The sequence below is a fragment of the Diadema antillarum genome, unplaced genomic scaffold (genome assembly GCF_040938485.1).
Source record: "Diadema antillarum isolate AM-2024a unplaced genomic scaffold, OU_Dant_1.0 seq00000214_RagTag, whole genome shotgun sequence".
Lineage (NCBI taxonomy): Eukaryota > Metazoa > Echinodermata > Echinoidea > Diadematoida > Diadematidae > Diadema > Diadema antillarum.
This window is the reverse complement of record NW_027271269.1, coordinates 1-72,089: the sequence shown is the minus strand read 5'-3', so window position 1 is coordinate 72,089 and position 72,089 is coordinate 1. Positions and strand designations below refer to the sequence as shown.

Here is a 72,089-nt window from a genome sequence, read left to right as displayed (position 1 = left end):
ATGAGTAATATAGCTGTGAATGTTGCAGGTAATGTCAAACTCATACAATATTCAAAACCCCCCTCACAATTCACTTGCATAAAGAAGCATATGTGTTAGCAATGGCTCACATACAGTGGCAAAGGGAAGCAAAAAAAAAAAAATGAACATGAAAAATGAAATGCACATCAAACTTGTCACAGTCTGTAATTCAAAAATAGCAAATAGAACTCCTGATATTCCAATTAAGTACAAGATTTTTGAGTACAGCAAATTACAACAACAATTTTTGTTAATCTCATGTTAAAAAAAAATACTCAATATTGAAAATCTTCACATACAATATTAATGTACTTGTCTTTAGTACTTCATCTCTGGAGCTTGTAAAAGTCATAAACATTTGACCTTAGTTATTTTGAAAATGATGTCCATGTGCACATACAATAATTCAGAGAGATTGCTAAAATTTTTGAAACATCTCTACGATAAATACAAGATACACTGTACAATAACTGTCACAAACAAGCATCATGATTATGAAATTTCATCAGCTCCCCCAAGACCAGCTTCTGGAAATGGCATCAACATTCAGGCAAGCTATCTTTGGTAATGATAGGGTCAAAGACCAAATATATACATTGTATATCTATATTCAGATATTGCTACAAGTACTCAAAGTCTCACATCCAGGCCCATCCCTAAGAAATTCATGATTCATGGAGCTAAACATATAGTAGCTCTTATAGAACGGGTTGAGAACATTTTGCGATCACATCGGGTGAGAGCTGTGTGTTGATTTTTACTGGTCGCATGATGCCTTACTAATCGATAGTCACTGTAAACATGTCATCACGCACTTGTAGGAAGAGTTCTCTCACTATTACAAAGCAAGCATTTGTGCTTTTAGTAAGAGATGCCCATTGGCTAGCTGAGCACGCATCATTTTGTCTTCATTCTATAAAACAGATGATGCACATGTCTTTCATGCATCAGTAGGACAAGTGTGAATGCGGATAAGTACATGGTATGGAATTTAATCTAATCGCACTTGGCTTCACCTTGTGGGTTAAACATTCCGTAATTACCTAATGCACATAATTCCCACTGACACATTCGGATCTATGCATCATTTGTATATTGCCACTAAACTTGGGTGTGGCAGTGGCATAGTCAAACACATGATAATTTCTGAGCATTGCTGCGTGCCATATACAGAATTCATTAAAAAATGTGATCAAACTGGCCAGCCATGGAAGTATTATATTGCACATGATGATATGATCAAAAGCTGTAACATAAATCCAATTCTATGCAGTGCAGTGAAAGGACACTTTGGCAAAAAGCTCAACACATGACATTGACAGTAACCACTCCCATGCAAATTTTTCACAAGATCAGTCGAGCAGAGTTCATCTTGGTGAGTGTCAAAACGCAGCATTGCGTTGATGTGTCACTCAAATACAACCGCAAATAATGGTAAGTACCACAATTTCTTCAGATGGGATTGTACAATCACCAGTCATCACCTGGAAAAAAAAAAAGATGCAGAAAGGGTTGTAGTGAAGCTTTCAAGCCATAAAATGCATCTTCTTCCAATGGTTGAAACAGGAATGAAATTTCAGTTGGACTGTTGTCCGTTTCTCTGTGGTATTAGCAGAAAAATACAGAGTCTTGCCGTGAGCCATGCCATGGAGTGGTGATAGTGTGCCATTGGTGTATCAAAAGGCCCATAGAGACATTTCTGCACCTCAGCTACAGCTGTAGCTTTACTCTCGCTTTTAAAAAGTAGAACACAAAGTGATAACACTAGGTAATCATTTATTATACCTGGTTCTTGAGGCAGATTTAAATAAGTGAACAAGTGTCTTGATATAAATGCAAGATTGTCCAATATAAAAAAAACCCAAATCAAAACTATTCATTCTGCACCAAGACACACAACCATGAGATGTTGTACAATGATATTCTAATTCACCTTCATATTCGTTAATAATGGTGCTTCATATGACTTAATCTGTTTTCATATATCCCATTATATTCATTTATTTTTCTGTTCCATTAACTTATGAGCTGGACATTTGACTTTGTTTCTACTTATCATTATACTTTCCTTTCTTTTCTTTTTTTTTGGTCATCTAATCTGTTACTGGTAAATTTATATTTCAAATTAATTACCCATAATCTTCTCTTACTGCGAGTAATAATTATATAATGATATAAACATTTCATAACATAAATATATACATATATGACTCTCATTTCCTATTGATATAATTATTCATTTCATGTTACAAGAATGCTAACATATAATGTTTCTGAAAAAATATAGATAAGAGATGAATTTTCTGCAGCTGGCTGAATATCTCACTTCAAAAATGGAAGAATATTCACACTTTGAGAAAATAGTTTGTATATTGCAAGCACAAATGTTAATACTGCAAATGAGAATGATGACTACCTCCTTCTACATGCAATTCAATTCAAACATATAAATTTTCTTCTGAACTCTACCTGCCTACATCAAACCTAAATATGGTATTTAAAGTTCATGATCATCAGTGCATTACATACAATGTATCCTAAAAATGCCATAAACACATCAAACATTGCAATTAATGCATGCACCACATATTTGCATACATGTGTAAAATTTAGTGATTTGCAGGTTTAAAGACAATTTTGTGAATGGCTGAATTTGCGATCGAAGAACCACACTAACGGAATGGAAAAAAAAACAAGAGACCTGGGGGTCTTGCGCTAACCTGAGTATCACAAATTCACCTTTCATGCAGTCACTAATCTAAATTATACACAGCTCTACCAAACTTTGACCAGGCATTCTCCAGTAGAAGATGGAAATTAACAAATAAGGCCCAAATTTGGACCCCCACCAACCCCCCCCCCCCCAACCCCCCACTTATAGTATCAATTTTAGCCCTATCACTTCTGATTCTAGAGAAGAATATATTTTTTTAAAATCAAGATTCATTAATTTGGGGGGATTGGGGCTCCCCTGAGGCCCCCCTGGGTGGAGCACATGGTGCCCATTTTAACAGATGGAGATCCTAACCCCCTAGGGATGCTACCTGCCAAGTTTGGTGAAAATTGGTCCTGGGGTTTTCAAGAAGAAGACAAATATGTAGAAAGTTTACACACGACAGACGACACACGACACACGACAGAGGGCAGACGAAGAATGATCGCAATAGCTCGGGTGAGCAAAAAACTTTTCCTATGCAAGAGAAGAGGTTAGCGAATTTCCACCTTCATGATGATAGGCACATATTGTACATTTTAGGTGATATTAAGGTAATATTTTTGTGAGTTGTTAATTTGGCAATTATCTGTTGACTTGCAAGTTTGAGATAATAACGAACAGCACAAAATATACCCTGCATACAGCAGTATGCACCAAGAGCAGCGTAAAACTAAACACTGATTTTTGTGTATTTGTCAACCAAAGTAAAGAGGTACTGTGTGAAATTGGCTCAAATATCAACACATTACTTTCATTCAATTTGATTATACAGATGTACCAAAAAACAATTACAATCAGATTTTTGCATTGATAACACCCAATGTGATTTAACTGTCTAAATGCTACTTCAGGGTCTTAAAAGATAACATCTTAGCTCTATTTTGCAGAGAACCCCATTCAATTTGGTTAAGCGGTCACAGAGAAATGTGGGTTGTTGTAAAGCATGTCATGAGTCTGATTCTTCCAAGTTCAGCACTTGGATGCTCTTGTGTGTGAACACAATAGACAGAACTTGGAGGGTAGAGATTCCTGACATGCTTTATAAAATTCCTCATTTCTCTTTGACCACTGAAGCAAATCGAATGCGGTTTTCTGTAAGATGTGGGCAATGAGTTCTTGTTTCAAACCCTGAAATTGTATTTGGATTGATTAACTATTTTCAAAGTTATAATTGCGGAGGTTCCTGTTGTAATTTTTTTTTTGACATACGGTATAGGCTAATTTGGCTGCGACACACTAGTACAAATGTTTACCCGTTCTGCGTTAGTACAAATAGCTAAAGCTGACTCATTCTTCAGCAGCCCATAAAATGTTTTGGATTGAATGTGAGTTTGAGCTGGGATTCATTCCAGGTGACGAAAGAAGAAGAGGCAATTGTATACCTTGCAACAAGCGCAGCTTGCCTAATGACTGAGAGCTTATAAGTCCCCTTCACAGTATTACGTACAGAGTGAGAGCACCACAGGGGCACAAGTGTTTTGCCAACGAAAAACAAGGGACCTCAAGAATGAGACTGGTGACTGATATTAAAGACATATCTCCCCAACACTTGCATTGTTCCCCACACCTCATTATCAACACCTCATTTACCTCTGCGCTGAATCAAACAATGCTTAATCACTGGAATGTAATTCACATAATTTCAAGGAAAAACGTGATTGATTTCTACATCTGTTATAACAGAGACATATAAATACATGCAAACACACACATTTCTTGCACACAGCAAGTTTTGGCATTATTCAATAAAGGCTATTAGGCTGTGAGAGGCAGTTCAAATCATGTTTTCGCCTATTCCACAATCACACAGTCTGGCAGGTAAATTCTGGTTTTTATATATGTCTCTGCATCTAGTGCACATTAATCATCATAAAAATGCAAGCTAAAATTATCACTTCAAACAGTAAAATTCTCTTTCTAAAAAAAAATTAGAAAAATGTGACACAGCATACTACAGTCACAAGTACTTTTAAAAGGTCTATTGATTAGTCGATAGATTAGTCGATGATATAGGAATATTCATTATTTCTTCAGAAGTAGTCAATAAAACTCCAACATCATTCGTAACTCATTTTAAAAAAAATGATACTTAATTGAAAGAGCGCAGCCCTTCCCTCTTATATTTAAATTGCACGATGGTAGAGCAAACCTTCACCTACAGTGTACATGTATATCTAATTCATATTCTGCATATTTTCAAGCATACAAATCTCAAGTGACAATTACAAGATAATCCACCTATCTAATCTTGCAAACATTAGCTCAGACTGTCACACTCATCACATCACCATTCTCTCTCTCGCTCTCTCTCTCTGGATGATTCTGGCCTTTATAGTTTGGCCTTTCGAGCCCTCCTCCTGCTCCCCTGCTGATGAGGACCCCTGCTGGCGTACTGGTAGTCCCACCTGCCCCCGCGGGCCAGCCAGACCAGCGGGGCGGGCCACTCGTACTCGTTGGGCACGATGCCATGGACGTTCTCCTCGAAGAAGGAGAACATGGGAAACCACACCCGTACCCGCCGGTCCTCCTGCTGCAAGGCGCGGTTGTTGGCCAGGGAGTGGTAGTAGAGGAAGAGACGCGAGGTGATGTAGAAGGCCACAAACACGTCGATGGAGTAGTGCTCGTGGGCGGCCAGGATGAAGAAGATGCCAAAGAGGTTGAGGACCCAGGAAGCCGTGTGCAAGATGTAGTATCGCCTGGGAGAGTCTGGAGACGGGGAGGGATGGGGTAGTTGCAGATGGTTAAATGAGACAAACTTTGTCTAATTCATATCTCACCGATTTCCTATATTCTTAATTGATTTCTTTACTACTTAATTACATTACTTGAATCCACACTGTGCTCTCCCCCTTCAAGCATGTCATTTATTGTATACGCCAAATATTTCACATTTTTTATCTTCTTCAATCTCGCTAGCCAGATGCTATCCGCGAAATTAAAGACACATGAAAATAACAACTCGATCCCAAAATGAATGTGACACACATGTATGCATTTCTCTGTTCAGTACAGTACTCCACAATCACAAATTTAACCACTCACAAAATTGTCGGGAAGTCCCAATTTGCAAAACATAGACTCGCTAAATATATGGCGTATATATAAGAGTCAGTCATTTGGGGGGGGGGGGGGTCGTCCAAATAATGTCTGATCATTAGATTATTCTCGAAATGTTTTGCTGTTAATCATTTCACTTTTTTGGGGGGTGGGGGGGGGGGGGGTAGGGAGGTAACTAGGAAGCCTTCTCTTCAATAAGTTAATCTACAAACTGGGATTGAAGGATGATGGATTAGTGATTCCAGCTTCCAAAGTCCTAAGGAAATGAGCACAAGAAAATTTAGAATAATACCAGATATTCATTATTTTACAGACATGCTTCCATCAAATGCATCTTTGGTCTGTCTTTCTTCTCCTATACTCTTCTAACTTACAACAAAAAGTCTCCATCACCTCTGATTCCATCACTCTTTTAGCACATTATCTCTCATTGAGACCTCTCGACTTCATAGATCTTTAACAGGCTAGTGCTAGAAACAACTCAGCATTCAATATGCACACTGCACATATTATACCTCTGCTATACTGAGCACACGGAGATATACATGTACAATTGTACTGGCAGGCCACTGGTGGCTAACTCTTGAGGAAAACCCTGTTATAAAGACCTCACTTACAACGCAGCACCGTTTCTAACAAGGCGGATTCAGCAGTCCCGATTTTCCAGTACTGTATTTTGCTGGTCTCCTTTTTAGTATTTTTTTTAAAAAGGTACCAATCATAATGAGATGAAATCCCATTAACCTCATTTGAATGGGCTTTCTCTGTATCTGGCTCCAAAAGCTATGGCCATGTGTACTAGGTTATATCATTGCTATGAATGTATGATATTGCTTTTTGTTAAGAGGTTAAGAATTTCAGATTTCTTAGAAATAAAAACACAGAAAAAAATAATAATCTAACTTTATGTTCAAACTTATCCAAGCAAACATCACAATCAAACTTACAGAATATAATTAAATGCAACTGAACTTTGGGACTTTGTCAAACATTCCTTACATTCCGTAATGAAAAAGTTGGCCAGCGTGATGCAACTGGTGTGACCGCTGAACATGTAATCGCCACACGTGTGTACCCCAGTTAGACTCATCCCCAGACCAGACCAGATTTCTATTGCTCTCAACAGCTTGTCCCATGTACTGCCATACACCTTAGAGACAGAACAGGTAAAAGAAAGGTATAATATTAAATGGCAACTTGGTAGAAAACAGACGATAATACAAAATACAAATTAAATATGTGTCATTTTACGGGCGAAAGATTTGATGAGAGTAGTCTCCTGGAATCAAATGCTGTTTATAAAGTGCTCATGCATTTGTAACTTTATTTGACTTCTACGTCGATTTAGTTGTATTAAACACCTAAATCAAGTGAACCTACAGAATTTCACATTTTGGTATAAGAGAAACGGAACAGTGCACTCAAACGTAGAAATGAGATGCTTGGTGGTAGAAACACTTAAGAGCATAAACCTAAAAGATTTTTATTTTAAATAATGTTTCATTGATGAACATTACTTCTAAAAACTACAGTAAAACGAGGAATGTTCGCGTGCATTTTAATTTCGTGAATTTCGTGAGCGCCAAGATTCGCGAAATTAAAATGCTTGCGAAAGTTCTTATCTACACTATGTGCATTGAATGCCAGTGGCAGTTCGCAAAAATTTCATGCCGCAAAAAAAGGCCGTCGGCTCCAATTCGCGAAAAATTCATGCCGCGAATATATCATGTTTTACAGTATATAAAAGGTTAACTTTAATTAGTATGCAACACATTGAGTCCTTATTGTGATTATAATTCAACAGAGAAGAAACCTTGTATCAAAGGGCATACTTCGATGTAACAAAATGTTGTCATTACAGTTGCAATTGAACAGCTGCAAAAGAGTAAAATCCATGACTTGTGAACAGGAGTGAAAAAAAAAAGAATAACAATCAACACAAATAATTGGTAGAAAAACTGCATCACAGCAGTCTGTCCAACAGGTGTACATGATTTAATGAGGACCACCATAGAGCGTGTTTATACAGAGAAGCAAAATATGCGCTCATGCCAGCTCATGCGAGAGGAACTCCCGAATTTTGCTCTGTATAAACACGGCGTATGCCAGCATACGCCGCCAAATGCAGGCTCATGCGAGAGGTTCCGTCCGCCACCTTTTGAGGTGGCCGATGCGAGAGGAGCCTCGCGTATTTTGCTGTGTGTTTATACAGACGACCAAAATTCGAGAGGTAACCGGAAAGCGCGTATTTTAATATCTGTCATGATCGAACCACGTCTTCTCCTTCTTACTGAAAAACTGGATTTCAATTGATCATTTGGCCGGGTGGTTGTCAAGAGGAACGTTACAAGAATGACCTTCAAGCTTGGTGGTCCTGATGACTTTGCCGGTGCCATCTTGATTTTTTTCATTTTTTCCCAACATGCAATAAACTGCACTGCGAACGTGACCTATGCTTGACCCCAAAATTCGAGAGGTCCGGTTCAGCTGAGGTCCGCTCGCATCGGCTCGCATCGGCTCGCATGAGCCGGTATTTTGACTTCTGTATAAACACGAGAAATAAGCGCTCATGGGGGAGGTAAAATACCGGCTCATGCGCGCCGATGCGAGAGGCTCCTGTATAAACACGCACAATGAGAAACTGGACCAAAGAAAGGAAGTCTTCTCACCTTTCCAGCACACTGCAGGTGAGTTCCAGGCACTGAGAGAGATGTAACAAACATTGTCACACAGCGTAGGAGAAAGACTGTCCCAGTTATGGCAAAGATACGCCTGGATATAATGCTCCTATCAAAGAGACCAAACATACGTACAAATTTGTGAAAATATAGCATTATATCAGTGTCTTGGTGTCATCAGACCTTGACAAAATGTACCCTCATTTCATATTAGAGGAAGTATACATATCTGCTCTAGTGCATCCATATATATGTTTTCCTCTTTTCCCTTTCTTTTCCTTTGTGTGTGTAGGGGAGGGGGGAGCAGTCACAACCCAAGGTTGCTTTCAAGTTTGCAAACAGCTTAAACTTTTGTTTATGTCACCATCAAAGTGTTTAAGACATGCTTTCATATGTATAAGGTCATTAGAAGATGACAGTTCATTTACACTTTGATGTTTGTACTTGAAATTCCTACTTCACCTTCAATAAAGCAACCATCAAAGCTGTCATAATAATCATTATAACTCAATAATATGATAACATCACATGACATACATAACAATCAAATAAAAAGAAAAATGATGGATGGACAGATCTGAAGGGCTTTGAGAAGGAGAGAGTAGGTAGAGGATTAAAAAAGACTGAAAATGTTTAATTAGACTCACCTATGTTTATGAAGAATGAGAATCAGAGATAGAAAAATTCCAAGAATGACACCACATAGCTCACATGCTTTAAATGCCCACGGTATGTACGGTATGCTGTCCAAGACAATGTCGGGGAGCGGAGGATAGCGCTCCATGTCAGGCACCCGATCGTGGACTATCGTCATCACGAACGCTGTGAACAGGAAGACGGCAAACACGTAGACGAAGCTGAGGAATGTCTTCACATACTCCGGTTCCAGCTTTGGGGCTAGATGATTTCTTGGGGAATCCATCCAGTCTTCTAGTGCATAGTCCGACTGTTTGCGGCCGTCTCCCGCAGTGGTGGATGTCACGTGCACATAGCCATTGGACACGGCGTGATCGTGACCATGGCTGTCAGAACCGCTCTGCTCTCTCAGCTTGTTGATGAGCGCTGCGAGCCGCTTCAGGTCACCCAGGACTGCCATGGAAAGGGGAGGGTTGCGTAGGTCTGCCTCAGTGAGCGACAGTAGAACCTGGCCGTCGATCTTGTGCCTGCTGCAAAGCTCCTTGCTGTAGTGACCCATGCCATTTTTGGCCAGCCACTTGGCAACGTCCTGACACGACCAGGTTTCCACGTCCATGTTGGCAAACCCTCGGTCTTTACCTGACACCTCTGCCATGTCACACAGCAATGAAAAACAATGAAAAAAACACAAAATGGGAAATTAAGAGTTTCCAACAGCCATGAAGATCAGTTTGCAGTGGACACAAATGTGTAACACTTTTCTTATTGCAGTACAACTTAATATCTAGATATTTATAGCTTGTCTTCCAACACTCAGTAAATTGCAATTATGATGCCTCTCAACATTGTCAAAACACATTGAAGTGAATATCCGTTTCTTGCCACAAGCCCAAGGTTTAGATACTGAAATAATTGCCGTTGTCCTTCTGCAGATGCCCAAAATCAATATGCTGATTATGACAGATTGCATGAAGCTGTTTAAAAATACAACCCTGTTGGGATGCCAGATCTACATTGCCTTATTCCATACTACAATATATAAATATGATATCAACACAGAGGTCACAATGAGAATTTGTTTATACCCAAGGACTATTTTGTCATCTGCATCAATACTGACGTCAACTTTCAGTTTCATGTCATTCCTCAAAACAACTCACTCTTCTCCGTCTATCTGTCTGTCTCTGTCTCTCTGTCTGTCTGTCTGTCTGTCTGTCTGTCTGTCTATCAGTCTGTAGGAGTGTAGTCTTGTTAGATCCAGGAACTACATTTGTCATCTGACTTCATTCAACTTGCCACAGCCCAGACCTATGTAAATCATATCGTGCATTGATGTTTGCTCCTGGCTACCTGAAAGAGTTGTCGCATAATTTTAGACAGCTATTAACTTAAGTTTCAGATTGAGCCGGTCAGCATTGGCCATCACTTGCGAAGAGCAAGTTGTTCTGAGTGATGACATGAAAGTCGACGGCGATATTGATGCTTCCCAGTGACTGATTTGATTCAAATCTAAGTGAGTGATTGGAAATAAGCTATTAAGTTAGTAGTAGCACATTCTGTGATTTTGGTGCGATTATTAGTTCAGTTGAATCTGAGATATCCACATCGGCATGGCTAGCTCCGTTTTCTGGTCAGCTTGGCTTGGTAAACAGAGTACACAGGATTCTATCTTATACCCCGTGTTCACATTGTTCCCCGCGACGCGGGGAAAGTCCCATGCCACGGGACTTTCTCCTCCAAAACCATAATGTGAACGCTCACTGGGACTTGTCCCCTCGTGCCCGCGAAGCAAGTCGGGTACGGGGACAAGATTTGGAGGGAGAGTGACCTTGGGGCGCAATTGATAGCATCCAGCTGTGGTCATCAAATGTGCGCAAGCGCAATGCCTGGATTCAAGTGGCAGAGCTCACTCCAAGCCCCAAAATGCCCCCACAGCTCGGGGACAGATGAGATACCAATGTGAACGGTCAGTCGTAAAAAAGATAAGATACCGTGTGGCTGTCCCCACATCGCGGGTACCAATGTGAACGCAGGGATAGATACTTATTAGCAGACACTCTGTCTCTGCCCTGGCTACACCCCAAAACCTTCTACGTTTCGACATACACACCAAACGTACAGCCGTGTAGTACCATTATTGTTATCCTGTTGTTATCCTGTGACCTTGTGACTATTCATTCATGACCTCACATTTTAGAGAACTCAGCAACTTTAGCAGTTCTCCTGACTGGAGGAATTCAAGCAAAGTAGAAGAAGTCAATGCCGTTCCAACATTAAACAACCCATCGGGATGTACCAATCCAAGACCTGCCTAACATGCCTAAGATCTGCACGAATACTGTACGTCTGTAGACTAGCCAATTTATGATTATAATGGAACATGTGCATAGATCCTCTAGTATAATTTTACTATTAATTTACACGAAATTATACGTTAGCTTCTAAAAATAGCCCTACCAGTGCAGTGTCGGACGTCAAGCACAGCACACGCGCGCCTAGACAGAAAGATCCGTCTGTCCAGGAGGACTCATTTATATTTTGCCATTAACGCTGTCCACCGTAGAGGGGAACCGGAGGGGAACCGTGAAGCCAGACGCAGTCTCCGCGGAACATTCCCCGACGGACAGATACAGACCGATCTTTCGGTCAAGCGCGCGCCCGGCCAGGTTTGGTACGTAGGGGCAAGCATGGTGTCACAGGACACCATGGTATTACCGGACACGCACATTTTTGCATACTTGGTACTAATGACATTCTGTACGCGCGAGACTTCGTAGATTAACCTCACAGAACTTTGTGTGGACCGATATCGCAAAAAAACGCCACATGAAAATGTAAAAACACGAAAAAAATTCACATTTTACCTCAAATTTATAGTTGAATGACCCGCACCTCGTCATAGTTAATATTTATGCATGTTTGAACCACATTTCACAATTCTATGAAATCCCACTCACATACAGGAAAAATGCTGAAGATTCCAATAGAACCAAAAGTTCACTGATCAATACCGGAAATTTGTAGCTATCGTCCTCAAACGCGAACGATGCGGAATAGTTGTGCGCTAAGGGGCCCGCAACTCATCACCCGCGCGTGCAGCTCCCATAGACAAAGCACGTAAACTAGAAGTAGAGTCTAACCAGTTGTCGATTTTCTCACAAGGTTTTATTGCGTGAACTGTTCGAAATGTTCAAGACAGACATTTTACCGTAAAATACGAAATTTGAGCCTCATTTGCCGATGTTTTCTTTGTCATCCGCTCGGTGAGAATGTGTACGGTGATTTGTGGGATAAATTGTGATTCTGGTTCAAGGATTAGGTGCGAAAGATGTCGATTATTTCATTGCGAAAATCGTGTCCGGTAATACAATGCGATTTTGCACCGCGCAAAAAGACAACTTTTTGAGAGGGTTATGTTTGAAGCATATTTTCTAAAAACTGGAGTGAACAATTGACATTAGTTGGCTGAATTCGTAATTTCCAGGAGTCTGTGAATAAGTGATGTTATTTTTAGCCGAAATTTCATCCTCTGAGTACGGAATTCAAAGCCACGAAAAAAAGCGTCCGGTAATTGGATGTACCACCCTACGCCCGTACGACAGCCGGGTCTGTGTATACACTTGCACATTTTTGTATGAGTGGGGCTATCTAGGCAACAAAAACAAAATTAACACTACCATCATCACTCGAGTAGCGAGCGACGCGGTATCACCAGAACGCCACATCAAACCATTTATCTCTCTACACATATGATCAATAACAAAAATAAAGTCATCAACAAACGATTGTTACGTGACATAATTCTTTAAAATGTAAATTTAATGACAAAGTGCTTCCCTACCTACACAGCGTATGTGTCGGGCGACACCAATCAGCTGACTTATGTAGCCTTTAAGCAAGGCGCTCAGTCTCATCGCCTCTATATACTGAAAACGAAGATCCTACACTCTATGATATTGTGCCTCTCGGGTATGAATAGAGATCATCAGTGGGCACTCCACAACAGTAATAACAATAGAAACAACAAATTCTAAATGGGAGAAAGAAATAGAGAGAGAGAGAGAAAAGAAGAACAGTCATAAACCAGGGGTGGTATTCTGTAAGCGCGATCCTTATTTCGATCCTAGGAGCGCGCGTAGGACAGAAAATAGGATACCCTTAGGACAGGCAAAATCGGTATTCTGTAAGCCTGTCCTAAGCCTATCCTAGGACAGTCATTTATGAATAATGAATATTAATGAGGAAAGACAGGACACGCCCGACGCAGTATCTATAAGCCAATCGTCTGGCTAATTTTACGCAATGCGCGCCCAAGATCTACATTGCTCAAGAGTGCGCTTCACGCAGCTCTCCTGTGCGAGGAGTTAAAAATGTATTGTCAGTCTAATGTTACAGTTAAGAATACAATTTCGATTATCAAAGCTTTAGCACGCACTTAGCCCACCATAATAAATGTAGACCTTACGAGTTCCATTAATTTGCATTTAAAGTTTTTGCAGAAATTAGCTCAAATTTTGAACTTTTGGAGGAAGTTGGGGTAAACTGGGATATCATCACTGCATGCCAAACTCCGCCCTTAATTCAAAGTTATTATAAAATATATAAGATTTTCTTAAATATAAAAATAATAATAATAGATGCACACATACACACACATACACACACACATGCGCTCACATTATTTTATGATCGATATGCTTGTAATAATAATGTCTTGCTTATAGTTACTGTTTGTCCCACTTAAACCAAACCAATGTTCCATTTCTCCCAGGGAAAAAAAAAAAACAAACCAAAGACAACACAAATACGACACTTACAGGAATATAGCGTAGCAACCCGTTATGTGGCTAGCATCAAAAGTCTTTGGGTCCGATTTCACATGTGTGCCCCATTCTAAATATCAGAAAGTTATTCGAGAAAATTCATCAAATCACAGTTTTTTGTCCCAATTAATTCACCCCGCTAGCTCTCCCCTATCTTTTACATGGTGGGCAATGATAACAGAATAAATAAAGGAGATTACTGATAGATTAAACAAAGATATAAACACGGAGCTACTATACTGTAGCTCCATGATATCCTTGTATAAACACGTAAGTTCACTACATTTTGAAAAAAAAAAAAGTTAACCCATGCACGAGTATAGACTGTTAAGTCACCGGGTTGCGTCACACACTATACGTACGTCTTAACAATAATGTGTGCGTATGGATCGTTGCGTTACTAGTACTTTTTCATATTCTACACGCGACCTAGAAGCGCACTGCGTACGTTTCTTTTTCTTTGGTTACTAGATCTTCATAGCAACGACTTCGAGGGTCACGTATAAATGAGGGCGGCGAAGGTAGGCTACTTGCACTGCGTCCGCATGACGTTCGGGCCGACGCTGAGCATAATGATAATGATAACAACAATAATGACAATAATGATAATGATAATAATAATAATAATAATAATAATAATAATAATAATAATAATAATAATAATAATAATAATAATAATGGAAATGATAATAATAATGATATCAATAATGATTATCATTGTTACCATATTGATAATTATAATAATAGCTTTTGTTGTTATTGTGTACATAATATACTTTTGATTTATTTTGTGCCGAATTAATGAAGTGTGAATTGAATTGAAAATGGCGAACAACAAACAAATAAACACATACCAGCTAGATAAAGAATACAATTGTTTCGAACATTGTAGACTGCAGTTTTAGAATCCTCATTATGAGAGGAACAGATAACTCTGTTATACGATTCATGTATTTATTTTCTTGTTCATGAACATACAAAATAAGAGACAGTAGGTCGTCAGTATGGCCTATATACGCAATAGCCCGGCATAAAGCGCCAGAGAAAGATTGCCTAGAGGCTATCCTTATTTTTGCTCCTAAACTTGATCCTACTTGTGCTTACAGAATACCACTTATCTTACGATCTCATTAACATCTAATTATATCTAATTAACATATCAAGTTACGCCCCTATCCTAAGCTGGGAGAGAAATAAGGATCCCTGACGTCACTATCCTATTTCTCCTCCTACGCGCGGTGTTACAGAATACCAATCGCGTATTTAGGAGCGAGAGCTGTCCTAGGATCCTTACAGAATACCACCCCAGTCTCTTTCTCCTCGTTGTTGAGCGTTGCGAAGCCGAAGATCTTAGCATAATATAGTGCCGCCTTGATCAAAGGACAGATTTCAAGACGTGGCGTAAATTCCCCCCCCCCCCCCTCACTGGGATATTTATTATTCTCTTTCATCTATACACATATTACAACATATTTCAAATAACATCATACTTTTTTTCGAATTCAATACAATATACATCAAGAAAAAAGGTGTCTAAAAAGACACCATTTTTTCTGAAACACTTGCAACTTATGATTATTTCTTGCGATAAATTTCTCTTTATCATAATATAATAATAATAATAATAATAATAATAATAATAATGATAATAATTGATATGATTTATATAGCGCCAAAACCACTCTGCAGAGTGCTCTAGGCGCGGAAGGAAGAGAAAGTGAAGGAGATAAAGGACATACAAATATCAAGTACATAATATTCCCTTATATACTATATTTACATAAATCAAAACGAGGTATTATGTTTCTTATTTTACAAACATAAATTTCATATCTCACAAGCATGGTAATACAATTCAATGCCGAATTGTTAATACCCCCAAAACCAAATAATTTATTTTCCGTCGTAAATGTTATTTCTAACCCCGTGTTAATATTAATCCATTCTCTTACTTCAACCCACAATCTATCAACATATTGACACTCACTAAAAAATGTATTAAAGTCTCAACATACACATTACAGAATGAACATTCACTTCTTTCAACCAATCCAATTCTATTCAACATCTTATTTGTATATAAAATTCTATTAACTATTTTAAACTGAAACCATCGTAAATTAACATCTTCCGTGCTCTTAAACGGGGCCAACGAAAAAGATTGCCATTTCTTTTCTTCAAGTTGTATCAGTTGTCGCCATTTTAAAAATCCTTTACATTGATATATATTATTTCTATTCTTTAACAAAACAGCATAAATATGTGAACATCCTTTAGAATGTTTTATAACCAATTGTAAAATATCAGGTATGATTGGTTGACAAAACTTTTCCATATTATTCATATTTCTATCACAACCTGCTTTTTTAACCACATGACATATTCCAAAATAATCTAAAAAATTAACGTCAACATCATATTTCCTCTTAAAGGCAGTAAATGATAATACATTTCCTTCTTCATCTAACAAATCATTAACAAAACGAATTCCTTTTTGATACCACTTTCGTTTAAAAACCGACGCATTTCCTATAGTAATCTTATTATTTTTCCACAAAGGTTGACACTGAAAATTATTACAATAAACCGAAAGTAATTCGCCGTAAGCTGTGAATACTTCTTTCCAAAAGGGATTACACGTATGTGAGGCTTGTTCAAAGAAAAAAATCATTTCCGAGACTCATATCTGATTGATGGGTCCGGGGTAAAAATATACTCAATAATTTTTCTGACCATTTATCCGTTGTAAATAACAATCGCCTAATCCATGATATTTTCAGTGCTGTAACCTGTGTGTAAATATTTATCATTTTCACTCCACCTTGTGCATATGTCTGACACATTTGAATTCTGTTTATTTTATCCGGCTTTCTTTCCCATATAAAACTATAAAACATATCATTTATCTCATTCAAAAAATTACCTTTAGGACTTGGCAAAGACAAAAACAAATAATTCAATTTTGATAACAACAGTGACTTAATAACTACAATTCTCTTACGCCAAGAGTTCATTTGTTTCCTAATCACTTCCATTTTTCATAATAATTATACTGAACAGTTCTCTCTAAATCAACAAAAAAATGTATACCCAGATACTTAAAACCTCCTTCATACACCCAATGAAAATTCCTTTCAGGCAACATTCTATCTTCTTTATTCTTACATTTCCCTATCCATATTACTTTTGTTTTATTTTCATTGATTTTTAAACCAGATATATTTGCAAATCTATCTACAATATTCATTGCTATAAATAAATCCTTCTCTGTACCATTTAATGTCAACAGTGTATCATCCGCATATTGAACTATTCTATGAAACATATCATCTATTTTTATCCCTTCAAATGAATTAGGTCCAGAAATCATCAAATTTAATATTTCACAGCACAACAAAAATATATATGGAGAAGGAGGGTCGCCTTGCCCGCAACCTCTTTCTATCTTAAATCTCTCAGTAAAAAAAAAAAACCATTAATCTGAGCAGACGAAAAAGCATCAGCATATAAAGTATTTATCCAAGAAATTATTAGGGACCGAAATTGAAAAATGACATCACTTTTGTTATAAACTCATGAGAGATTGAATCGAAAGCTTTTTCAAAATCAATCAATAATAATGATGCTGGAATATCTTTGACATCTGTATATAAAATCAAATAATATAAACGGCGAATATTCTCTCCAATAAATCTATCTGATAAAAACCCTTTCTGATTTTCACTTATCACAAAAGACAAAACCTTCTTAATTCGATTCGCAATACATCCCGATGCTAATTTATAAACTACATTCAACAAAGAAATTGGTCGCCAATTTTTCAAATAATACTTATCTTTATCTTCTTTAGGAATCAAAGTTAAAACACCCAATTTTTGAGAAAAAGACATTTAAGACGTGGCGTAAATTAATACAGTATTCTTTCTCGGAATGATAAACGCCTTTATACATACAAAACCCAAAACAACAATAAAAATAACATAAGATTTCATCTTGGAACACGACACGAATGAAAACGCCATAAACTCTCTGAAATAGGCCTACCCCCTTCCCGATTAAAAACAACGAACAAACACACACACAAAACAAACAAACAAACAAACAAACAAACAAACGAGCAAACAAAAACAAGTCTTGGCGTTAAAGAATTAAATTGAATGACAGCACCATTCTGAACAGCAACAACATCGAGTAAGATCTTATTCATCGCAAAAAGGAAAGTTACAAAGGTTTCCTAATTCCTATTACTTACCAAACTACTCCAGAAATAAATGCAATATACATGGGCCGCGGAACACATGACTATGCTTCTCAAGAAAATTATTAGTTTCTTTTTCTATCCTATATCCACTGGGAAACCATAACTTTCCGGTGGTTTCGGTTGATCTACAGAATAGTTATCAGAGAAGGGGGAGGGGGGAAACTAAAAAAAAAAAAAAAAAACTTTGTCAAAAGCTAATCAAATAATATGGCAACAGTACTGTCATACACTATCATAGTTGCACAGATCCGATAATTTGGAATTTGCCAAGTGAAGTATAAGAGACCTCATTTCGAGATGTATTTCCTGAGCTAGCTATTATAGTTTGATAATGCTGAACATTTAATTCTACTTTGTTTGTGGTATAAAATGTTGACAGGTAATTAAATCAGCTTCTGATCTATTTATGGAAAAATAGCCATCAATGGTACTGACGTTGGTAAGCATAAATTATGCTATTGTTAGTTATTCCCATTTGCTAATTGTTGCACGTTTCTATAAATCAAGTGATTTGTATTTTATATTTGTATTTTAGAACTAGAAAGATGAATTATACACGCATTCGTTCATTCATTCATCAATCCATTCGTTCGTTCATTCATTCATTCATTCATTCTTCCATCCATGCACATGTGCATGACAGAGCCCGAGGGCTCTGGAAGAAGGCTCTGGAGTGTGTCAGTGTGTATGCTTGTCACGCCCTCTACCGACGACTTACTACAAATCCCGAAGTCTTCACGCATTCTGCCTCAAGTAAGGGATATTCATAATGTGTATTCCATATGGAAATAGATATATCTATATTATGTGACGTCACGTAAGGAATTAGTCAGAAGATTCTGATTTACATCTTATATAAACGACCAATATTTTTTGTTTCAATGTCGATAAATGGTTTCCCATAGTTTTCTTTTCATAAGTGTCAGTGACCAAATTTGAAATTTATAGAGAGCACAGTTATTACTATAACAGTATAGGTTTTCCCGCCCAATTTCATCAGATCTACATTCGAATTAATCAAAAGGCGCTCAAATTCAAACGATTTGGTCACTGCTCTCCACTCACGGTTCATTTTAATTCTTTGAGTAGTCAATTTCATTTCATGTCATTCCTTTTAGATTTTATTTCATTCAATTTAGAGAGAAATTCATTCAATTTAACTACTCAAAGTTGGCATTCGATTTCGCGCAGGCTGGATAGACACAGGGCCGGCGCAGCCGTGGGGGCCGTGGGGGCTCGCCCCCCCCCCCCCCCCCCCCCCACTTTTTGTGCACAATACAAAGGAATACATAAGGTGTCATCACTTTGGGCCCCCACACTTTTTTCAACCCGGAAGTACGGCACTAAAATAGAAATAGATAGAGATCTTGAAGTATAACACCCGGAAATGGGAGGGGAGAGAATGAGCTGAGGACCTTTTTTTTTTTTTTTTTTTTTGCTTGTCAGCTGAAGAAACCCGGAAGTGGACGGGGAGAGATGAGCTGAGGACCTTTTTTTTTTTTTTTTTTTTTGCTTGTTAGCTCATGAAACCCGGAAGTGGGCCACCACACTTTTGAATTTTCAATTTCAATTCAATTCAATTCAATCATAGTTTATTTCCAATCATCGAAAATAAAAAACATAGTACAAAGTATAAATGCGATGAAATAATATTGTTCAAACGTTTGCAAAAGATTCATGTAATACATATACGAGACAAATTATAGAACAACATAATATATGTACAATAATTAGGAAAAACACTGTATGAATACTGCGTGGGCGAGCGGAAAATAAATTCGATTACGGAAAATAGTGATCCACTAAAAAGCAGAGCTTGTCGGACGTGGATCGCTAGATAAATAATGAGCAAATAATATACTATTCTTTAACAATATACATGTAATTATTTTGAGATACACCGGTTGGGAAAAAAAATAGAATACCAATGCTAGTGTCCGGACATTGTTCACTGAACCACGTGTACCGGGAAAATATGACAAGGACAGCACGTTCGTACACACATTCAATTACCCACTTTTGAAAACACTGCGCCGGCCCTGAGACGTTCAAATTCGTGCCAAATACCAGTTTTAATTTCATTTATAGCAACACAACTTTGCACTTTGAACGTTCGAATTCAATCAACATTATACACAACTTCTATGGGCCTTTTTTTTTTCCATTGTCATACGATTGGATGATACAATTTAATTTTCATTTCAGAGTCTCATTTAATTACCTTATTTGTATTGGATGTATTTCTTTCCTGTCAGCCTTTCTGTCACTTTCAATTCATCCCTAACCAGCTAATAGTATGGATGTAATATTTAGGAAATAGCCATATCTCAGAATTTTATATCCTAGGGGTCCTATCCGTCCAAATCCATATTTATCCATTTTGTTTGTTTGTTTGCTTACTTTTATTTCTGCATCCAATCAGATGCAATTTGAATGCAAACTTCAAAAAGTACAAAGACAAAGAATAACAAGTGCAGTTAAATAAATCGATAACAGTACATAAATAGATACACATAGGTGATTGCATTGAGCAATGTAGATACACAGAAACATAAAATAAGATATACCGTATGTCCCCAAAAAAATTACAACGGGGCCCTACGCAATGATATCTTTAAAAATGTTGCATCAATCTAAATACAAATTCAGGGTATGAAACTATAACTCATTGCCCACATCTTACAGAAAACCCCATTCGATTTGCTTCTGTGGTCAAAGAGAAATGACGAATTTTGTAGAGGATGTCGGGAATCTCTTTTGTCCAAGTTCTGTCTATTGTTCACACACAAAATCATCGAAGCGCTAAACTTGGAAGAATCAGACTCATGACATGCTTTACTACAATCCCCATTTCTCTGTGACCGCTTAACCAAATCGAGTGGGGATTTCTGCAAAATAGAGCTAAGATGTTATATTTTAAGACCCTGAAGTAGCGTTGAAAAAAATCATATATTGGTTGTTATCAATGCGAAAATCTGATTGTAATATTTGTGGGACATACTGCAGTATGTCCCTCAAAAATTACAATCAAATTTTCGAGTTGATAACATCCAAAATGATCGACCTGTCTAAGTGCTACTTCGGGGCCTTAAAATATAACATCTTAGCTCTATTTTGCAGAAAATCTCATTCAATTAGGTTAAGCGGTCACAGAGAAATGTAGATTCTTGTAAAGCATGTCATGAGTCTAATTTTTCAAATTTTAGCAATTCAATGCTCTAGTGCGTGAATAATAGACAGAACTTGGACAAAAGAGATTCCCGACATCCTCTACAAAATTCCTCATTTCTCTTTGACCACTGAAGCAAATCGAATGGGGTTTTTTTTAAGATGTGGGCATTGAGTTATAGTTTCATACCCTGAATTTGTATTTAGATTGATTCACTATTTTTAAAGATATCATTGCGGGGGGGGGGGGTCCCGTTGTATTTTTTTTGGGACATACTGTACAGTATTTTTCAGTAAACAACAGAGATCATTGAATGCAGGAGACCACCATCAGAAGCGATTAAGCTTGAGATGGATGGAGGCCTCATAAAATGACTATCGACATAACTCTCTTGGAGGAAGGGGATCAGGTGAGTGCAGTGCAGTTGCAGGTGAGAGTGCAAGATGCAGTTGAAGGAAGAAAATAGGGATTGACAATAAGATGACAATCTATACTATAAATATTTGTTAGCTCAATTGGTGTGGAGAATATGATTTTCATTCCATTCCATAAGTTGCCTCAATCGGATCAGCTGTATAGACCTATTTTACCAAAGGGTTACATCGCCAGTTTTGCTGATTTTCAAGGTCATGAATCATCCACTATTTTGTCCGTATTCGAGATGTTCACGCATACTCTATAATGTTGCAGCGGCTAAAATCGTGAATGAATAAAGTGTATAAATGTATAACATGATGTATTGTGTTTCAAAAGTGGGGTTATACGAGTTATTTATAGTTAGAGTAAAAATCACCACATTTCAAGGTATATTGAATTTGCATATTCAAACAGCTGAGTAACTACAAAGAATAAAAGCAACAACGAAAAAGACTGCCCATATAATACTTTGTAATAAATGTTTGCCATATCGTGAATTTGAATCCCTTAACGCCCTCAACGGCGGTGCTGATGCAAATTTGAGCACTGCCGACAGAGCCATATCACCGTCCTATCATATAATATAGCAGGATAACTTTTTTCTTACCTAGCTATGAGGAAGCTATATAGGAAGCAGTCTTTTCCCATCACCCAATCTGTCATATCGACTCCTAAAAGTCTCTCTCCGAACATTAGCGTCACATAAAGTCGGGCGAATAAGTACATGGTCAATGTAAAGTGGGGGCGCTGTGGCATAGTGTATGGATAAGACTCCCGACTCCTAATCGGAGGACCCGAGTTCGATTCCCGCCCAGTGCTTACGTCTTTGGACAAGATGTTTTTACCCACTATGTCCCTCTTGACCCAGGTGTATAAATAAGTACCTGGCAACGCTGGGGTAATAATAATGGCAGGGCCCTCTGGTAGAGCAGTGGCAGCACTGAAGAGGCTACCCTGGATAAATAAAACCTTATTATTATTATTATCATTATTATTACTATTATTGTTATCATTATTATTATTATTATTGTTATTATTATTATTATTATTATTATTATTATCATTATTATTATTATTATTATTATTATTATTATTATTATTATTATTATCATTATAAGATGGTATGTGTCCTATATATGGGGTGACACGACATTTGCTCTTTTGACAATTGCTCCGGTCTTATTTTCTTCAAGGCTTAGGATTAGGCTTATACAGGGTTAGGGTTATTTAGGGTTAGGGTTGTGATAGAGTTTTAAGTTTAGTTTGATGTGAGGATTATGATTAGAGTTAAAGTTATGTTTTTGAGTAGAATTTGTTTGATTTAGCGCGCAGATATTTCATTGGAGCAAGTCGCAGGAGCGATTGTATGTCATGGAACCGTCCCACGAATGTGCTCACTTTGATTCGTAGAATACACCAGGTTTAAATTCACTTTATTGTAACTTCGATAAACTCGACAAATTTGCCGTTTGCACCAGTGACAGTTGCTTTCATTCCACAACGGGCTTCAAAATTTAGCTCCTTTTGTTTTGATATAACAATACGATCAAATCGTTCCGAATAACATGATTTTTTTATATAGGTTTTTTTTTTTTTTTTTTTTTTTTTTTTTAAATCAAGATCGAACAAGATCTGTTCAGGGCTCACTGTTTGCTCAGCGCCCCCCCCCCCCCCCCAATCCCCTTGCTGTTGCTTTTTCACTCTTTCCCTTTCTCTATCCCTCTGGTGTTCCTTATCTTCTTTGATGTTGCTTCCCTATTCATCCTTTTTCTTCAATGGTTGCCCCCATGATCCTCATGATCATTACTGACCCTCCTCTGCCTTTTGTCTGTCCACCCTCCTGCTCTAATCCCCCTCCCTCTACCTGTTGGGCTCCTTGCCCATAACCTCCCACCCTCTCCTTTGTTTTCTTTCTTCTGTGTACCCAGCCTGTCCCTGACGGTTCTTGCTGTGTGAAGTCCTTATTCTGTGATTGCTTTCCCTGCTTGTTTGTCATTTTGCCTCTGACGAAGATTCTGCTAGAATCGAAATGAACTCCTTTGTGGAGACAATATGAGCTCCCTCGTGGAGACGATATTATGAGCTCCCTTGTGGAGACTTGGTACATATTATTTGATAATTTTATTTATATTTTTCTAAGATTTATAATATTTGTTTTATGTCAAGTGCTGTCTGGGGCAAATTATTTGTATAGGGCCCTATTTTTCTCTCTTCTTTCTTTCTATAAAACATCAACAACAGAATCGAAAGCTCAGGCCCCCTTTGACTCTATTTTACTACATTGGCTCGCCTTCATTGGATAAGCAGCTTCAGCAGCTTTTTTTTTTTTTTTTGCTACACTAAGATCGAACATCCAGAAAAAAAAAGACAGATATTGGATACGGCATTCTAAACTTTGACTTACCTTTTCTTTTAAACACTAAAAACAAACAGTATAGGAGCATTCACTTATGTAAATGGATTAAAGGATTTTCTTTCGTCACCATCTCATAAATCTCTCACAACCTAATGGAAAAAAATTAATTAATATGATGATAATTATGATGATAATAATAATGATAATAATAATAATGATAATAATAACAACAATAATAATATTAATATTAATAATAATAATAATAATGATAATAATAATAATAGCAGAAGAAAGTTGGTAACATATAGATTGAATTACTCCATTACCTAAGCGGACCCTTTGAACCCTGTTCAACGCTGAAAGGGGAATTCAGTCTCACAGGTATTACTTTGAATCATAGAACAGATTTGATTGATTTACAGTCCTTGCAACAAACACAACATCTATAGTTGATATCTTGAATCCTTACATTGATTTATTTACGTAATTACATGAGGGGGTTCAGAAATAATACATTCTGTCTTTGATATACCTGTAATAGTTGTTTCTAACTGTTTTATCATGAAAATGATTGAATGAACTCTACAGTATAATGACAGTGTACAATGGTAAGACGGAACACAGTCAAAATCCAGCCTTCATGCCGATAGTGTGAAGAACGAAGGGCGCCAGCTACAGTCCACCGAGCTGCAGTGCGGCCGATTCAACTACTAATACTCGAACGAAGACGCACAGACTCGTGCACATTACACACAAACAGAACATCAGACAAACACATTTATACACATGAATACAGAGACAGACAGATAAAATACACAGAAAGAAATATAAACTAAAGAAGGTGATTCATGATGTTACGGTTCACCTAATGACAAATAGATGGATGGGTAGATGGGTATCTAATGTTGATTGATATAAATAGACTGATGAACAGGATGATGGATGCAATGCCATGGATATGATAGATTCTGTTTCAGTTTCAGTTTGTTTTATTTCTCTATTTGTATCATACAAATGAAATTATTATGACAAAATAGATTGGCGCGTAAGTATCGACTAGACAAATACAAAATTGTTCGCCGTGCTTAAAAGTTTCAAAAGAGCCTCGAAAAAAAGTCCCATGAGAACAACAATAAATAAACAAACAAACAAACAAACAAACAAAAATAGATAATAATACGCAGACTATCTGTTGTGGGTTCAGATTACTCTGATGAACATTGCACATTTCCTTTTTTTCTTCTTCAACCTTCATGATAATGCTCAGACCCATGTAGATTATATTATTAATGTTAATCCTATATAGCATCAACCACGATTAAGATTTCATATAGTGCTATTATTTTTAATAAGTTACATTACACTCATTCTCCTCTTCGCTTTCTCTGCATTTATATATTATATGATATTTGTTTGATAATTTGTTAATTGGTTGATTTTTTTTAAATACTATAGTGTTCAATTTTGAATAGATAAACGAAATCAATCATGAAATATCACTTTCTAAACTATGGCCTATCACATGTTTTGTCTATCAGAGAATAATATATAATCATCATTTTGATTTCGAACTGCCACAGGATCATGTCCAAAAGTAACGTTTTGTTGCTTCGACATGCCTTTCACTTTCAATCTGCATACATATGATACAAGACCGTTGCAAGATGCGTTATTTAATCATTCTTTATCGAAAAATATTAATAATAAGTGAGTTAATGGTCTTTGTCGTCATGCCAACCTTCTTTATTAATTATTGGCAACTTTCCGCAAGAGATTACAGTAATTCACAAATGTTACAAGCTATACTTTTCTTGTGAATTCTTCTTTTCCATGTAGAGTTATAGATTAAGATTGTATTGCTTACTAGTTTATTTAAACCAGACTTGATACCATTGTAAAAATTGTATTCATGTTTTGTTGAAATGTACGTGAATCAAAGTTCCTTTAAATATTATGTACTTATGTAAGCGTTATGTATGTTACTTTGTATTACTTTATATGGAAAAAAAATCATTTGAATTTGAATTGAAGTTACATAGAAGAAAACAAAAGTGAACACAAGTGAAATGAGTAGTCTATCACGAGGCAACATTCCGAATACAGAATGCAGGCGATATAATCTGTGGTGATTTATAAAAAGGTAAGTTTTTTTTTTTTGTAAAAAAAAATGATCAATCATAATTTACGTTCATAAAATTATGTATATCATTAATCACGGCAAGATAATATTGACATGTGATCGTTTGTAAAGCACGTCTTATTCTATAGTGGGCTGAATATGACCATTTTAAAAATGAAATCTGGCTCTCTGCTTTTCGGGTATAGCAAGAAAGAGACAAATGAAAAATATCAGTACCTCAACACTACCTCGACCCCCCCCCCCCATACGCTCACGAGCACACATACAAACGCACTCATAATATCTATACAGACACTGTCTTATGACTTGAAGGGATGGTGCAGGGGCGGATCCAGGAATTCTGTAAAGGGGGGGGGGGGCGTGACTAATATTTCTGGTGGCACTTCCGGGTTTCATTTCATTTTTATCTTTTTATTCTTTTGTTTTTCACAAAAAAATAAAGGGGGGGGGGCGTGCGCCGGTTGCGCCCCCTCTGGGTCCGCCACTGATGGTGTAGTTCTCATTGAGATGGGGATTCAGGTTTTAACATTTCGCTAGATTATTAGAAATCACTTTTGTGAAATCTGAAAAAAAGCCTACAATTCTAAGAGGAATAAAAATTGTATTTGATGAAAAATCGTTTTTGAAATGATTGAAATATCCAAAAAGAATATGGTCCTATAAGAACATCTGGGTCACACCTTCTATCAGGACCACTTTGTTTTACGCTGCTTTTGAACATCTCAGCTATTTCAAAACCGATTTTCATCAATAATAGACTTTTAATTCATCTTAGAATTGTATGCGTTTTAATAGTTTATATAAATGGTTCCTAATCATCTTGCATCTTTTTTTTTAATTGGAAACTGTTTAAAAGAAAGGATATTACCATATAGCCACGACTGGTTTAGTGTCAACTGTCAACTGTCGTGAAATAATAACATATGAATAATAAATCATGATACTTTAATTTGAGGAAATGATAGCAAGTTATGAATTTAGATTCTCTTATCCCTATCGATACATAGATGGATAGGTCAACATCACTAAGAATTAAAAAAGATAGCGAATGGCGTTAACTTGTGCTTTTTATACGTTTATCATAAATCACACATAATTATGGTATAGTGTGTAGACATGTAATGTTGTGGTGTAGACAACTCAATACATTTTTTTGCCGTTTGTCTGTTTTCATTCTCTCCCCATCCCCCCTCTTCTTCCTCCTCCTCCTCTTCTTCTTCATCTTGTTCTTTCAGCGCTTCGGTCAATACCAAATCCCAGTGCAACGGATGGTAAATACACCCCCCCCCCCCACACACACACACACCTACTCTCATTTTACTGTACAGAATTATCGCTGTTGTAAACCCGACCCACTCCGTTTTAACAGTATAAAAAGTAATCTCTTTCCATCCTTATCGTCGTTGCCTTCCGATGTTCCAGTCCGAATATAAATTAGTCTCATAAGAACACTGTACAAGAACTGTTTTGCAGAAATTAGCAATACTTTAAAATGTCATAACTTCCTTATATTTCACCCGATTTCAGTAATGTTGGTCTGTGAAGTCATTAGATTTTACTATTTTTTTTTAAATCAGACTATAACTTATGGATCCACCCCCCCCCCCAACCGCCCCCTTTACCTTTCATTCCCCGTTCCGCCTCACTCCTACCAGGGAGTTGAGATTGAACATCTCCCTGTACCCCTTCTACTACCCCTTTTGAAAAAGGTTTACCTGTGAACCTTTATTTTCGAATGCCATGAATCCTATGACTTGTGGACTGCATTGTATCACACTGGTCCCCCTCCTCCCCATGCTTGTAAACGAAAATGAATGTGCGCTCGGCCGACGAATGCTGCTGAAGCCTGCGTGAGCTACGCTGTATAGCAACGAGCGACCGTTATGTAAACGATCCCATCCTAGAGACCGTCACCGTCGTACGTCCAGCTGACAGAACGGTTCCTCCAAGTACATCCTCCGTGTGTCCTCTACGCTCAGATTGATACTGCTCGTCCGACGCATACTAGTACTCCAGTGTACTCACTCACTGTACAGCATCCGGGCTGTACTGTGTGGTAGTAGCAGAGCGCAGCGTTTTAGAACGAATGTAACCGAGGGGAAGGACGGGCGAGGAGTGCTGCAACGTACTTTGGAGACTCTGCTGCGCGTTGTATGCGAACTGCCGACTTGCAGCGACGGTATACAGTCGCGGTGTGACTGCAAGAGTGTTGTATGGTACCACCACCACTGCACCCGGCCGGCCCGTACCGTACGCCGTGTTTATAGTAAGCATAGAATATTGCGTGGCGAGCATAGGTAACGGGAAGCCCAAGCTTGGTACTCATTTTGGCAGAGGTAATTAGTCCCTTTACACTATACAGGACCTCTGGCAGAGATAACATTCGGATATCAACCTCTTCTGCATTACCTGGTACCTACCCGACGTACACAGTTTGTTATCTGTCACCATCATAGACGTTACCCGTAGAAAACCAGGGAAAAGGAGTAACACATGAAAGTGTTTCGCTCCTCTTGGAAACCGAACGCGAAGGGCGAAAGATGAAGTCATTGAAGTGACCACCGAAACTTGAGAGCAACATTTGTGGTCAAGATGTCGTTTGCGAACTTGACTGCCGAACAGTGTGCAGCAACACTGTGCGAAGACAGAGGGGAGGACGAGTGCAGGAAGCGGTATTGGTATGTTTTCCTGAGTTCAAGTTTGATAACCTTTTTCGGCGGACTTTTCACGATTCTGATCGTCCGACTGGTGGTGCTACTGGGATGCAGGCGGCGAGTGCAGGACAGCCAGCGGGCAAGCTCCTCGAGCAGCACCCATGTCGAGCGTACGGGCATGGTGAAAAGCGACGAGGATGTACCATGGATGACGGCTAGTCGTGAATACTCGGCAAGCTTGATATCGGCCCAGACAAAAATTGGAAAGTTCCTGGTAAGATGATTAATTTCATCCTTTCAGTTATCTGATTATGAGTATACCAGTCTAGTAGCCAGTACTATTTCATGTCTGCCAAATGTTGATTTGTTTTTGTGTTTCAATCCACAAGGTCAGACAGAGGAAACAACGACCATGCAACACAGAGATAATGTCCGGGACTGGGTTGACACTGGTCTTAATATACATTACATTGTCATAGACTTTGCCTGCAATTAACAGAGGTCAATCTCTTGCTACACGTTGTAATGAATTGGTATCATGTAGAAAAACTTGTGTACATGTACATGTGTAATATGTTTGCTAAAAAATCAAGAATTTTCAGGCAGACTCTCCTTGATCAATTTGAGGGCATAACCTACAGTTTACCACATAATGTACCAAAGTCCAGCCTCTGTGAAAAGCAAAGTTGAATTCATTGATTGTTTGCTGATTGATGTTTGTTTTCTGACACCATTTATGCTTACTCTGTATTCAAAGAAAAAAGAAAGAATTTGTGAATTCCAAGGACTTTTTGTGCATACAATGGGATCAGCTGTTTTTATAGTCTTGAAATTGCACTGTTTAGCAGTTAATTAACATTTAATTTGGGGCAAGTATTGTCTGACAGGGATTACAGAGTCACTTCATATCTTAATTTCAAATTTAGAGTGGAATTTGGAGACATTATTCACTTTTTGTTAGATTGGTTGAGGTACTGACACACAGTGACAGTTCTGATTTTGAGACGGTGAATTACATTGTAGAAACATTCCTGTCAAGTTATGGTCTTGGAATGGTCGGGATGAAGACGACTTGACACATTGTCGCTACTACACATAACTATCAAATGTTCTCCTAGCAACATATAGAGTGCAAATCATGGGATGCAGCACCATTTGCCACAAATGGAGAAAGAGGCTCGTCAAATTTACCAGTCCGAAAATTGCGCAGAGCCAAGAACACCTGAGGACAACACACGCTGTACGTGTGAACAAAGTTTTTGGAAGCTTTCTGTATCCTTCTGAGTGGTTCCAGAAACACAGCCAAGAGCTTCATATTATAGTGTATTAACACTGTCATGAAAAAACAGAGAGAGAAAGGAAATCAACTTCTTCGTGTTCCTGCAAGGAGCATAAATGTAATACAAGCATCGAGCTGCTCAGCAATGCATCAGACGATGATGTTGTGCCACAGTTGATGGTTTGCACAGGTACACAAGTTTGCTATTTTTGTTTTTTAATCACTGCAAGCAGAGGATATCATAACATACTGAAGAGGGACAAGTTCCACAAAATGGCATATCAGATCATACCAAGACTGCTGTTTCACTCTGTTCACAAATGGAATCTACATCAGCATTGAACTGGATGTCACTCCATGGCAGTGAAAAGTGCATCTACTCAGGATTAAGGAAAAAGTGATTGTATTCCTCACTTGATATGAAGTTGCTGTGGTGATCTAGAGGTTGTTATGGAAACAAACATTATGATTTATAGAATAACCTTTGCCTTTTCAGACCTATTGGAAATTCTGTGCATGACCTCTACTGTGCACTAAGGATCATCATAATCAAACACGCATGCACTTTTGACAGTCTAATAGCACCTTATGTGGTGGAATGTATTGTTTTGATGTTGACACAAGGAGCAAACTGAGGTATTAAACACTTAAATTGTATATTTTTTCTCTGATGAAAATAGCAAATGGAGCATCTGGTGTTCCATTGTTGTTTTTGCTCAAATGCACACTGTATTAAAGTAACCCTCTGAAATGTTATGTTTATGAATGTACATGTACTTAGCAGTAATTCTGCTTCACATTGGTACAGAGAAAGGCAGTGAGATACAAATGTGTACATATTGCTTTAATAATGTCTACACTTGAAGTAAGTTGGATTCATATTGAACTTTGTCTTTCATTGTATCTTGTATATCCATTTTAATTCTGATAATTGTGATTATGCCAGTCACATAGTAAATATGTAAGTAGTACATAGACCCTGTAGTTTGCAGGTCTCAAAGTCTATAAATACATGTTGTAAAATGAATTATTTCACACATCAGAATTGAGTTTTATGTAGTCAACTTGTGAGTTTTTAACAATAATTTGTTGATGAGAAGAAAAATGCAGGTTAGCATACATAGTATGCAGTTCAATAGACACAGTTCACATTAGAACTCTGGTTTTCTGTCATTGATTGTTTACACAGTTGTAGGATACGGAGCAATGCATTCAGACACTATTCAAGGCCAAATGGGATTTGCTAAACATTGAGTACCACTGTATTTGTGAGCATTTAAAATGCCAAATTGCTATAATCTCTGCTGTTGATACAGCAGTTTATGTACAGTACTTGTAAATGCTGCACAGTATTAAAGTACAATAGTCATTTTGGCCTACAAACAGAAGGTTTCATCTCAAGGGGTGTTCAGTATGTTGCATGACATCTAAACAAATTCATGGTATGACAAGGTCCTGTCTGGCAGAATTCATGTGCAGTTATGAAAAAATATGAAAGAACAGTGTTGCTTTGCTGTCTTGTGTGTGTGCATGAAGCCTTTTATAATTATGATCCCTTTGGGGGCTCTTAAATGGATGTCTGTACAATGTATGTAATGTAAGTCTGTAAACTAAGATATCACTATATGATCTGTAGTAAACAGATTCATTAGGAAGAACAATTAAGAAAAATAAAAACAGGGTTCTTAATCAAAAAAACACACACAAAAATGGAATGGAACTAAGAAGATTTTTGTGTATACTGAAGGACCATCATAAAGGTTTGTGTGTAAGTAAACTGTAGAGCAAAATAAAAGGGTGTAATAGGCAATCATGTTTATTGTGATTGTGAACTCCATATCAAACCAGACACTAGAAGTACAAAATAAGATGTACAACTTTATAAATAGTACAGCAAGGCCATCAGAATATTACTATCATGACCACACAAAAGATGTAGATTATATTTAATATTGAGTGCTGTTTGTCCATGATCAAGGATGGGCAGTCAAAGTATGCATGAATTATTGCTTGAATTCAATTATCCTTTGCTAGTATGGCATGCCCGTCATCTGCCGAATGAGTCTGGTGTGTTTGATTACTAGATTGTTGCATACAAATATGTGGTGATGATTCAAGGTCAATGTGGTTAAACAAATATTGTACGGTGAATGTCAATTGTTTGTTCCCCTGGCGTGCAACCACAAGTGCACAAGTGTGCAGCGTGTCCGTGTCGCTCACAATCAGTGTGTGTGTGCGTGTGTGTCTCTCGCTCCGGAGCCGCAAAGGGTACATACATAGTTAATGATCAGCTGTGAGGATGGTGGGAGCCCCAGTCAAAACATGCGCCATGTTGCAGATTTGAGAGTGGACGTTTCTGTGGTGTGGGAAAGACCCATCATTTTAACACATTATAGTCTATCTCGAATACAATGTAGTGCCAGACACTGTTCAGTCATGGAAAGAGGCTGACTTGAGCTAAATATTTCTTAGCATTTTGACAAAGCGTGCTTCAACTGCAACTTTGTGTCATGCTAAAAACTTGTGCAATTTTACCCCATGTTAGAGTTGACTTTGATAACAATGATCATGTGCAACTTACAGTGTATCTGTAAAGTACATGTTAACAGAACATGTTAATTCGTGGAAGTTTCTTCAAAAGTGGACGTAAAATAAATTTACAGAATTGTAAAAGTTTCACTTGTTTTCACACAGCGATCAGATACTATACCCTTGGTATTTGTGGTGAAATGGGCGAGTGATATCACTGCTTCACATTTCTCCTTTACACTTATAAAAAATGCAGAAATATAAAATCTTGGTTTTGTTGATAATCTCAAATCTTTTATTTTGCCTACTTTTCTTTTCTTTTATTCACAAGAGTCACCTTGAAGATGGAATGGAATGGTACAATATGTACTTCTATCATGGCTGGGTGGTACACTACACTGTAATCACATATTTTATCATCCTATGTAACTACTGCTGATCTAAGAAGTGCTTCACAATAGTATCATACTCTAGTTAATAATTTTGAAGTGGGGAGGTTAAACTGTTATGTAGCTTGCATTCCCATTGGTGGATATGCTCCTTCTGCTGTAGATATGGATGACTGTGCCCTTTGTAATAAATCATCACATACTGGAGAATGAAATACTGTGAATGGATGACCGTCTTGTGATAATGATTTTCTTGCTATGTGAACACCAGAATACAAACTGCGCAGAAATGCCTTTGTACATAAATTCATGCCAACTACTGTTCCAAAACAAGCTGAACTCTTCAAACCAGCCTACTGGCTGAAATATTGTTTTGCTTTAAGTCAGAGCTTTGCTTCTTATCAGTGCAAGAAAGGAAATGAAGAAGGAGGTATTGCATGCCACAGACAAATTTGTAGTGATATCCTACTTGTTTTTGTTCAGCGCAAGAATGCTTTCACACTATTTATGGAAAGTAGCAATGTAACATGCACTTTCCTAATTTTTTGTTCTTTGTTGCCCAATATGCTTTCTTGCAACATGATATTCGAGTTTACATCTACTGTTCCTAAACAAGCTGAACTCCTACCAGTACCAGCCTACTGGCTGAAACACTGTTTTGCTATAGATCAGAGCTTTGCTACGAGTGCAAGTAAGGAAGTGAAGGAGATATTGCGTGCTACAGATAAATTTGTAGTGATATCTTGATTCTTTTTGTACAATGCAATCAAAATTAGGAATGTTTTTACACTATTTTTGAAATGCGTACTATACAACATAACATGCACTCCCTCACATTTTTTCCCCTGTATTATCCAATATATATTATCCAGTATGTTTTTTTTTTTTGCCATATGACTCTAATGAATCTACAAATCAATGAAAAAGAAAACCAAAATGCTTTGAGTACATATGCTGTGTAGCTTTCTCTTCTGAAATAGAAATACATTTTGAAAATTCAATTCTGTGAATGAAATTTACTTATTTAGAGAGTCCTATCAACTTTTTTTTTTTTTTAAATGAGGAGTAATTAAAAATATGCTTTTTTATTCTTTTGCTGTTTCTGGTGACCACAGAGATGCACCTGATCTTTTGAAAACTGTGTACACATTTTGTTCTAAAAGTAACCACAGTGCGCTGTAGTGGTGTAAAATATTTTTGAAATTGATGGATGGTAGAGAAAGAGGTGATATAGAAATGTGAGTGATCTGTAAAATGTTATCAAAGCTACATGTACGTGTAGATGTGCGTGGTTCTCGTTGCCATTGACAGCAGATGACGTACAAGGGTTCCTCGGCCCTTCTGGAAAGTTCAGTGTATTTGTACGGGAATAGGAGATTGATAGATTGATTTTGTTACAATCTGTGTCGTGTGATATCTCAACTTGTAGACTTAGTGATTACCCCACAGTGCCATTTTTATCATGCTGTTGATTTCCATCTGAGTGGAGTGGAGATGAGTTTGGAGTTAGGTGATTGTTTTTTTTTTTCTCCCCCTCACGATTATAAATGTGAAACATTGTACAGTCGTATCACAAGCCAGCCTATTCAATTACACTAACTCATTTGAGTCCTAATCAGTCATCTTCAAAGAGACTCTACCTAGATTTGTGGAATAAATTTGTTTCATTGGTACAATAATTAGGAATATAATACGAAGGAATTTTCTTTATATTGTAAGTAAGTACTGTGATATATTTTGTTTTATATAATTTTTGTTTTTGCTTTTGTTTTTGTAAGGAAATGACTTGTCATTCAATGGTACATGTATATTTAATAGGCTCTTAATGTTGCTGGAATTCTTCTACAAACTAGCCATTGTGGAAAGGAATGCAATCCCTGCATGCATTGTACATTAAAATTGAAATGAACGTAGTGATGAAACACAGATTAGCACAAAAGAAATGGTGGGGTTGATTATCATTATTGATAATGATAACAGGAGTACATACACTGTACACATACATGTATGCATAGGAATATAAATGCCACTGTACCTGCATAATTTGTCAGCGTGCTGTGTATTGCCCTGACATTGAAACAGTCTTCACATGTTGCTGACACCCTGAGTAATCAGAATTTTAGATTAGAATTGAAGTCGCAAAAAGGTCAGCAATATTTCCCTGGCATAGATTCAAAACAAGATCAACGTCAGATTTAGTGATCAGGTGGGTGTACACTGTGTGAAGACTGCCAAGAAATGTGTGCTAGAATTATGTCTTTCATGCCGGTGGGATTTATGCTGACATAGAGAAGAATAAAATTAATCAAATCCAAACAAACACACATGTGGGTGTACTAATACTTTATGCAAACAGGGCATACTTAAAGGGGAAGGCTAGTAACTGATCAGTGGGAATCAGTGGAAATGCTGGGAGATGATTGTTCCAATCCTTATGGGATTCATTCAAGAGTACATTGTATATCTATTGTTGTGTGAACATGATTTGCTTCAGAACGGTCTCATATTCAAGTAATGTGCAGATTAATGCTCCGTCACTGACCAGGGACGCTAACCTGGAAGCATTAAACTGCACATTACTTGAATATGAGACCATTCTGAAGCAAATCATTTTCACACAACAATAGATATACAATGAACTCTTGAATGAATCCCATAAGGATTGGAACAATCATCTCCCAGCATTTCCACTGATTCCCACTGATCAGTTACTAGCCTTCCCCTTTAAATACTTATTCTTATTATTTTTCCCTTTTTTTGGGGGGTACTAATGTACCATTACAACTTAGACATTATGAAAAACTGTTCACTTTGCAAGACACTGTGTATCAAGACTATGTACACAGTTCATGCATACTGTAGAGCAAATTGGACCTCTCAAAATATGGGCCGACAGAGAGACCAGCCTTGTTACATGCTTTGAACAATAGTGCAGTGTGCAGTATTAAGTGGTTTGTTCCTCTGTAGAGAAAAATGTTTGATTTTGGTATGGGAGATGGGATGCATGACTGCCAATATGATAGTAGTTGGGCGCATTATCTCTTTCCCCACCCCTTCTATTTTAAAGCATTGTTGTTGTTGTTGTTGTTGTTGTTTGTTTGTTTGTTTGGTTTTTTTTTTTTTGGGGGGGGGGGGAGGGGGGGATGTACATTGTATGTCAGAATGAATGAAAGGCCAAGCATGGTTTGCCCAGAAAGCTATACACAACCAACTGTATTGCAATTTCATGTCATTTTAATTGTTTGATTTTTATTTCATTGCCTGGTCTTTGTCGACAGTCAGAAATTATTGAGATTATACAGCTATTGCAGATAATTCTGATAATGTTCTAATCATTTAAATTGATCGTGCTTTGGTATCATTGCAGCGTGATAATACACTGCTGTAGTGCTGTTTACCGGTACATACTGTCGTACTACCCTGTATGGTACACTACTTCAAGTATAAATATTGTGCTCCCAAATTCACGCTGTCCTATGTTAAAACATGAATGCAAGCTCAAACTTGAAACATTTTTTTTGTGTGTGTGTGTGTGCATGACTGATTTAGGCAAAGGAGGGCGAGGCAACACTTAACTCTGCCAGTGCCATCAGCAGTATACTTGTACACTATCATATAGCAGTTTGAAGTGGTGGTCCGTTGAAGGTTAATAACCTGAGCTGAGAAAGGAACGCAGTGAGCGTTGAGCACAGGGGCCTATTAATTGTTTGCACAGACAGAAACGGTATTCAAGTTTATGGCCAGATGAGGATGGCAAACATGCAATAGATCATCAGAACAAACATTGTGGCAAGTTGATGCATACAGTTCACATGACTGAACGTGGAGCACCCGCAGGTTAGCCTTGCCTCACTCAAGTGTCTGTGGCACCCTTAAAGGGAGTGTACGGTACTGGTTGAGGTGAGGATTCAGCTTGTTTTGAGAGATATTTAGAAACCACTGTATGAAATGTTTAAGAGCATACAATTCTAAGGAGAATCAAAGGTTTATTTGATGAAAATCGGTTTTGAAATGACTGAGATATCTAAAAACAAGGTAAAACAAAGAGATCCTAATAAAAGTCGTTGCCTGTCAATTTTATTAGGATTGCTTTTTTGGATATATCTCAGCCATTTCAAGACCAATTTTCATCTAATAAATGTTGAACCCTTCTTGAAATAACATGCTCTTTCATATTTCATAAGAGGTTTGTCATTATCTCACCAAAAAAATGTTATAAGCCTGAATCCTCACCTCAACCAATACTGTACAGTCCCTTTAAATGCCCAGCACAGCTTCGAGCAAGCACAGAAAAAAGTTGGGGGGGGGGGGGGATGACAGAACAACTTGCCACGCCAAATTCAGTGTCCTTTCATTGCACATGAAAGGAGATGCAGAGTATCTGAAAGCATGCTTTGAAAGTTGGTTGGACAGAGGAAACTTATCATGAGATCAGATTTGTCAATGAAGCAGTCACACATATGCAGCCCCCTCCCCCGCCGCCCCGCCCTGTAAGATTGGTGAATGTTAATGTTTGTTGATAATATACGTACATAAACAAGAGTTTTGCTGTGCAAAAGGTGATACAAAGATAATAAGATGCAGTAGATGCATGGGGCATTCCAAACAAGATGGAGAGGGGAAAGAGGATGGAACAGAAAGTGCAATTTAGCGGACATGTCGCTTCTGACCTTATTGAATGCAGCTCACGTAGCACGCTGGAACACAGCGTAATACTGCACCCAGGCAAGAGATCAATTGGAGCCGCGTGGAGTTCCAACTGATTCCTAATGTAGGTAGATGGCACGCGGCCTGCGCCCGCAGCAAGCCAGCTAATTCCAGGCCCAGTGTAATGCGAGAGAAAGGAACTGATAGAAGCGAGGTTGGGCCCCTTTGGAAGAGGCAAATTTGTCAACCTGGCTGAATCCTCCTACGCCTCCATGCTCTAAGCCTTTCATTGTTTCTTTGCATATCATGTTAAGACATGGGCAGTCAGTCTTTGAATTTCTTTAGTTTTTTTTACCTCTGACAGTTTGTGCTCCCCAAATTCTCCATCTTCATACTAGATACATATACCTTTACTGCTGCATAATGTCAAAGCCTGTTGTTTTGTCATGACAAAATACAGCCATTCAGTGGAACAACTGCTGTCATGCGACCAAATGGAAATACAAAGTACTTTCATAAAAAGTAGTGCTGGCTCTTTTTTTACTGGCCACCCACCCACCACACTTTGTTTGAACACCTCAGATATATCACAAGAGCGAAGAATGCTCATCCATATCTCCATACACCAAAGATGAGGTACTAATTCCTTGCATTTTCTGTAATTTCCTTCGACACTAGAGATCTCGTCCATTTAAATCGAGATTAGGTATGATATCTTTGGTTCGATGTATTTGAAATTAACGTAATTGGCTCCCTCCTCCCCTCCCCAAAAAAAAACACAAACAAACAAACAAACAAACAAACAAACAAGAAGGAAAATGGCCAGTCCATATTAACATATATTGTATAAAGATGATTAATTCCTCAGAAATTCATCCAATGTGTACAAGTATAACAGATAGCATTCGGAACTGTGAGTTGATGGTGTTTACACTGGCAGTTCATTAGCATAAATATGCATGGTACTGAATGCATGTGGTGTTAGCCACTGTTTACCATTGGAGGCAGTGATTAAAAAAAAATCCTTGAGTTATCACATTTGATGCACATGTATAGTTCAGTTGTATTACAAAACATCATACCACATAAGAAATTCACAGTAAAGCCACAAATATAATGAGATATCACTAGTTTTCTTCATAAACCATAACTGTGGATGGTTTATTCTAGAAACGATTTTAATAAACCTATTGTTCATATTTTGTATAAACAATACTTAACATTGATTATACTGATTAACATTTTCATTGGTGATTTCTTTCCTAACATCACATTTTAGAACTATTTTGAAGCACTAAAGCTGTTTTGTTGGTTGGGTTTTTTTTTTAAATCTGCAAATGTAAATAATGGCATTAAGTCATGTAGCGAGTCCACACATTCTACACATTAACGTGATTGAGTTCTTTTGTGATGGTGCAGTTTTGCGGTAACGCAGTCGAAGTGCTGTAGAAAATATCTTGTGAAATATTCAGTGTATACAGTATTAAAGGGACTGTACAGTACTGGTGGAGGTGGGGATTCATGTTTTGAACATTCTTAAGTGAGATAATGAGAAACCTCTTATGAAATATGAAAGAGCATGTAATTTTAAAAAGGATTCAACGTTTATTTGATGAAAATTGGTTTTCAAATGGCTGAGATATCCAAAAAAGTGATAATAATAAAAGGCGACAGGCCACAACTTTATTAGGATCTCTTTGTTTCACCTTGTTTTTGGATATCTCAGCCATTTCAAAACTGATTTTCATCAAATAAACTTTTGATACCCCTTAGAATTGCATGCTCTTTGACATAGATCTCATAGAATGGTTTCTGAATATCTCGCAAAATGTTAAAAGCTAAATCCTCACCTCGACCAGAACTGTACACACCCTTTAAAGTGATGGTGTAAGAATGATAGCAATAGTGGCCAACCAAACATCACTGAGGGTGCGTTTATAAGATTTTTCTTCTGGCCAGAAACAGTGTTTTGAAACACTGTTTATGGCCAAACAGTGATTCTAGCTCGAAAAAAATTCTTATAAACGCTCGCCGTGATTTGAAACACTGTTTGTAAACGCACAAAATAGTGCGTTTACAAACAGTGTTTCTGTAGAATCAGTGTTTCAAAAATCTTATAAACGCAACCGCGATCGTAAACACTGTTTATGTGACGTCACAATGCCTTGCGCGCACCCTGTTTGACCTTTTGCCGAGGAAAAACTGCGCAGAGTGAGTTGCGCAATGGCACAGTCTGAGCAAGAGCCCCAACACGCTCGGAGAAAAAATCTTATAAACGCTCTCCTGACGAAAGTGTGATTTGAAACAGTGTTTCAAAACAGTGTTTCAAAACAGTGATTCTAGGCCCGCAAAATCTTATAAACGCACCCTGAGTCCACCAAAGCCATGGTCACACCAGAATTCACCCAACAGGGAGATCAGTAGACCTTCAGCAAGCATTGGGTCAAGATGCGTGTTCCCTATAAATTATCATACGGGTAGTTAGCTAATTGAATCCCACCATGTACACACTATGTATACCCCCCCCCCCTCAAATATCATACCATGCACACAGGCTTATTAAGGCTCATCTGTTGCCAATCAAGCTAAAGTGAAACCCAATTCAGGAAATTTGTGTCATTAGAGGAGAGTGTTGTTTGAAATACAGTAAGTGTACTGAAAACTAAAACAGCAATATTCCCCAATTAATAAAGCATACTGTATGTGTTTTATGTGGATCTTGCCAGAGTACTCTCCTGATCACATTTTCCCCATTATAGCAATAATATATAAAATGACCCCACCAAATATATTTCTTCTGCCAGTATTTAACGGCTGTAGTCATGGGGATGCTCAATTATTTACACAATATAAAACACAAATGTTTTAACCTGTTGAAGACCGGCCCCGAGTAGACTCAGGCAGGTATCTGTAGGAAATGTGTATTATAGCAAAATCAGCTCGTCTCCAACTTGTTAAAGTTATTGCGTGCAGCAGCAACAACAACAACAACAGCAACAACAACAAATGTACCAAAAACAACATCAAAAACCTGAGGATTCCCCTGCACAGAAACCAGACAAGGAGAAAAAAAGAAAAAAAAAAGAAGAGGAAAAGCGGAGACCTCGTCGTCATCATCTGATATGATGCCGGTCTGTGGCTATGATGCAGTAGAGGAGATTGCTATTCCAGTGCTTCTATAATCACGTAACCTTTTCTCTATATTTGAAAATATCCGTTCTCATTATCTTCCCGATATGGTGAAACCATCCTTGATAGGAATAAAAGCAGCTCCAGCAACAGCAGGCTTTTTTTTTTCTTTTTTCTTTTGCCCCTTAAAATTTCATCATTTCTCAGAATAAACTTGGTATCAAAAACATTTTATGCACATACACAAACACACACGCACACACACACACACACACACACACACACACTGGATGTTTCAAATGCAAATGCTGTTTTATTCATCTATATAATTTATGTGACCATGAAAATCATGAAACAAGTTGCATCAGCCCAACAAAAATCCTCAAAGAAAAGAAAAAAAAACAACAACAACACACTTGTACACATACATGTATATATACCAACAAAGACCTCTGTAGAAGAAGACACTCAGACATTATTCTACATGGACAAGTGTGTAATATCTTCTTTTTTTTTTGGTTGAAATTCACTTTTAAATAGCTGTTAGTATAAAATGCTAGTTGTTTGACTTAAACAGTATCTTGAGAAGATTGAAGGAACTACGCAGTGCATATACCTTGATCATCAGTTATACACATACCGACAAGGACCTCTGTAGAAGAAGACACCCAGATATTATTCTATACATGTACATGGAAAAGTGTGGGGGGGGGGGGGAATCACTTTAGCTGTGAGTATAAAATGCTAATTGTTTGACTTGAACAGTTTCCTAAGAAGATTAAAGGAACTATGCAATGCAAATACACCGATCATCACTCATGTGGCCAAAATAATATCTAAATATGTGCCATATATTTTATGATAATTGTTTTACTATTTTTCTTTGGATTACCTGGATATACCCACAAAAAAACCCCTTCCAAATCAGGATGTCAATGACATCAGTCAATCACTGGAAAGGTACTTGTAAATGTGACTACTGTGAAAGTGGTTTCTTTCGCGCGTTTCGCGCTTTGAGGTTGAACCGCGAATTTAACATCACGCGAAAATGTTTTGAACTCGCCGCTTGTTACAACGCTATTGCGCACATGCACACACGAAGATTCCGCGCATTGAGTGTATTGATGGCCAACACACACACAGCGATACCGCGCAGTAGGTACAAGCATATTATAAAGTACTCGAGAAACGGGATTTCAGGTAAGCCTGCATTTGATTTTAATTTCTGTTTAATAAATAAAAGAATAATTGAATAATATTTTGGGGTTTCATGTGCAAAATAAAACAGTTTTTGCCAACTGTGAATTCACAGAATTTAAACACACGCGAAAAAGTCGGCACCAATGGAAACCGCGAAAGTTTCTGTACGCGAAAGAAACCACTTTTACAGTACTAAAAGACATTGGAATGTACCTCCCCCAGAGGGAGCATAACATGCAGGTTTCCTGGCAGTATCTTTTGTTAATCATCAATAGTCAAACATGGAAACTTGTAAGTTATGCTCAGTCTAGGGGAAGGTGCATTACAATGTCTTTTTATTAATGCTATATGCAGTTGTATTTACTTCACCAGTGATTGATAGGTGATGCCTTTGACAGAATATTGGTTTGGAACGTCTTTTGTGTGCCTATCCAGATAATCTGCAGAAAATGAAATAAATCATTATTGAATATGCAACAGGTATTTAGAAATGCTTTTGGCCACATACTAATAAATGATGTTTGGGGTATCATAAATCAGTTCAAGTGAACATGCATTATTTTGTATTGCATAGGTCCTTTAGGCCCACTGTATTATGCCCTCTCTGTTGATAGTAAAACCTGTGTTTTGCAATTTCATGCAAGAAGTAGAAAGGTTCCTTTAATTTCCTCGTTCTATTCAATGCTTGAAATATCTTTTGTTTGTGCTTTGACGAAAAAAAGTAACTTGTATTGAAAGACCTTGAATGGATTGTTTTGACATAATAATTTCATGAATCATTAATTCAAGCCACATTCGGTTGATTTTACAAGAGCCCTCAATAGTGCTTTATCTAGATAATTGATATACAAGGAATATACAATGTAGTCTATACTATAGTGAATTCTGGTGTTTGATTCTGCTTTACAATATAAATTCCCAGTACTGCTGGATCAAATAAGGGCTGACAAATTTATACATTTGAACAGTCTCCCTGTTGGTCATGTTTAGGTAGCTACAGCTAAGAATTCTCCGTACTTGTAGAGCTGAATTAGACAGGGTGACAAAGTCACTGATGGCACTCGCTGTACACTGTGGTATATATGTGGGACAAGTTATCATGAATTGGTGGGAAGATTTTTTATGTTTGTCAGAATAAGAAAAGGCGTCTAGGACTTGAAGGACATTTGCCTCAAATGTGTTTGTGATGTGGCTCTACCAACTTTTATAGAGCCTTGCAGCTCTGACCATTGTCCTTTGGATGCTGCGACTTTGGAGGGATAAATCCATGAATCCTTGAGCGGAATTGAGGAGTACAACGATGAAATCCTCTTTGCGATTTGGCTGCGGTGATTAGACCCCTTGGCATACCATTTGCTTTTTATTTAAAAAAATAAATGCCCTCTGTACAGTACCACCTAAGTCAGGGTAAGTTGGGAGAGGTGTTGTGAGTGTGCACGGCAAAAGGAGAGACGGTCATGGTATGAAAAAAAAATCCAGTTCAGAATGGTCAGTGAAGCATTTTCAGAATAATGACTTTACCAGTTAAAACTGATTCTTTCTCCCTTCATTTCTCATCCTCTTGTGTTAGATGGTAGATAACCTATTGAGGAAGTGACGGAAGAAAATCCCAAAATGACTACAAGATTTATTCCATTGCATGCCCGCATTGAAAGTGCTTTCAGGCAACAGGTTACTGGAGTAGTGGAATGGGGGGGGGGGGGGGGGGGGGAGGGGGATGGGAGTCGCCTTTGCTGACTTTTTATCCATTTTCCTTTGTAATCCAACATGGGGAATGGACATATACATGCACCAAAGCAGCCATGCAGGGTGTACTGTAAAACATGATATATTCGCGGCACTAAATTTTCGCGAATTGGAGCCGATGGCCTTTTTCTTGGCAAGAAATTTTCGCGAAATGCCTCTTGCGTTCAATGCATATAGTGTAGATAAGAAATTTCGCGTGCATTTTAATTTCGCGAATCTTGGCGCTCGCGAAATTCGCGCAATTAAAATGCACGCGAACATTTCTCATTTTACAGTATCTCAGACCATATTATATTTTCAGTATTACATTGTACAATAAGTTCCTTTTTATTTTGATTCCCTGAAGATGTCTGTAAATTGCTATTTTTTTTTTTTTTTAGGTTTGAGAGAATTCTTTCCTTCTATAAAAATCATAAATGCTTACTGTCTGAAACAGTGGACATACAGTGATGAAGCTTCTGATGTTGAATAAATTGTTCGAACTGCTGACTATAAAACTATTTAAGATCTTGAGCTAGATAAGACGGGACACTGGGGTTTTGTGTGGTGTGTGTGTGTGTGTGTGTGTGTGTGTGTGTGTGTGTGTGTGTGTGTTTGGTGCTGACCCTTTCAAGTTTTGCCTCTTTAACAAAGTGCTGTTCAGTATGCTCGGAAGTTGTATGATTTGATAAGTGCTGCATTATATAGAGAGCTATTATGCATTCAGATTTCGACAACGAAACATGATTCTTAACAACCTCATGCAATAGCTGCCAAGTCTGCCTGATTCTGCAGGAGGTTCCCAGAAAACCGAAATATCTCTTATCTCGTTTTTAACTTCGGTTATAATTTTGGCCTATTGAGTTGCCTATATGTACACTGTAATACACAAATATCTTCTTGACTGCTCTTTGGAACCGTCCTGATTTCGATTAGGAAATGTTGGCAGCCCTGACCAGCACCTTGTAAAACTGTTATGCAATACTCGTTTTGTTTTGTGTGTGTAAACTCTATGTATGTATGTATGTATGTATGTGTGGGTCAGTGTGTTTTTTTGTTTGTGTACCAATGTGTGTATGTTGTATGCTTAACCCGAAATGTATACACAGTTGCAATTCAGGCCCACATTGTGCTGTTAAGCTGGTGTGAAGTTGTTGGTATTCTAGCTGCTTCTGGGTTTTTTAGCAGGTAGCCTGTGCTGCAAATGAAATATGCATCATACGACAAATGCATTGTAATATGAATTTCAGTGCTGAAATTGATATGACCTACATGTAGGGGCAGTTGAGATAGAAAAGGGATGTTGAAATGGCATCCTACCCAGCAGAAAAAAAAAACACAGTAAATTAGCTGTTGGTCCATTTGAGCTGGTCTTAGGCTTGGGGTATACATTACCTGACCCTGACTCCCCACTCTCTGCAAAGCTGTAGTGTCCATTGCCGGAGATGATGCGACTATTAAACTGATCTCTATATTTTCATGCTTGTAATTTATATTATATGCATGTGTGTATGTGTGCGTGTGTTGTGTAAAATGAGATTGAAATTTACCATAATAATTGATGATCATTTCTATCAGCAGTGTGTAATCTACACAACTGCACTTGTTGGCATTCATGCTACGGCTTGTGGGAACCTGATGGATAAATTGAATGTAAACTCTATTGCCCAAATTCACGAAGGTGGTACAATTGAAACCATGGTTTAAACCATGGACAAAGACTATAGTTTTTTATAGGGGCCAAGTGTCGCACGGCCTGTTTCGTTATAAAATCAGTCATTTCGTTGACAAAATGTTCATTTCGTTACGAAATGTTAACATTCCGTCAACGAAATGATCATTTCGTTAGCGAAATGGTCATTTTGTCGACGAAATTACTGATTTCGTAACGACATAGGCCATGCGACACTTAGCGCCCCATAAAAAACTATGGTCTTTGTCCATGGTTTAAACCATGGTTTCAATTGTACCACCTTCGTGAATTCGGGCCTATGGATATTTCTGAATCTCAGCGGGGAAGGGTTAAGGCCAGAACAGCTTTTGTACATTGTACTTACTTGTAGGACTGAAATCAATGGACAGGTGACAATAGCCTATATTGGCCAGTATTGAATGTAGAGTCTGTAATGCATTGCTCAATGACAGTAGCTCTGTGTAGTGTACTGTATCTCATATTGCTTGAACTGCATATCACACAGAGCAGACTGAGTAATTACGGTTTAATCAGTTTTAAAACTCGTCTACAGTACAATGTGTAAGTTTGCTCATGCTTTTGTGAGTACCGGTACTACTGAGTTTATGTATTGTACATTAGAAGCATGGTGGAGCAATTGCCCTTTTGCGTAAAGTACGAGAAATGTGTAGGTTTTTATGCGTGCAAGTGCCACACAGGCTTACCTTGTATTACTTTGTAAGTATTTTGTATGAACACTTTTAGTGCAGATTGTATTGAAATGACTTATAAAAATGGAGAAATAATTTTGTTTGGAGCACAGAAGTAACAAACTCTGAGTGCAACTGGTAGCTCATGTTTATAAAGTAGAGACAATCAGATGAAATGGTTGCTTACATTCATTTTTTAAATTTTTGCAAATTCTGAGTTTAGCATACATGAAAATACATGTTTATCTTTTATAATGGGAAAACATGTCATCATATTTCGTAGTACAGAGTAAAATAGTGTATGTTACTAGTTGAACGACAATGTTGTGCATTTTTATAATAGAGAACAGTATTGACTCTCATGTGTTGTAGTTTCTTGTAATGTGATCGTCACTGGGGTGATAAGACCTTGTATCTGCAATTTTGTTGAAAATTAGTTTTTTGGATTAATGGTCAAATAATGGGTTAAGTGATGTCCTGTCCAAATCCCAACTGTCTTACTCCAAAAATGAAGCCACCACGGCATGTCAAAGGAAAGGCTATCCCATTCGCCACAATGCTTTGGCCGCCATGTTTTTTGGCTCTCCTGAACATTTGACATTTTGTAGATACGAAGTCTTATCTCCCCAGCGACGATATGCTGGTGAATTACACGTTGTATTGCAGCATTTTGCATATCCATTGCTTTTTGTATGATATTCATTGGATTTGATAATTTATGAGTGAAAAAGAAGTAAATGGAGGCATGTACAGTGTAGGAAAGGTGAACAGCAAGTGTTTGAAGTGATCAGTTTGACATATTTTAATGATAGTAATAGAATTATTAAAATGTTACACAGTATACTGTATTTGTTTAGTATACCAATATTTTGAACATGTTTACCTCATAGTAGGTTGTATATTCTCACCTAGATCATTTGTATATGGGTGTGATAATGAACAATTTACTGGGATATCTGATATAGGGATGAGTATTTTCTGATATTCAAGCATCTTAAATATGCATATTTTGGGTATTGTTATTGTTAACTTTCATGTTGCCCACATGCAGTCATGTTAAAGGACAAGTTTACTGTGCATAAAGTTTGAGAGAATGCAGTGGTATTTGTAGAACACACTGAAAGTGTGAGGAAAATCGGACAAAACATTTCTTGATATGAATTTTTGAAGTTTCATTATGTACCACCACTGCTGGACGAGAAGTTTGTGATGTCACATGCGTTCAATGATATACTGTATACGTCGAATATTTCGCGAGGTTTTTATTTTCGCAAATTTCGCGAGTCAGTTGCTATTCGTGAAATTAAAGACACGCAAAAATATTGACTTTGATCCCGATGTGAATGTGACATACGCGTACGTACACTTCTCCGTTCCGTCCAGGACTCCACGATCGCGAATTTAACCACTCGCGAAATCTTCGGGAATACCTGATTCGCGAAATCTTCGGGAATTCCCGATGCGCGAAAATTTAGACTCACGAAATATATGGCGTATACAGTAAAGAAAATATGAAGATGATTCAACATACTGTGTATTGTCACTTTTCTCACATATTAAAAGAGTACTTGAACTGCATCTTTCAGAAGGCAGGGGGAATAATATTAGTTATTACCAATTTGTTGTACATCAGTAACAAGTCGAGGAAAATGAAATTTTGTGGAATGCTCTTTATATTTTCTTATATGATTGTACACATGTGATATTGTAAACTGCAGTAACTTTATCTTCTCATCCAGCAGTGACTACACAGAAACTTTTTAAAAAAATCATAACTTTTGAACAGATTGTCTGATTTTCCTCAAACTGTGTTCTACTGATATTGCTGCATTCACTCAATCCACATGTATATGAAGGTGAACTTGTCCTTTAGAAATACTTCCCCATGTGAAGACCCTATCCTGCCTTTCCCATAGAATCATTTCATCAGCTAAATAGGCCAGTGTTCGTCCTTGAGCTACAGTTTGTACTTCATTTATCAAGCAAGTAATCAGCTGGTGTTTTTTTTTTTCTATCCCTCCCAATATGGTTATGAAGTAAACCACATTTGTGTAATATCTGTATGTTTGACCCCAAAACCCTCCCTGCTGTTTATTTTTGTCTTGGCACAAGGTGTAACTTGTATTCTGTAAAGCATGTTTTAAGTTAAATACATGTATTTTAATAATAGTGCCACAGTCTTATTTATTGCTACACATACAATATGTATAATACAAGTATACATAAATTTATATGTACAATGTATTTTGTGATGTTAGTGGAAATCATAATGTGTAGGCAGAACTACGTATAGGCCTAATCCCCACTGTTTAAACACAAACAATAAGTAAAAAGTCTGAAACCTGTTGATGACAACACAATTTGATGACTATTGGTCTGTATCCTGTGTTACACGTTTTGTTTGTTTTGATTTCTTTTGCACTTTGTTTTGTTTTCTGTTTCCTATAATCAGATCATAAACAATGCATACTGTACTTCTGTGTCACTTTATCCTTATTTATAAATATTGTGCATTTGTTATTGCAGGGCTGATATACACATGAGATATTTTGGAGAGCAAATATAAAAACAGATTTTACAAAACAAATTTTATATGGCATTTATGTACCTTACTGTACCAATTTATGTGGTTTTCATCCCAACCAACTTTTTAAACCAAAGTTCATATTTGATTGTACCGGACAAGAGAACCAAGGCACTACAAACTCACTTTACCTGTGTACTTGGGGCAACTGAAACTCACTGTTTTACAAGCAAAATGAACAATATTGTCTAACTGCTCCCCCCGCCTGTCTGGGGAAATGGGGAAAATATTTTCTGTAATGCCGTGAGGTCTGCTTTGAAAATTGTAGAGTATCTGAAGGTTATACACTGTCTGAATGAGACGTAGCCTACTAGACAAACGAAAATCAATCCTGTACAATTCAATTTTGTCTTTAATAACGAACTTTGGAAATGAAGGTGCGTGAAGTGAGGAAGTTTAAAGCTTAAATGTCAGTGAAGATAATTCATACCACCCACTAATATTGTGTACCGGTAATCTTTTTTTTTTTTCTTTCTTTTTTTTTCGGTGATGTTACCCCATTGAATGTGTTTTGCATACAGTGCTGTATTTAAAGATTCTACTAATCATTTGGTAAGAATGCCCTCTAACAAAAAAGAATAAAGATCAGTAATCTGTTAGAGCAATATAATGGAATTACTGATCCTAAATTCATTATCAAAGATGTATGCATTATTTGTAACATGTCAAATGAAAGTACAGTACGCGCAATAAGAAACGCCTCCGTCAATTTCGTTTTCCAACGAAAGTTCGTTATCGATCGAGTAGCAACGAAATTTGGACGAAATTTGGACGAAATTTCGTTATCGATCCAGTAGCAACGATTCTGACGCTTTGTGGACGCATTTCACGCACGACCGCCCGCTCAATTTCGTTCGGCAAATGCGTTGCTCGTTCGGAAAATGCGTGTTCGGAGCTCGGCAGTTTCGTCCAAATTTCGTTAAAAGCGTCCGTGATCCAAGGCGCACATGGAATACAGTACACACGTGTGTGTGTAGTGGCCACATCCACAGCCGCTAGCCGGCAAGAATCACTGCAAGATTAGACTCAACAAGTACTAGTAGTAGCACAGCGGTCGGGAATGAGAACAGTAGACAGGCGTGGAATTCACCTGATTCACATAATACTATTAAGAATGGTAACATGTATACATACATCGATGCCGTTTTCATTGAAGCAATTTGTAAAAGTTTTAGTTTCCCTTACCCTAGACAGAAAGATCCGTCTGTCCGGAGGACTCTTTTGTATTTTGCCATTAACGCCGTCCTCCGTAGACAGACGGAAGGTTGTAGTACCCATTGCTGTGTGGATGTTCTTAACCACTGTCTCTATGGAAAATTGGGTGAGGTACCTCACCCTTCTCGATTGCGTCTAATTCACGGCACTAGGTCGGCAAATTTAAGCTTGAATAGTTAAATCAACTATTCAAGAATAGACTACACTCACCAGATTAATGAATAATCCAATATTTCGGTCGAATTTTCAACGCAAAACACACATCAACCAGCCCGTCGCGTCGTCACGTTCAAACTGCAGAAACATACAGTATGAATCTATTAGCCAATCACATGCGAGGTAGTTTCTACGTGTTTTTTTTACTTAATAAAGTACCTCGCATGTGATTGGTTTACAGATTCAAAATGGCGACCTACAGCTAGCGAACGGCGATGTTGCGATATGGATAAAATTTCTGCATTATAACCGCGTTACTGTGAGTATTTCGATTGCAAAATGTGAGAAATTAACCCCAAATATTGCTGCATAATGTGTCATGTCATGTCAAACTTGTTTGAATGTAAAAAAGCTGTCTAAAATTTGGTTTATCGTAACGTTTGATCTGTGCGCTACTGCCACACAGGAGCTGGCATCATTGACTTCGGTCTGTATACGGAGGGGATCCGTGAAGCCAGACGCAGTCTCCGCGGAACATTCCCCGACGGACAGATACAGACCGATCTTTCGGTCAACCCTTACCCTAGCTGTAAGTACGGCACCGTTAGCAGATTATTCCCTGCATTAAGTCACCTGATACATCACATGTTGGTATGCGGGCTGCATGTAACCAGGGAATGTGCACGTGTGGGAAAGGCGAGTGCGCCGTATGTGCGTCGCAATTGCCATGGCATGGCTCGCTCGGCTGAACGAAACAGAGATGTACGATATGACAAGACCCAGTATAAGGCCTACTAATTGTTCACGTGTTGTTGTTTTTTTTACAAGCAGAAAATAAACAACTGTTGATCATGAAATAGACTAAATTACCAATCAGAGATCATTCGGGTTCATAGTATTTAAGAGAAATCACGCAATTTTGGCGAGGGTGAACCCACAGGAACCCACAGGAACCTTATCGTAGAATGCCGACCAAAAAGAAAATGGTTTCACTAAAATTGCGTGTACGTAAAATCCATTTGAGTATAGAAAGAAAATTAACCCCCAAAAAGAGGAAAAAAGAAATTAGAAGGATTTGTTCGCCGTTATTTGGTCATTAAATATATTTTCTTTCTTCAGCAATTGCGCGTTACATTGCCCGTTTTTTTATTGAATCAGGGCCCTGTTGCATAAAACCCTTACCGCTGGACTTACCGCTCCTTTCTATGCGGTAAGTCTTAAATCAGCGGTAAATTTTATAATCATTGATGCTGACGGTAGTTACTATTGAAATTCAATGGTAAGTTTTATGCAACGGGCCCCAGAAAAGCAAAAAAAAAATAATAATAATATTCAAAACAAGACAATAAGTTTAATTCTTAGTTTGATATCGTTTATTTCTTTATTGGACAGAGAGATAATTCAGACGGTACGTGGAATTTTCAAAGCGACTAATTCAGACTGATTCTTAGTTTGACTTGGCTCTTTCTTTCTTTCTTTTTTTATTTTATTTTATTTTTTTTTGGGGGGGGGGTTTGAGGTTCATGTTCGTTGTACCCATGCACCCATAAGGTTCATTAGGACGAAAATGAAACATTCAGATACACGCGACTTCCCTACACGAAAAATAGATGTTCGTAAATGTGATAGTCAAATTATGATTCATAATTCGAAAATGCACGAATGTTTGTGATTGGATAGGTGCGTTATTGTCGGATTAGCAAACCTTCGGAGTACTGTAGTATCGAGCCTGTTGTATTCAAGGATAAACGAACTTTTGAAATAATGAATTTTATATTCAGAGTAAGACAATAAGTTTAATTCTTATATACCTGTAGTTTGACATCGTTTATTTCCTAGTTGTGAAGCGGGAAGCGAGAGATAATTCTGAAAAGAAGTATATATACAGTCATGCAGACGGAACGTGAAATATTCAAAGCAGCTATGAGATTAAATCTTAAGTTGTTTATTTGTTTGTTTGATTGCTTGTTTGTTGTTATGCTCAAGCGTTGGTGTAATTATATATACATTTTTTTTTTTTTTTTTTTGGGGGGAGGCATTTTTGTAGTACCCAATGCACGTAAAGTTCGCTGATGCGAAAGTGATAAAATGTTCCGTAACACGCAAATTCCCTACACCTTGTAGATGTTCGTACCTAGTGTGAAAATAAAATGTATTACTATTATTTTGTTTCCCCCATTGTTCGATGGGTATAGCAAACCTTCGGAGTGTCAATCCTTTCGTTTTCGGATAAACGAACTTCCTTAACTCACAACACCATGTTTCAGAGTAACAAACTAGTCATTATTTTATTCGGGCATTGGGAATAGTTCAGGAATAAAATATAGAAGGGAGGAAAATCTTTAAGGCAAGAATTACGATGGATTCTTAGTTTGAAATCATTTATTCATTTCCGTGGTGTTCATTATTCCGAAAAAAAGAAAACGGGTGCGCTATTCCGATGGTTACGGCGTTATTTCGAATCCGAAACATGCATATTCCTTGTGCCTATCCATGTTTGTTGATTCGAAAATGTAATCATGCTGCGGGTAACTGCTATAGGGGGCCATATATTGTTTTATTTCTGTCTATTGTTATATTATTATTATCATTATTATCATTATTATTATTATTATTATTATTATTATTATTATTGTTATTATCATTATTTTTATTATTATTATTATTATCGTCTTTAACATTATTAACCAATGTTTTGATTAACGAGCATTTTGTGGGCTGTTTTTTTTTTTTTTTTTTTTTGGGGGGGGGGGGGGCATTGCCCGATTAGCAAACCTTCGGAGTGTCAATCCTTTTGTTTTCGGACGAACGAACTTCCTTACCTCAGAAGAAGAAATCAGTGTAACAAACTAGTCATTATTTTATTCGGGCATTGGGAATAGTTCAGGAAAGAAATATAGAAGGGAGGAATCCGAAACACGCATATTCCGTGTGCTTATACGTCATGTTTATTGATATGCTGCGGCTAAGGGCCTATTGGAGGTCGTTATACCTTTCGTTTGGTGTACGATTTCTTTCGTTTCATATCACTTTATTTGTTCCTTTCATATTCTGAAATATTTAAAGGTAATCTTTCAATTGCCTCGCACTGTGTATATATACATGCATTTTCGTAACGGCGATTTCGCGCTTTGCTGCAGTATTTCGAAGGGTGTTTCATGCCAGCCGCTTCGGTGTGCTCTGTGGTAATGTTTATGTGGTTGTCAGGGAGGTTGTTGATACTTTGTCTGTTGACATTTATTTTCGTACAGGCATGGGCGGATCCAGGAATTCTGTACAGGAGGGGGGAGGGGCGCAACTAATATTTCTGGTGCCACTTCCGGGTTTCACTTCTATTTTTTTTCCACGATAAATAAAGGGGGCGTGCGCCTCATGCGCCCCCTCTGGATCTGCCACTGTTACGTGTGTATCTCGAGTGATGGTGATCGTGTTTCTAAATGTTTATAAAAAAAAGGACAAAATTATCCGAGTGATGCCTGATGATAGTGCAAGTGATGATAATCAACGATGCTGATGTAAAAGACGGCTTGCTGTGGATGCTGAGCGTACGTGCCCTTCGTTTATTTAAATAAGTTTTCCCTCTTTTACTCTTCTTTCCCCTCCCAAGAATGATAAAAAAGAAAATACCTACACCTCACAACAAAAGGAACCACGTGTGAACAACCATCGTTAAGTTCAATCGAAATGTTCATTATTAGCAAAGAATAAGGGGAAAACACGAGTGACGGAAAATGATAGAAGCGACGAGATTGTCTTCTTGTGTATAATGCGGTCTCTTGGGATTGGAAAAACCCCACCCTCTCCCTTTGTGGAAATTTCCACAAAACCAGGTGCGTGCCAGACCCCAGGTGCCAGACGAAAGAATGCGCGCATTTGGTGTAGTATATCGATCGAAGAACTCGCGGGTGAGTTGAGTTAAAGGAATCATTGCAAAGATGTTCTGATGTTCTGGTTCCCGAACTGTAAAAAGGAATTGATTAATCACTCAAAAATGCAATCACAGATTTATATGAAAAGTCTCATATGCCTAGACAAATTCACTGAGATGTCCTATGTGATGCAGCCACCACCCGATTAAACGGCAAAATCATGACAATAAAATTTCACGCTCATCAAAACTGCCTATTACTTTTCATATGAATTTTGGTTATCAACACTCGTTCGTGGATTTGTTTGTTTGCATGTTTTGTGTGTATTATTCCTCGATCCTGAAAGACGTAATAATTATTCGCATCGAACGTAAACTGTTTACCGTAACTAAGCCTATGGCGCATTCGATCCATTCAACTTGCAGTAACCTTTAAGGCAGTACAACTGTAAGTAGCACATGGTGCATTCTTTTGAACCACGTGTTTCGCATATCGGCACATCCAAACACATTAGCGATCGTCCTTATGGCAAACTTTCCGATTACAGTCAGGGGAGAAGAAATCGTAATACTGTACATGTACTTACGAAAGTGATTATGCTTAAGATCAAATAAAATGAAGAAGTTTGAAAACAACTTGGCAACACTCAATCAAGTTTTGCATTCTCTCACACAAAAGCTCTCTTGAGAAAATGAAAGCATTCCCTCTCCCCTGCTAGATAATGGAAGTTTTCATTACTAGCCCAGCAAGTTTTGGGAGTGTACATGAATGTTTTTAGGATAGAGTCAAAAGGGACCTAAGTTTTCGATCATAGCAGAATCTTCGTCAGAAGCAAAATGGCAAGTAGGCAGAAAAAGCAACCACACACATGTAAAGCGACTTCACACAACAAGAACAGTCAGGAACAGGCAAGGGACAAGGAACAAAGAAAACAAAAGGAGAGGGTAGGATGTCATGGGCAAGGAGCCCAACAGGTAAAGGGAGGGGGATTAGAGCAGGAGGATGGACAGACAAAAGGCAGGGGAAGGTTAGTAATGGTCGTGAGGGCCAGGGGGCAACCATTGAAGGAAAAGGATGAATATGGAGGCAACATCAAACAAGATAAGGAACAACAGAGAGACAAAGAAAGGTAAAGAGTGAAATAGCAACAGCAAAGGGGGGGGGGGTGAGCAAACAGCAAGCCCTAGAAAGGATCTGTACAAGTACCAAGAGGAGGCAACAAAATGAAAGTTAGAGTCAATCAACAAATGCAATTAACCATATCAAAGTATGGTAATATTAATACAGCAATAATGATGATATTGACAAAACAAATTAGAATAATCATTAAAGCACATAAAAAAAGGGGGGACACAAAGTCCATGGGAGAGAAAATGTATACTTGCAAAGCAAGTATCAATAGGCAAATTAAATACGTTTCAAAGAGCTGGTTCATATGAAATCACCTTTGATTTATGATTTTACAAACAAGAATTTTCATCGCTTACTTATTTCTTTTATTACTTTAGTAATGTCATGATATTTCATGATGGTATGTGTTTTGTCTTTACATGGCAAGATAGGGTTTTTTTTTCCATCCAGGGTCAAAAGAAGAAAGTGATAGAAAGATAACTGAAAGGATAGAATGGAACACCTACTCAGCAGGCAACACTAAAACAGCCCCCAGGGCCAGGCCATGTCGTCAGTGTCACTCTCGTCTTAGATCATTACAGGCCTACATTGTACATGTATAGGCTACTCGTTTCGTACTCGTCATCGCCAACGTCATGATGGTCGGTCACACGAAATAAATTGCATCATCATAAGAGCTCTTATATCAACACCACTAGATAGTGTAGATTCATTATCATTATCACTATCATTCCAGTCGATCTCATCCACCGCGAAACCCTCAAAATCCTCAAAATCATCGTGGTTAATACTCTCACAAAACACATCTGTAAACGATTCAGACATCGCAGACCTAGCTACACATCTTGCACACAAAAATGAAATGGAGGTGGAAAACTACGATGAATACACAAAAAATATCGACGATGGCATTTTACCGTAGCAGAAAATACACAGAGTATCTTGCACCGGGAAAAAAAATGGATGTGGAAAACTACGATGAGGAAAACTAGGGTGAAAACCCGATGCGTGAAGACGAACGATGAAGACACTTGGTACGGTAAAAATACTTACACGGAAACAAACGAGTGGGTACGATATTCTCGCACACACGAAGATAATCGACACATCGTTCAATCGAAAAACTCAACAAACACTCGAACAAAAACTCACCCCAAATTGTGGCAAACACGGTAATCACTTAATAAAAATGAGAAAAAATACTCTCTAAAGTATGATTGTACTCTGAAAAGAAAGGGATACAATGATACGAAAGCAAAAGAGAGAAAATGAGAGAAATGGACGGGAAACCTAGAGAACTTCGACGAAAGAAGAGCTAGCAATTCGCGATTAGAGCTAACTTTCCTGTGTGTGTGTGATCGCGTGTAAAGGGTTGAAAGCGTTGAAAGCGCTGAAAGCGTTGAATGCGTCCACAGCTTCGGAAAAGCGTTCGGGGATTTCGTTGAATTCGTTGAATTCGTCCAAAATCCGTCCATGAAGTCTGGACGCAAAAAGCGTTGAAAACGTCCCCGACGAAATCAACAACGAAAAAAGCGTTGGGACGAAATTTGGACGCACTTTCGTCGGGCGTTTTCTATTGCGCGTACTGTATAAATGAAGGGATGCCAATATGTAGCAAAGTATGTAGAATTTGCTATATTGCAGAAACCTGAAGTTTGAATTGAAGCCTGTAATGTTGACTTCTACCCATGTCACGCTGAGTTTATAGGCTGCAGTATTATTGACACCTGATAAATGCATTTTAATAACAATTGCCATATTGCAGTGTGCTGTAACAAAGTCTGCTGATATTGTGTTCTGCAAGACTGAAAGCAGTTATAAAGCAGATCATTGCACCTTATTTTTTCTACTAAGTGTCAGTAAAGTAATTTCATAACAATTATAATCTGTGCATGTATTCACAAACGAAAATCAGAATTGACTGTGACATAAAGATACACTATATGTATTTTGTAATTGATGCATGATGTGTATAAATAGTTTATATGTCGTGATTTACCACCCCGCTTTCTTTTTATCCCATTCCTTCCTGCCAAATCTAGGTTGTGATTCATTTTGTGCTTAGTATGGGTTCCCTAATCTGCTATATTATAGACACTTCCAAGTAAGTATTACCCGACAATCCTTGTTCAGCATTTTCATGCATTGATCATAATCATTTCGCTTTTGCACAAAGAGACTATGGTTTCTGCCCAGACAGCAGAGTGTGTAGCTGCAGAAACTGTACACTTGTCTTCTTCTACAGGGGTCTCCCTCTATGTAGACATTTGTTTCCAAAGTGTGACAATTTAACATCATAGCAAATGACTTTGCTCTGCTGTCTAGAAACCATGGTTTCTTTTATTATAATCAATATACCCCTGCATTGGACACCAAACGCCTTCACTTGCCACTGCCCGGCCTGTAGTTGTGCGATGCATGTTTAAAATAGTTGCATTTAGGCCTGCTTGCTTTGGCCACATTTAACCATGGTGGTACTCACCTTGCTTTTGTTATGAATTCACATGTTCATTTGTGGGTCATCAATGCTCTGCCAAGCATTTTCTTTTTGTTCAAATATGTAGCTTATCAGTCATATTCATATTTATGCATACATACGCTGACATATTATCAAACTGTAATCACAGTTTTAAAAAATATTATTCATTTGTTATCAAAAGGTGGCAGTATTATAAAATCTATATCTAGAGTAGTACCTTGGTGGAGGACACAGTGAAAGTATGCACTTGAAGAATTATGAAACAGTGGGCATTCATTCTACAGATGTTGTATAACAGTAGCCCCCTTTTACATTGTTTTACTGAGAACTTGCACTTGCATGGTGTTGAATTTAAATTAATGAATCAACTTATCTTCTCATTTTCTTTTATGTTCACTACTTAATGTTGATACTTGTATGGCATCTTATGTTATTCCATTAGAAATGTTACAAGTGTATGAATATTTACGGTGAACAATACTTGTTTGGTTGCTACCATGTATTCAGGACTGCACGTAGATAATCAGCTGTTATATATTTCATCCTTTTTTTTTGCGCGCTGTGCCTAATGTTGGGAGACTTTTGACAATTGCCTCCTGTAAACTGTGATTACCGAGATTATAGATACATATTTCCAGTGTGTGAGCAAGACAAAACTCTTTGACTGCATTTTCACCCTGCTTTTACATTTTCAGGGAAAAGTCATTGAACCAGAATATTTCTTTACCGCAGTTGTGAATATTTAGGTGATACCTCGGTTACTCATATTCAGCGTGGAACACGCTGCCACCGATTGTGTAATTTTTACAAATGGTCTGCTCTCGCTGTATGAGGTTGCTAGTGTGGACAACACCTGTAGGGTCAGTTCCAGTTTACTGAGCCGAAAAATGTACTGGAAGGTCACATCTGGCTATTCCCAGAATGGTTTCAGTAAATGATAGATACCTCAAACTTTCTGTTTTGTTATTTTTGAATGTCTGTGTATGTGTGTGTACGGGGGGGGGGGGGGGGGGGGGGGGGGGGGGGGGGGGGGGGGGGGGGGGGGGGGGTAGTTGACTTTTTTTTTTTTGCATTCATCAATGTAAAGATATAAGAGTGTACCAGCTTTGACTTATATAGTTATTCTTGTATAATTGGTTTGAGACGAGTACATGAGAATATCAGTTTTAAATGCTGTGCCATTCTCTCTGTGTTTAAATATTTTGTTCAATAACCATACTGTAATTTTTTCCCCTCTGTCAAAAAGCTCATACTATTTATGTCATCATATCAGTCAAATGTTTACAATATTTTTCATGATTCATTTCACAGGAAGCAGAGCACTGTATGTTTTACATTGTTTGATCCATTTCATGGACTTTTGAGCAGCTTGTAGCTTTCCATTTTTGAAATGTCTGGAGAGGGAGAGAGAGAAAGTGTGAGAAAGAAAGTATCAATCTGTCATTATTGATTGATTCATCATGTACATGAACGTGTTCATTGCATTTTATCCATTCAAAGGTATGCAAGGGCCTGATAGAGGGTACATCTCATTCATATGAATGTCCGCAAATTATACTATTGTTCCTATTCTTCAATGAAACAATTTTTCAGAGGTGAAATAGCAAATCATATCAAACGTAGATTCTCTGGACTGTAAAAGAGAATATGAATTATAAAGCTTACGATGCCTGTCCTACTGAAAAACTGTAAATTGATACATCACTCTCTGTATTATGAAACATTATTTATTGATGTTATTTAAAAGCTTAAACAGTGATGTATGATATCAATATGATAATGACAGCCAATCAATTTTGTTGAAACTGTAGGATTTGCATCACTCCTTTTCAAATAAAAACAGTCGCTATCTTTTTATTTACTTGTCCCATGATACTTGCGAGGTACATTATAAATATGGGGGGGGGGGAATCCCTCCTCCCCCCCACCCAAAAAAAAAGCAAAGAAAAAAAAAAGCAAAGCGTGCCCATGCAGAGAGAACTGTATGCTTACTACTGACCCTCTTTTCACTCATTTCCCCACTCACCTCCTGCCTCAACCCCCTAGGTGATCGTGGTGTTCATAGTAAGCTTGGGATCATTCGTCATTTACATTCTGCAACTAAATGAGTAAGTGATTAATTTGACTGAATCGCCAACAGCAAAAAAAGAAAAAGAAATTAACAACTTTAAAAAAAAAGATCATCGAGTGAAGTGTAATTAACCCCGCGTTTCTCTCCTGTGTGGTTCCCCGATCCCTACACCCCCTTCAATGGTTCACTATTAACCGGTCCATCCGCCCCTTCATCCATTCATCTATCTGTCCATCCATCCATCCATTCATCCGTTCATGCATTTCTCCGTCATTAATTTGTCCATTCATCCATTACTTATGGTCATACATGTATCTGCCAGTATTCCAAGCTTCATTCCCGTAGAAAATCCATAGACAATGCCCCGTTTTCGTCTGGTGGCCTCTCAAATCCCAGTATTTATAGATAGAAGACAAGTTTTGATTTCTTTTATTTTGTTTATAGAGCGAGAATGGAGTCGTGTAATTCTTTTGTTAATAATTGCCTCATATTGTATCCCATACAATATAACTTAATGTACCAGTCTGCTCACATCAAGAATTGTCAAAAGTAATCAGAACAAATTTGAAATGTGGCAAAGGTAGCAGGAAAGTACAAATCATCATGCCTCAGTCAGGTGTTAAATTTGTCTGATAGGTTACAAGTGTCTATCCAAACTACACTGTATATCAAAAGTTGAAAAGCACAGAGATATTGAATCAGGCATCTTCCAGAACATCTCCATACAGGATTACTGCTAGACAATTGAATATTATGCAATTTTGTGTCTTGAGCTACCAATGCAGAAACTCTGTTGGATAGAGAACATGCAACTTATTATTCTTTCATCGTTAAGATTTAGAAGTAAGAGAGCAATTAGGTACTACCAAAATTGATCCTGATCAAAATCATATTTGATATTTATGAGGAGATCAATAAGGAACATGATGTGATAAAGCTACTGCTGAATTGCTCAGAGTGGTAATTTTGTTTTGTTTGTTTTTTTATTCAGAATGATATCTGTTGGTTTTAATATATTTGAGGAAAAATAGAATAATAGAAATAGAATAATGTCGTGTAAAGTGTTTTGAAGTACATTGTACTCTGGACAAAGTAAAAAATCAGATGGCATAAAAATTGTTAGGATTTATAGATGAAACTATCAGAAAAAAAAAGCATAGATGCCTGCACATGGTTAGAAGAGTCAGTGGCAAAGAATGAAGAGTTTGATTAGTATGATTTAAAAAAAAAAAAAAAAATTCCCAATGACACATGCTGTGTTCTTACTCTGCATGGGGTGTTCTCGCTATTGTTTCAATAGCATCTTGGACAGCCAGTGTGAACAGGGTACAGAGTTGTATGTAGTAGCCCTTGTTGGAAGAATGGTCAATGAATGTATCCTTCAGAGCCGAAACTTCCCTCACTTTGGAGTAAATACAAATAAGTCCGTGCTTGATCTCTATGTAACAGTCACTGAATAGATTAGACTACTCTTTCTTTTCCATATAATGGAAGAAGAACAAATAATATGCCAGTAAAGAACAAGATAGGAAAATGTGGAATAGTTTGTTGACTGGATATAGCTTGAATATTCTATATCATACCGTATGTTGGTCTGTTGGGGGTGGGGTGGGAGGGCTATTAAAATAAAAAAGAGAAAAGAAAAAGCCCTGAAAGGGGGGGGGGGGAGGACTTCGTTCATGTACAGTACAATGTGTAAAATCAAATCCATACAGAATATTGTAAAAACCCTTGTTTAGGCTCTCATAAAGAATTTCTTTACATGAAAAATATCACCCAGTTTTTCCCATATCTGGAAGATTATATAGAAGATGTTCAGTGGATGAAATTGATATAGGTGTACCACATTTCAAACCCTGTTAACTCCACATTCACCCTCATAGACTAGTTTTGTTGATTTTTCTTTGAGTGTGTGTCCATTGCCTGTTGTGCCGTGTTTTTTTTTCTAATTTCTTATTCAAGTACATGTACTAACATCTGTGTGGTTTATCCAACTTGTGTGATAAATGCCATTAAAGTAGAGTGTAGCAATTACCGAAACTGTACTGTGGCAGTCTTTGGTCGAAACAACTTGCCTGCCGTCATGCCGCTGTGTAACCTGTTAAAACTTGATATCTTGAATTTAGTAGCAGCAAGTGTGGACTTTGTATTAAAGTGATTTGTGTGTAAGATATATTTGTGAATAATTCCCCTACCTAATATGTGTGATACTCCAACAACTGCATGATGTGTCCTACTGTTTTTATATCAAGTAAAATAAAGTGTTACAAAGAGAGTAAAGATGAATCCCTGTCTCTAAGAGCCATGTAATGTGTACTCAAGCCGATGGAAAGGAAGTATACTCCAACTGGAGGTCATCAAACTTTGTATGGTTATTTATGCTACATTCTATCTGGTTTTTCTTTTGATACCATTGAGGATAATGCCATCTTGTGTAACTCTGGAATTCTGTTCTCAGTTCTCATGCCTCATTCAGTATACAAACATGCAGGTGGTTCAGGTTCGCCGAGAACAAATTGATTCTTTCATGAATTGAAGAATGATTGAATTTTGTCACTCAGTGGATAGAAATTGTACCTGCATTGTAACTTGCTGAAGCTGGAAAACAAAGAGAAAGAAAGAAAAAAAAAAGAAATACAATCAAAACAAACTATTGAGATCTCATGTATAATACAGAACTTTATAATTTGTGCTTTCATTGTGTAGATTGGCAATAGATATGAATTGCTCTGAGGCAGATCAAGGTTTGAAAAATGAATGTGGATAGTTTTCAAAACTGCCAAGGTGCATCAGAATTAGTTGTGCTCCAAAGGATCCTTACAGTTTCCTGAAATTTTGCTACATGAGAAAAGAAAATGTGCCACGAGCTACCTTTGAAAATATCCTTCTATGTGGATCTAGCCAAAAATGTGTATGCTGACCTGATTTCTTTAATATGTTATCCGAAGATGGTATTTGGTATTTGAAAATATATGTTTTGAAGTCTGCAGCTCAAGCTCTAAAAGAGTGAAGCATAATGAGAAATGATGATTTCTCCTTGAAAAAATATGTTGTTTTCTTTGAGAGCTGTCGGGTCCTCAGTGTCACTGGCAGAGAAAATTACAGAATTCTTAGTCTTGACGCTGCTACATGTGATACTTTGTGACAAGAATGTAGAGCTGCTTAGATTACGACTTGAGGTCATGTTGCAGGTACTATTGAAGTATGTCAAGCCTACAATATCTAATTACGGCTCATAAAGGGTAAAATAATTGCAGAAAGTATGGTGGAGGGTATACCTAGGCACTTGAGAGCAACGACCTTGCCGGGGTGTCTGCACTGTGATGTAATGAATGCTTAATTGCCCACAAAAATAATATTCATCAACCTCCCTCCCCCTTGTCAAATTACATACATGCACTTTACACATTGAAAGGCACTCCGTAGGTGATGCGGAAGGGGAGTGCAAAACGAATGATTTCAGAATGGACGAGGCCTGACGGAATAATGGTACATGCTGGGGCTCGCGCGTCCATAGGCTGGACGGAGTGTAAAAACAAGGATGTTTTTAGAAGCAGTTTGGCAAGAGTACGGCATGTGTCTTGTGGTGGCGTGTTCGCCACTTCCTTCCGGGAATGTGGAATGATTAATGAGGGCTGATTGAGGGTGGGGGGAAGGGGGGGGGGGGGGGTTGAAAGAAAAGAAAGAGATTAATGTGGCACGTGTATTCTCCGTGAAATGGATATTGTTACTGGTCTTGTAAGCTCTCCGCTATGTGCTGTCTCCTCGTAGTGAAGGAATGAAGTGAAATGAAAGTGTAATGAAGTATTTCTTAAAAGTGTCAGATTGTTAAGCATGTTCCATGGCCCGCAATATAAAGACACACAATGAAATTTTATTTCACAAAGATATTGTTGCCAGATATTCTCAAAAACAATGTTGTTACAATCCTTTTATTCAGATGTTAAACCTGTTCTCATTGAAATTCTAGAATGCCCTTTGAGTGTAGTTCAGGACTAGCAAGGTTCCCATTGGTAATATTTTATATTATAGATGTTCTAAGCTGCAAAGAGCTTTTTTTTTTTCTAGGAGAAGACCCTAGATGATGTTTTTGCCGACTTCTAACCTGTGTAGGGAAAAGAAAATCACGACCTATAGGCCATACCCCCAAGAAGTATCTTCAAAAATACCAAAATCAAGTAACTGCTCTCCTGTTTTATGTATGATAAAGTGATTTGAAACATTCTGATTATTTTCCTCCATGTGAAAACTGCAACCCAGTCTGAAGCCATTGCCGAATTGTACTAAATTGTGTCTACACACATACATGTACACACACACACACACATACAAACTGTACAATACTGTCTGTTCAGAGACACACAGAGGGATGAGCACACAGATCTATTTCTTTGTATGATTATAAAATAGCAATTAGTTTACATTTCCTCTACAAGTCTTGGGTGGTTTTTTTTTTCTTTCTTTTTAGTTCATCTTTGTTCCCTGCTCTCCAATTATGACGATACATGGAGATCTATATCAACCACATACTTTATATGACTTCAAATAATTGTTTTTTTTTTCTCTTTGTTTGTCTTGGAGGGATTTTATCAGCACTTCACTCTATCTTTAATTCATCAACTTCAAAAGAGCTGTAGAGAAATTAGTGAACAACCGGAGGTCTGTTATTGCTTCGAGGTGCTGATTGATTTACGCTGGTTCGGAACACATTTTTGGGCTCATTATGCATTCTTGCGTTTGTAGTTGGCGGAAGTGTGTGGAATTTCCTTGTGATCGATGGCATGTCAACTATGAGGTGACATGCCTACAAGTGTTCAATTTGCAAAGCATCACATCAGAGTGTTGCTGTTGATTTATTTTTTCTCAGAAGTTATCAATTTCCTTAGGCTTGTTTGTTGAGACTTGTGTTTTTTCTGTGTTCTCTCCCCACCCCCCCTTTTTTTTGGGGGGGGGGGTGGTGGATGCATTGTATATCATTTAGGCAAATACTTGGAAACTTTTCAAAATCTTTGCTTAGTTGAAATTATGATAATCATATCTGCTTTCCTGTAACACATTCAAAACGTAAGACCTGCCTTATCTTGATGTTTGATCAATCTCTGCACATTATGAAGAATTAATCTTGTTTGTTTTCTTCTTTGATAAACTGATTGGAAGCAGCTTTCAGAAGAAAATGAAAAATGCAGAAAATGTTTCTCCTATAAGTTGAAATAAGTGCATGAAACATACCCAACCAATGTCTAATGTGAGTAGATTAATGCCTAAGAGGAATATGAAAGTGCCTGTGAAATTCATGCCACCTGTTGAGTGTTACATGAAAGAAAACCAAGATTAACACAAGTATGTAAGTGTGATGTGTGGCCAGCTGTTAAGAGGCATCATACTCATGAATGCTTTCTTTCCCGTATTGCCACTATATGCTACTTACCTCTCAATTCGGAGACTGACAGAACTATTAGACAGCATAGAATCTTGAATTTTCAGTGGTCAAATTTTACTCAATTTGCATAACAAAATAATTATCATTTTTAAACATCTATTTACCAATTCTCATAACAGTATGTATACACATCTACTGAAGATAAGGCAAGACCTGTTCAACTGTTTTGGTACCTCAGAGGCAAATAATGAATGTCAGGCAATTTTCTGTCTTCAAGCCATTTGTGTTGGTAAAAAGCAAGGTCACATTCTTTTGGGGTTGTGCATGATTGAAATTATAAATTATCAAACATTAAACCTTTGATATCTCAAACTATAATGTTGAAGATTAACACGGATATGGCAACAGTTAGTTTGCTGTCATACAATTTGTGTGCCCTGTGTAGCTCCTGGAAAAAAGAAAATAACAAGCAGAAAAAAATAAAAGATAACATAGGATGTTGCCCAAAATCTCTAGGCATACATGTCAGGATTCCTGCTGCAGCCCAGATGTTCATTAGCCAACCAATTATTCAACTAATGTGAGAAAGAGAGAAAGATAAACATAATGGCCGGAATTCACGAAGGTGATACAAATGAAACCATGGTTTAAACCATGAACAAAAACCATGGAACGCCAAGTGTCGCATGGAATATTTCATTACGAAATCAGTCATTTCGTCAATGAAATGATTATTTTGTAACGAAATGACAACATTTTGTAACTAAATAAACATTTCGTCCACAAAGTGATAATTTCATTAACGAAATGGTCATTTTGTCGACGAAATGACCATTTTCGTAACGAAATATTCCGTGCGACACTTGGCGTTCCATGGTTTTTGTCCATGGTTTAAACCATGGTTTCATTTGTACCATCTTTGTGAATTCGGGCCTAAGTGTTTACCATTGGCTTAGTGCAACCATTCTGTCTGTTTCCAACAGATTTGTGTGTTCTTAGATCTATTCTGTCTGACATAGTACTGATTGTACACAGTGTATGTGGTCACAAACAGAATATATATACCCCTGACAGCACATCAGTCCTCTTGGCATAGTGTAAATACTGATATTTATGATTGATTATCCGCTCGGGTTGCACATGTCGTCATTAATCGCAGATGTTTATTTGAACATTCTATTTCCTTTTAGAAATAGAGGGGAAAAAAAAAAAAAAGGAGGCCGGCTTTGCATTACCTCTCACACGAGCAACAGTCAAGAGACAAGCTTTTCATTGTCGCTGACATGAATCGTTGCGAAAACGCGAACACCTGCCACGGTTCTTGACAAAAGCGCGAGTAATCGCCCAGATTCATCATTGTTACCGCCACTTTTACTCGCCGTGCCTATCACCAGTGCATTACTCATTCCTTTGTTCATTTCCAAATTGATATATGTATGTGTTGTGTTCTCTAGTGCCTGTCGTGCTGTTTGTAAACTGCATGCGTGTCGAATTTGCTTCTTTTTTTTTCTCTCTGCTCATTCTGTCTGGTGTTTTTTTGTACTGTTTGTTATTGCTGATTATTTTTTTATGTACCGACTGGTGTTGAAACCATTTGTCTCCATGTCTGAGCTGACAGCGAGTAAATAGCAGCTCATGCACTAGGTTTATCTCAAAGACATAATTACTTACAACAGGTGACAATTAGTTTATACATATAAAGTGATTTTGTGTTACATTGTGTGATTAGCTTTCATATATTCACAAATTAATGTATTTATTGATCTAGCTAGTTCAAAGGTTAAATCTTATGTAAGTGTTGATTTGTCTATTTTTTTTTAAGTAATGGCAGTTCAAAGGATAGTTTTATTAAGTATACAATATAGTATAAAGGAGCTTTTATTTGAAATGATTTATTAATCGCTCAGATTCCCACATATTCATGATCACATGGACAAATGTCAACCAAACTTATGAACTAGCCTGAATCTATGCATAGTGAGCTGTACATACAAGAATGTATTCATGTTTGTGCATAGCATTGAAGCTCTCTCATTAAAAAAAAAAATATTTGTGTTAAACCTTGACCATTGTGATATTGGTTCCATGTAATTGCTCTGATCCTAGTTGAAGCAGAGGGCTAAATGATTGGTGCTGTTCCATGATACACTGTAGGTAGGCCAACTAGATGTTCATTCTTATGATGTGTGACTGTATTTTCCTCCGAGATCTAGTTATGTATCATTGAATTACTGAGTAGCTTGTTCCTGTTTGAACGTAGAGTCTGTCTGAACTTTAAAATTCTAGTTCCTATCCTAGTAGCTGCACTGGAGTGTTATAAGTACAACTCAGGGCAAGCCCTCCAGTTGCCAGGAATAGCCAAGGTCATATATTTATTGAAATTGTACACAAAATATAATATGTCAGTAAAATTGAATAAAGCTGGCTGCAACAAAGGGTGCAACAAACTTTGCAACACCAAGTTGCAGCAGTATAGTTAGTGAGAGCTACTGTAGGAATCATTGAATGACATTGTTGTAGAATCACCTTGTCGGCCATCTTGATCAATTGCCAGAAGTGGCAAAACAAGTTTGCAAGATTGGTGGGTGGATGGGTGGGTGGGTGGGGGCACAACAGGTGGCGACCTTCCTACACCTACCGTGTACAGTATGTCCCAAAAAAATTACAACCAAATTTTCGCATTGATAACATCCAATATGATTAAACTGTCTAAATGCTACTTCAGGGTCTTAGAATATAACATCTTAGCTCCATTTTGCAGAAAACCCCATTCAATTTGGTTAAGCGGTCACAGAGAAATGTGAAAAGTTGTAAAGCATGTCATGAGTCTGATTCTTCCAAGTTTAGCACTTCGATGCTTTTGTGTGTGAATACAATAGACAGAACTTGGAAGGAAGAGATTCTTGACATCCTCTACAAAATTCCTCATTTCTCTTTGACCACTGAAGCAAATCGAATGGGGTTTTCTGTAAGATGTGGGCAATGAGTAATAGTTTCATACCCTGAATTTTTATTTCGATTGATTCAGTATTTTTAAAGATATCATTGCGGAGGGTCCCGTTGTAATTTTTTTTTTGGACGTATGGTACAGTGATACTAGTAATTCCTTTTCAGAGCAGCCTCATCATAGGCTGCTATGATTTACTTGGGGTAGTGCTTCAGAGTTTGTAATTCTTATTTTTTCCAGATTTGCAGAGAAGTTGTTTCAAGATCCATGGATAATTCGTGTGTAGTGGGTCAGGGCACCCATGTAAACTAGCTTGTGGTTATCAACAGCAACATATTTGTCCACAGTGCTGGTGTGGCATGTTAAGGTTAACGTTCCTTTCAATAAAGAGGTAATCGTGATATCTGCTGTGAGACCGTGTTGTCTGCAAGAGTATCATCTTGTCGTAGAATTGGCACCTCTGCATTTACGGCATATTTTGGGGAAAGATTATGTGGAACTGTTTGAATTTGTTAGACCTGCACAAACTAAGAAAAGTTGCCAGTTGGACAAAGAATCAGTGGCTCTTAATCTTCTGAATATACGTTGCCAGGATATTAAAGAGTCATGAATAACTTTAGCAATGAAGGGGCTTTTGAAAACTCTGCTGCCAAAACAAACAGTTATGAACAACAAAGGGGGTTAAATGGAATAATTCTTTAAAAACTCTACCTTATCAAATACTAACAACATTTGAGGAGTAAATGTTATGATAAAAAGACATGGCACCAAGGCACAGAAGTGTGGTTTCTAGGATGTGATTGCTCAACATTTTGATGAATATTAGGTCATTTAACCCCCCTTGTTCCCCCCGTGAAATAATAATGAAGCTTTCTTGTCTGGGTTTGACTTTCAGTCATGATTCTGACATCTTTAATTGTGTAATTTTGAGAAGTCTCACTCGACTTCTCTAAGACCATGTGGATCTTCAAAGCTCAAGTATAGCTTTGCTTTCAGAAAAATGTGATTCATGAGGAATGGGCAGAGCTTTCTTCAGACATGTATTGTAGTGGGCATGCAGTGAGGAGTGTGACTTATCTGTGGTTTCAACAATCTGGTAGACACCTCTGGATTGTTATACATTGTATGTGTGTGTGTGTGTGTTTGTGTGTGTTTATTATGATTATTTAGGGTGATTTCTTCTTTAGATGTACCTTAATACCATTTTTTTTTTTTGGTATCGTCGTAGAGTGAACAATTCAGCTGGCCGATTACCTGAGGGTTGTCCAGAATTAACCTTCAAAGGACTAGCACAGTACACATATAAAAATTCCTCTATTTTTTTTTTTCAATGTCATGTCATCACAAGCATTGCACAACTTGATATTAAGTACTTTGATATTCAATAATTTATTTGAGTAATTCTAGGTCAGACAAAGTCGATATTGAAAATGAAAAATACATGGAAATCTCCCCTACCCATGAGTGGTCATTTTGATGTCATGTTAAATTGAAAAGCTATGCCATTTTGCCCAAATGCCACTTTCATTGGCGATGCATGGCTACGTCAGCAGGCAAACAATATCCCAGTTCGGGAGCGCGGTTTGCGGGGCCGCACTGCCTGCATGCGGCAATGTACATTTTTCATTGCCCACTCCATGTATATTTCATGCAGATGTATATTTCATACTGCCCATCGCATTATGCAGGGGGGCCATTTGATATGCGCTGCCGCACTCTCTCTGTGACGAGTGCATTTCTGCAGTGGCGTCTTGGTGGGCTTTTTCCCCGACCTCTTTCTCTGCTGCAGCAAATTGGAGTTGTCGTTCAGTCCCCCCCCCCCCCCCCCCCCCAAATCTGGTGGCTATATTTTTCAAGTACGTATTTGTTACCCTTCAGCATCTTGCTTCCTTTTCTCTACCTCTCTCTTTTCTTGCTCTCTGTTGCAATAATTTTTTTGTGTTATCTCTTCTCCGGTTGTCCTTTCTGATTGATTCCCATCTTTTTGTGGTGTAAAAGTCTTCTGCCCTCTTCATCTAAACAAGAGTGCTAAACTGTACATGTGAACGGGGCCGTTCATCGCAGCAATGTTGTCTGCTTCCCCTCGCCACAGTTACAGACAACTCCGTTGGCCGTGTAGAGCTAAATTTGAATTAAAATGACATTGACTCTCTTTGGTTGGTTCTGACATAAAGGTTGAATATCAGAGGCCAATTATCTTTTGGTTCAAATATTGATAATTTCTGAGAGAAATGTTTCATATCTCAAGATAATGATGATTATTATTATTATTATTATTATGATGGTGCGTGCAGTAGTAATACTTAGAATGATATAAAGGGCAATGGTAACAGTGATAATAGTAATGATACAAAATAGTGATATTTATTCTGTGTAATCTCGTTCAGGGTTACCTAGTACTATTCTGCCACAGGACGTTGTAACTACAAGTCCTCCAGCTGTGGCAGGCATCCACTGTAGTACAATGTATGTACCTATGCCTCGGTTGAAGACATTGTCGCTATTGCATTCGTGTCCCAGGATGAGTGCACCACGCTGGATTTGAACTCGGGGGGGATCCTTCTTTGGAGCCTCCAAAGCCATTTCATTCCTCCGTACCACCAAATCTTGTAGGTTGTGGGGTGGTGCACCGGCTGGGGAGTTACACTTCGATGGTTTGACATGGCTGGTCGATCTCAAAAGCATCAAGTTGTGATTGAAGGTATCAATAATGCATGTTTAATAGATAGCTAATCACCCAGAAACACTGATTAGGCTTAAAGATATTCACACACTCACAGACGCGCACAAGCACACGCGCACACACACGCACAATAGCACTTAGAGCATCACATACTCATGCGCCTTATGTTCACATATCATTATTGAGGGCTCTGGATTGAGCTAGAAGGTTACACCTCCTTGGGCTGAGGATTGCCAACACATCATGCTGTTACAACTGGCGTGTCTCCCTCATGAATAAATAGTTACAATCACGCATCCTTTCGCCACACTTCCAGCTGCTGACCGCAAGAAGCTAAAGTCCAACTTTTACAGTGAATGGGAAGCTACTGGATGAGACATTTTGCTGCTATGCAACAATATTCTCAGTCTTTGTTTGCAGAATGATGGGCATAATGTGCAAAAAGAGACATGAAGATGTGTGAATTTCCATCAATACTTTCTTTATTCATATTAGTCTACTATTGTAGTATCAGGAATTCTTACAGCGTATTCATCTGGAGTGGGTAGCTCATGAAACTTATAACCAAAACTTTTAAAAAGATTTATAACTTTGCATGGACTTCAATTGCCCGCTTTTCCCCAAACTTTCCCATCGTATTTTGCCGGTCTTTCCACATTTGCGAGCTCTGCACGCATGCAGCGGAAACCTCTCCCTGTGGAAAGTGCCGGCTGCTTTTTCCATTTAGAACCAGCTAGTTTGTTGTCGAGGTACGTAATGTATTAGTTTCTTCACATTTCATTTCATTTCATTTCATTTATTTCCACATTAAAAACAACAATCATTACATTTCAAGTCATAGTATAAACATATTCATTGTGGGGGACCAATTAAAGCCTTTCAGGCTTGTTGGGAATAGGCCCCAAAGTAAATACAAGACTTTCTCAACTTACAATATATAGATACAAAATATATAGAACACAAATGGTGCACAATCAAAGCAGGATGAAGAAGGAAAAAGAAGAGAGTAAAATACTGGCAGAATATACAAAACCATGTTGCTATTACATACGGAAAGTGCGTCTAAAATTGTTTCTGAACTGCTGTAATGATTTGTAGGTTTTCAGTTCTTTTGGTAAAGTATTCCACAAAATGGGACCTTGATAAAAAATTGTTGACTTGGCTAATTCGGTTCGATAAAGGGGAGGATGAAAATTTTGTTGGTTTCTTGTATTATAAGAGTGGATACTGCTGTTGAGATGAAAACATGGTTGTAAGGGGGCTGGTAATGCACCAAATAAATACTGTTGCATAAAAATTCCTGTTTGGAAGGAGATTATATCTTGAATTGGTAATATATTCATTTTTTTGAATAATGCAGAAGTTT

General features: G+C 37.8%; 2 protein-coding genes across 2 annotated transcripts; one reads left to right on the top strand and one right to left on the bottom strand.

Moving 5' to 3' along the window:
- Positions 1-4,876: 4,876 nt before the first annotated feature.
- Positions 4,877-9,724, bottom strand: LOC139729008 (sphingomyelin synthase-related protein 1-like). The gene is made up of 4 exons (XM_071639933.1): positions 9,120-9,724; positions 8,464-8,581; positions 6,794-6,944; positions 4,877-5,443 (listed from the first exon to the last, which is right to left on the bottom strand). Exons 1-4 carry the CDS (start codon positions 9,722-9,724, stop codon positions 5,067-5,069), a joined length of 1,251 nt encoding a protein of 416 aa, XP_071496034.1. The 3' UTR covers positions 4,877-5,066.
- An 18,652-nt stretch (positions 9,725-28,376) lies between these two features.
- On the top strand, positions 28,377-57,356 carry LOC139729007 (calcium-activated potassium channel subunit alpha-1-like). Its single transcript, XM_071639932.1, has 2 exons — positions 28,377-29,202; positions 57,206-57,356. Exons 1-2 carry the CDS (start codon positions 28,867-28,869, stop codon positions 57,269-57,271), a joined length of 402 nt encoding a protein of 133 aa, XP_071496033.1. The 5' UTR covers positions 28,377-28,866; the 3' UTR covers positions 57,272-57,356.
- The last annotated feature ends 14,733 nt before the right edge of the window (positions 57,357-72,089 follow it).

Excerpts from the sequence above, each read along its gene's own strand:
- LOC139729007 (XM_071639932.1), top strand. The coding sequence starts at position 28,867 with ATGTCGTTTGCGAACTTGACTGCCGAACAGTGTGCAGCAACACTGTGC. Across the intron at positions 29,203-57,205 it reads CAAAAATTGGAAAGTTCCTG|GTTGTGATTCATTTTGTGCT; the intron begins GTAAGATGATTA and ends TGCCAAATCTAG.
- LOC139729008 (XM_071639933.1), bottom strand. The coding sequence starts at position 9,724 with ATGGACGTGGAAACCTGGTCGTGTCAGGACGTTGCCAAGTGGCTGGCC. Across the intron at positions 6,945-8,463 it reads ACCTGCAGTGTGCTGGAAAG|GTGTATGGCAGTACATGGGA; the intron begins GTGAGAAGACTT and ends TCTGTCTCTAAG. Across the intron at positions 5,444-6,793 it reads CAACTTTTTCATTACGGAAT|ACTCTCCCAGGCGATACTAC; the intron begins GTAAGGAATGTT and ends CCCCGTCTCCAG.